This window comes from Pollicipes pollicipes, unplaced genomic scaffold (assembly GCF_011947565.3).
Source record: "Pollicipes pollicipes isolate AB1234 unplaced genomic scaffold, Ppol_2.1 Scaffold_4740;HRSCAF=5597_pilon_pilon_pilon, whole genome shotgun sequence".
NCBI lineage: Eukaryota > Metazoa > Arthropoda > Thecostraca > Pollicipedomorpha > Pollicipedidae > Pollicipes > Pollicipes pollicipes.
Window position 1 is genome coordinate 37,062,437 of NW_023596545.1, and position 71,125 is coordinate 37,133,561.

General features: G+C 53.1%; 4 protein-coding genes across 4 annotated transcripts; 1 reads left to right on the forward strand and 3 right to left on the reverse strand.

The window, feature by feature from the left end:
- Positions 1-15,484: 15,484 nt before the first annotated feature.
- LOC119099273 (splicing factor U2AF 50 kDa subunit) lies at positions 15,485-18,907 on the reverse strand. Its single transcript, XM_037222398.1, has 2 exons — positions 18,855-18,907; positions 15,485-17,431 (listed from the first exon to the last, which is right to left on the reverse strand). The coding sequence occupies exon 2, from the start codon at positions 17,281-17,283 to the stop codon at positions 15,967-15,969; it is 1,317 nt and encodes a 438-aa protein (XP_037078293.1). The 5' UTR covers positions 17,284-17,431; positions 18,855-18,907; the 3' UTR covers positions 15,485-15,966.
- Positions 18,908-30,533: 11,626 nt separating this feature from the next.
- LOC119098483 (tubulin alpha-1 chain) lies at positions 30,534-33,791 on the reverse strand. The gene is made up of 2 exons (XM_037221408.1): positions 33,637-33,791; positions 30,534-32,031 (listed from the first exon to the last, which is right to left on the reverse strand). The coding sequence occupies exons 1-2, from the start codon at positions 33,637-33,639 to the stop codon at positions 30,685-30,687; spliced, it is 1,350 nt and encodes a 449-aa protein (XP_037077303.1). The 5' UTR covers positions 33,640-33,791; the 3' UTR covers positions 30,534-30,684.
- Positions 33,792-36,758: 2,967 nt separating this feature from the next.
- On the reverse strand, positions 36,759-39,015 carry LOC119098309 (histone-lysine N-methyltransferase 2B). Its single transcript, XM_037221231.1, has 3 exons — positions 38,305-39,015; positions 37,724-37,843; positions 36,759-36,800 (listed from the first exon to the last, which is right to left on the reverse strand). Exons 1-3 carry the CDS (start codon positions 38,962-38,964, stop codon positions 36,759-36,761), a joined length of 822 nt encoding a protein of 273 aa, XP_037077126.1. The 5' UTR covers positions 38,965-39,015.
- A 17,840-nt stretch (positions 39,016-56,855) lies between these two features.
- Positions 56,856-58,964, forward strand: LOC119098310 (uncharacterized). Its single transcript, XM_037221232.1, has 2 exons — positions 56,856-57,833; positions 58,945-58,964. The coding sequence occupies exons 1-2, from the start codon at positions 57,014-57,016 to the stop codon at positions 58,962-58,964; spliced, it is 840 nt and encodes a 279-aa protein (XP_037077127.1). The 5' UTR covers positions 56,856-57,013.
- The last annotated feature ends 12,161 nt before the right edge of the window (positions 58,965-71,125 follow it).

Sequence of the window (71,125 nt, forward strand, 5' to 3'; positions counted from 1 at the left end):
AACGAGCAGAACTTGTTATAAGGCATGGCCGCTTAAAAGCATCTAGATATATCGCTATCCGGCCGTCTTATCCGTTCTGACCATTGATATTATCCGGTTTATCCGGTATCCAGCTGAATAGGGAAGTCCACACCCAGTAGATCTCTACACACGAAAGCTCTGTTGGCGATCTGACGTGACTGCGTTTTCATCGATAATTTGTCAGATATAGTCCAAACCTTTCAAGTGAACGACTTTTTAGGATCAGAGCCCACACTAGACAGTGCTTGTTGCGTGAGCCCTAACCTCGCGATTCAATCGTTACACTCCAGGCCAGCAGCAGGATTTTGCGGCAAGGTTTACAGCGCCGCAGAGCTCGGCACAATCCGTCTTGCCCTATGACGTCAGCTGACCTTTAGCGCATGGCATAGCACCTGTCCGCATCCCGCAATGTCTCACAGACCCAGAGTAACCAGATTACAGCCCAGTCACGTGATGAGGTGGGTTGAATCTCGTGCACCAGTGGTAAACAGGTTTTACAGATTGCCAGCTTTTGTTTTGTTACGACCTGCACAAGGATTTCGGTGTGGACAGCGTGCCGCTGCCCTGCCTCGCTCTGATCGCCCGTTTTGGTGCTGTTACTGCTGCCGCCCCGTTCTCTCAGCCTATGCACCCTATGTAGCCAACGCATTACAAACTCTGGTCTCACCCACCCGCTCACCAGATGGCGATGGATTATATATGTATGGAAATGTGTTATCATTTACCGTTATCGAGAGACCCAAAGCGTCTGTCACTGCCATATAAGCTCTCATGGTCGTTACCATGAGTGAAAGAATCCTCTTTGGCTAAAAAGCCATGTTTAAAATCCCGCGACGTAACACACGGATTACAAATGAAGCTCAAACACGTCAAAGAAGGTCAGACTAGCTGCCGAATTTTAAATTCAGCAATTCATTTAGCAGCCCCATACATGAAAGACAATAGCAAAATGGCATACTCAAATAATGCCAAAAACAAATCATGAACAAAATCTCTCTTCGGAGCAATGGTCACATAGTTATGCCTTCGGATATTTTCGAGAGGTCACGTTACAGATTGATATTTGGCGGCACACAATTTGTAGAAATATGATCCGAATCGATGAAAATTACATTTTGCTGAGATGATCACGATATCAGGAAACTTTTGGCAGCCTCAAATTGTTTAAACGTTTTGCGCTACAACCTTGCGAACTTTTCGTACGTGGCCTGTCTTGTCATGTGACGCACCCAACTCTGTGTTTTTAATCAAACCTTATCAAGTTTGGTACTTCAGATATTTATATAACAATAAAAAGATGATTTCTTCCCATGAATGCCCCTTTGAGCTTAGTTTTGTAAAAAAAAAAACAACATATAGGTGGTACTGGGACCGGTACCTCCGTAGATCTCCGGACTGGTCGGAGATATTATTGACTATCGCTCATTATTGACTATCGAGAACCCATCCTGGTGTGTACATAGCTTATTGTGACCTGAAGCGGGGCACATCCAGGCTCGTAGAGGACCCATTATTGAATGTAGCTTCAAGCATTCTGGTCTGTAGAGGTCTCATTCTGACCTGCAGAGGGCCCATCATTGACTGTGACTGACCAATTTTTGCCTGTGAAGGACCCATTTTGGCCCATGGAGGGCCCAGTTTGGCCCTTAGAGGGTGCATTCTGACCTTCAGTGAGCCCATTCTAACCCGTACATGGCTATTATTGACTGTCCATGGTCTAGTTTGTCATGCAGAGGGCCATTATGACTTGCAGAGGGCCTAAAATTGACTGCAGAGGTGCAGAGTTATTACAGAGGTGTTACATGTACCGAAGTGCTTTAATATGTTTGATGAATATGTCCTATTGATCAGCGCAAAAAAGTACCCCACTCCTATCACCTTACATCCCAAATCCCGCATTTCACATTTGTCGTACAACCCACTGAGTTGTTGTTGAATTGATGTGCCCCCCCCCCCCCCCCCCGTTGGGTACAATGGCCCCTCTGATTTAATTTTCCCCGCTCCTACGTGAAATTCTAGCTACATCTGTCTCTACTTCTGTTGACCTGAAAAACCGGGTCGCGCTGGAGCGCGCAAAATATACTCCAGAATTTGGAACCTTTGTCACATGGTCACTGCTGTATCTTTGATATTGCAAAGCATAGTCAGCATGGCCTACGTACTGCTAAACCGGCTTATACCAGAGCTTCGGACAGCAGAACCTCTGCTTTGATAAAAAATAAACGTTAGGCACGGCCGTGCGACTTATAAAAGAATCATTCTTTATGTCGATACGGTGTCGGCTCAAGGGAGCCGAAAGCGTCCTGTGGACAAACAGGCTCTGTTTGCTGAGGACGTGTTCCAGTAACTGCCGGACAAATTCCTCGGCTGCACATCATTCATGTTTATGCCTAAACATCATGTGAAGTTTCCTAAATCTCAAAGTTATTAAACAGGCTCATCTAGGTAATTTCAGGCCAGTGACAAGCTTACGTTTAAGAAGTCGACAGAAGATGTCTGTTGCGGTCCCCGTTATCAAAACGTTATCAAAATCAGTGTGTTATCCTGTTCAAATCCCTGTTATCAAAAGTTCTTAACGAACGTCAGAAACTACCAAACATAAGCACGCTTTTCTTTAAAATAGGCTAGCGTTGACCTAAGTCTGACACTCATGCCTGGTCCTAGGTCAATACAATGTTTTGTTATCCCAAATTCAATTGTTACTTTGCCTTAAAGCTATCTCAGAGGCGCATGGCTTCGCCTGACACTCTGAAGTCGCATCAGATTGGAAGATTCCCTAGAAATTGACTTTTCTGACCGCCACATCTTGACTTTGACCTGCCATAGGTCAGCGACCTCCCAAGGTACATTTATACTTTTACCGAAGGATCCGCTGTTCAATTGCCTACGTACAGGCAAACTTTGGCGCGGTTACGCCACGCCGTTTGAAATTTATTGCGTCAAAACGTTCGAGGGCGAAATTGATTCACCACCCGTGTGCGTGCTTTAAAGGAACGCCCACCCGGGCTAGTTTTGGAAGCTGTTTTCAAGGTAGAAGAGAAAAAAAGCCTCAAAGGTTTGCAGTCATTTTAAACATTGAAGCATCAGACATGGTACCTAAACCGTTACAGCCTCTAGTGAACTCTTGTTTGCGAACAAGTTTCTAGAAAGACGCTGGTTGCGTGGAAATGACCGAGGGCACTTCGGACACCATTGCCGGTTTAGCATTATTGAAATGCATTTGGCGCGAAAGTCGCGACATAGAGACCTCAAAATCTGAGAACATTAGTCGCATAGAGCCCGACGTTCCCTGTGAGCTTAGACTCTCTAGTTCTCCTAGTTTTTAACACCTCACTTGCGTCCAACTGACTCTACCTACCCCCATCCGATCGCGTCGCATTCAACCGGTCCCCGGGAGCGCGTTGACATGTGAACAGCGCTAGCGTCATCTACGTAACAAGCTTTGATACTACTAGCGTCATCTATATCGATGACATGATAACCGAACAATATGACGCAATTAGAAGTAGTCATTGGGCACCAAAAGTAACCCTGCCGTGCAGAAGGACACGCGCCTCCCCTATACTGGGAGCGTTTAAGCCATCCTAACCATCGCAATGTGCTCAAAAGATGCATCCAAAAAGAACCCTCGGGGCTATTGATCACGTTACGTTACGCATGGAGGGAGGATGCGTTTCGGTCGTGCGTGAACGAAGGGTAAGAAGGGGGAGGGGAAGGGAAGGATTTTGGGTAGCTTAACGTTGCGCTCGTGTGTGGTCCAAAATTATGTTACAATTTTTAAAAAGTCAGCTCACTTACAGCCGAATACGGTTGGCTTCGCTCCCATGACAAGGAATATGGCCGTTTTTGTTTCGCATGAAGCGTTTTGCAATCCCTCTTTCTCAATAAAGGGTCGAACAGATGCTACTTATATAGGACGCTACGCTTAACACAGCTTATTTAGGAGAGGAAAGGAGACTCTCAGCGTTAATAGTGCGCAGTTACAGGGAGGACTGAAAATGGCCAAAAGTGAGCAACGTAGTTTACGAACGGCGTTATTCATGCAGGTGGCTGAACCCTCATGCATCCATAACCTCGTAACGCTCTGCCGGTACAAGGTGTTAGATGGGGGAGGGGAGGGGATTATCGTAACACCTAATCACCGCAGTCACATTTCATGAAGTGAAATTAACCCCGCACAACACGGCGTGTGTCGCTCGTGTGATTGCCGTGAATGAGCTGGGCTCAAATTCTAGTGAATAGCAAATCGAACAGCACTAAATTGAATGTTTGTAACGTTAAATTAAAACACAGATTTTCTGAATGATAAAATTTAAGTTACTATGAAACACAACTATTGCGATTCATGCCGTAAATGCCGAGATCTTCGTTATTTACAAGCCGTGGCCGTAAAAAGAGCGTCACGCAGCCAGCAGGTGGCGTTAGACACCAGCATGCGTCACATTCGTCAACGTTTTCAGATTACAAACAAATATTCAAAAACAAACGTTGGAAAAAGTGCGGTGTGGGCGTTTGGGGCAGGTCGTCTCCGTGTCCGCTGGCCAGTGGTAGTTTATCTCCGGAGTTCGTGGAAGGGTGACAGTTCTGACTCGCACTTAGAACTGTTCGGAGGCTTTGGGTGCAGGGTCAGTCCAAGAACGTTAGTACCGGAGGTAATCACGGTTTAAAATTAAACGCAGTCATCAGTCAGGGATATCTTAATATTTTCTGATACGGCTCATTTTGTGATACTCCTCTAACGCATGACAAAAATTGCCAAGTAAAAGCATTCAATGGTGAAACTTTCTGAAAGCTGTTTGGATGCGGTTGACCTTTTGAAGATAGCCATTTTCATGCCACATCACACACAATGCTCATTTTCTTAGCTAGAGATGACAATAGATAGGTTTCTCTTCTGCCAGGGGATGGGGTAGGGCTGATTCATCCCCATCACATGTGTACCATCAGTGTTTTGACATTAAAAGTACCCTAAAACCCCAGTGACCATGGGACTGGGATGCAGCAGCATGTCTCATCAATAGTTATACCTGTGTCAACCTATAAGGCTTGCCCATGACACAAGAGGTTGTTGGTGTTAGTGATGGTGGCATGTAAATTGCTCTATTGGTCTCATGTGATGAAACTTAAGTGTTTTATGTGGCTTTAATTGCATACATTGCACATGAAAAGTTATGTAACAGTACCTAGTAGCATTGAACATTGATAACAGGTGTCTGTGTATCAAAGCCATTGTGATCTCACACAGCCATCAGGGCTAGCCTCTTGCTTTTACTTTTTTAATGTGCAGCTTTGCATGCTCATGGTTGAATGGTTGAGATAGCAGCTAGGTATGATTTCTTAACCTGGTAGGAATGTGATGAAAAATATGATAAAAACATTGACAGAGTGGTATACAGTGTCACTAGCAACAATTTTATATGAATTTTAATAACCACATAAATTTTTGGTAGAATGATATTCAAGAACAGCCTAATCTGGCCAATGGCAAGGGTGGCAGCTAGCTGTACTAAATTTAATGAACTCAACCCAACCTAAAATAGGGAGCTAGCATGTATTGTATTGCTTTTTATTGAGTGTTTCACTATACTTCTACATAATAATGATCTTTTAGTATTGATATGAGTTTTTTTAGTTCTGTTGATGAAAACAGTCCTGATTTCATGTATAACTCCTATGAGCTTCCTTGATGCAGGGAAAACCTACAGCATTTCAGCATTCAACCACTCCTATGGTGGGAATGTCAATACTGTGTCAAGCTGTGACACTTCCAACTTGGGGTTCACTGCCAGTGACCTCTCCCCTTGCTCAAAATAAGCCAATCAGGATCAAACTGGTTGGCAGTTGACCCAGCATCCAACCACCTCTGGCTTGATGGGCCAGTCAGGTCAGATCTCTGGGTTTGGGGTCAAAAGGCATCAGATTGGGTTGTCAGTGAGCCAGGATTCTGGTAGCACCAATTTATATCTGCATCCTGCACACCATACTGTTTAAAGTGTGTAAATCTGATAGCTCTTAGCCCACTCTTTTATCATCATATCAGAGGATTCAGCATTGGTTTAAATGCATGGTGTGCTAAAATTGCCATGTTTAAACTGTGTATCAGGGAAACCAGAGGTACAGGGCTTGTGTTCTGCAGTGCCTGCTTTTCTTGCCAGGGTGGGAGGCAGGTGATGCCACATGACCTGAAAAAATAACATCACACATCAGGGGTGTGTGATAACCTGCCCAAGTTATCAACTGCAATGAAACATGTTGAAGGTTCAGAGATAGGGTAATTGGGATTACTCTTTAAATGTTAAAAGGGAATGCAGTTTTACATTACTGCAGTTTTATATTACAGAATTTTACATAACAGTAAAACTAAAAAGAAGGCATGCAGGAGAAAGGTATTTTGTGGCCATGTTGGCAGTCATTTGGAACACGCAGAAAAAAAAAACAGAACAGAAGAAGCCTACTTGGCAATCATCAATATTTATACTGTTACCACTGGCTTCAGATTGCAGGAAACACTAGCATTGAAGGTGTTGTGTGCAGGTCACTGCTAATGCAGAATTACATGAGCTTGGTACCATCCATTACCCCTGCAACAGGACATCACTTCTGAAAATGTGATGTTGCCTGTGCTGATGATTGGTCTTAGATGCATTTGATTACATCCAGCTGTAGTAATCAATATCATTTGCACATAATGCTAACATTTCTCTGTCAGATAGGATGTAGACTGAACTGTGTGTGTTGAATAGGCTAATTAATGACATTTTTATCAATTGCAGCTTTTATGATACAGGACAAGTATCCAGTGTCTTTAAAGCACACAATTATACCATGCGTAGCTGTTTATTTTTTATGTTATTTAAGTATTTTGTGTTCATTATACCAAAAAAATTGGGATGCCCACCTCAAACTGTAAGGGAACCATGGATATTGTATACTGCTTAAAAGCCATCCCCAGGTACTTCCCTGCACAGAGAGGTGACATAATTGATGCTGTAAGCACAGTCTCCCATGGCACATCATTAGGGGGGTCTTAACATTATTAAAAGGAGTGCTCCACATTGGAAGACATTAAGGCAAGCAGCAGATGTGGTGGAAAACCTCACCCTTAACTGCTGGTATGCTGCTAAGTGTAAAAGACTATTTAAAATGGCATGGGTTGACTAGTAAATGTGTTCGTCAATATGTCGTCTGACTACGCCATGTGTCATGATTACATCATGATTACGTCTCGCACAGTGTGATAAGCGGGAACCGCTGTATGATTCACTCTTTTCCGGACGCCAGTCCGCCCCGATGTCTGCCTGTTCTGATTTCTTAAGTGAGACGAATAGCGTGATGCATTGATGGCAAGCATTCTGGTGTGTTGACCAGCAGTCGTTGTAAAGCTAAGCAGGAAAATGATGCGGCATGGTGGGAAGCTGGTCAACATAATTTTTTTGGGGGGTGAATTTGTATAGTACGATGGATAATGCGGTACTTATAGCTGCTTGGATTCGGACAGTCTTATGGTTATGCGTAGCGACGCGGACTTCGAAGATTGTAAGCCATCGACGTCATTTATGGCGTCATACCTCTAGATTCCCTGCGTTAAGGTGCTCGCAGCGAACGGGACGTTATGATCAATGGAATCGCTTTTTTGTCATTAAGATCCTACGTGATGTCACGTAGAATCTTTGCTGGACGCGCGGGATCTGTCGTGACTTGAGCGGAGCGAGATCAAAATAAGAGCTGCATTTATGAACAGGTTATTTTGCGTGCAATTAAGGTATTTAATTTGCGTTCCAGGACTGACAGCTGACTTCGTCCGTCCTGATAATTGATTGGGCACATGAAGAAAACGTGTGTTCTACGCTACAAATAGTATTATAATTTGCGGTTTCCGTTGTGAGGGCACGCAAAGTACGTGCGAGTATAGATGCTAGTTTGTCATATGCGTAGTTATCACGTAACCAAGTACACCTATTATTGTCTTCGTAGCAAGAAAATGAATACAGAACACATCGCGCTGCGCATACTTCCGGCAAAGGTTCTACTTGACGTCACTTAAAATTGAATAGTCTTGATGCGTTGCGAATGCACCCCTGGTATATCTGACAGAATGTAGCCATGCAAGTTGAGTGGAGTTCATCATTTTGTGTTTCAGTTGAGCTGTGCATTTGCATGCCTTGGTATGACTTATCCTCTTCAGACTGCATATCCAGCATTCTTGAAAATATAACACATTAAGTGTTCAGGCTTCTACTTACGACAGCAACTTCACTTAATGCGTAACAGTGACGTAGAAACCACGTAAAAGTCTGTGCCTATCACTATGGAAACCCCGATTTGCTCAGCATTTGTTGAGAATAAACCAACCTGCAACCAAGCTGGCGACAAAATAGACCTTATGATCTAATCGATTTTGTAGTACGTCCTATGTGATCCTGAGACAGCCTGTTTTGGCTTTACTGCATTGTTCTTATTTGTCCGTTTCAGGGCATTTAACCCTTGAGGGTGTAGCGCATGAAGTGAATTCCCACCCAGCCGCCAGCGCGGCATGAAAACCGTGTCCTTGCGCATCGCAGGGAACGAATGCCCAAACCTCCAGATATCTGTACTGGAGTGACTGCTGCCAGTATACTTGTAACCACACGGGAAGAGAGATGGCCACATTAATGGCATTGTACTGCTGTTGTTGTTTTTAATCCGACACCTGGTCAAAATGATTTGCGTATTGCAGACATCGGTCGGGTACACGAATCAAGGAAATGTTTCACATTGGAAGATACTGAGGGAAGCATGCCCTGTGGTGAAATAAACTCACCTGTGACCACTAGCGTGCTTTTAAATGCGAAAGACTGCTGAAGACAACAGAATTTGACCGTTTAGTAAACGTGCCCCTCAATACGTGGTTTTAACGTCATGGAAAGTTTTTATGCCGTCATAGTCGCTGCCAGACTGGCCGAGTAGAGTTCCTGCTGTAGCGGGCGGACTGAACCACTCGTGATACTTCACCTCGCCGAAGCTGGCTTGTTAGCTGGTGCGTGTTTGCTGAACCCGAATGCCGCATGTGCGTGTGTTTTAGCCTTTGTCCGTGGTGTTCCTGTGTGTTTGTCCGCCCCTAGTTTGGTATGCCTTACTTGCTTTCAAGTGCTCGATTACGGCGCTATCATTTTATTTATTCAATTCCCAGCCTTTTTCCCTGGTGATTAGCACACCGCCCCAATTTCCGTCCTATGTGCATAAAACGTGATTTGTGTTCGAAGCTCACATTCAACACATTTAATGGTCGTGGGTGACATTCTGTCCGTTGATACCACGAATCTTGCTGACGTACGCCAGATGCTGACGTACGCCAGACACAAACAATTCAATGCTCACACTTCTCCCTGATCATCAGCGCTACGTATTGAGGTGGCGGTATTCGCATGACGTTTCTCTGACTCGCAAAAATATGATATGCTTCTTTCTATGTCTGAATGGTCTCCAGATAGACTGTGCCAAATAGTCTGTGCAAGTTCGCGCGCGCGTCATGCTAAAAAAACAAAACAAAAAAAAACAAGACGGTTTGAAGGCTTAAAACGGCATGGCTGAGAGTTGCATCAAATGATTTACAAACTGTTTGTTTCAGTTCAGAACCTCAGATGTGGAACACCCCTGAAACAAAAGAAGCGAGCCTGTCCAATGTCACGGAGCATGACGCGTTCAGAGAGGGTGTACATTTGTGTCAAGGAATTGCCAATGGGCCATCCCTTTTAGAAGCCGCGCATCTGCCATATTGTACTCTGCGGCCATGCGTGATCCAGGCGCCATTGCAACGTTTGCGCTGCTAATCGCCAGCAGTTCGGGAAAACTTGATGCGCTTGTGGATATGTGACGCATAAGCGTATATTTTTTCCCCTGCTGAGGGCCGATTTGTCGTTCCAGCGCCACGCAAGAAATCGCAGTCGTGTGACCAGGCGAATTTTTGACGCGTAAACAAATGGTTCAAGTCTCTGTACGTATTTTCGCACAATGTAACAGTGTTGGGACAATGTTCGCTATTACTTTTCATCAACATAGTTCAGGAACGTTCTTAAATGCCTTTGCTCCACGCGTCAAATGCAAATATCTTATAATCAAATATCGTGGACATGTTGTGCGGGGTCCATCTCTTCGCCGATGCTGGCACTTTGTGAACCAGACAATAAAGCGTGCAGCTTAGTCCCGTCTGAGGAAGGTCTGGTAGCGCGCTGGCCCTGGAGAGAGCAGATATGAGCGTTGTGGTGGGATACCTGCAAATGAAAGGAGTCAGCAGCAGCATACATTTCTGAAATCGTCAGGGGCCGTGAAGCATTCGTATGCAAATTTTTGCCAGTGGCCTTGCAGAACTCAACAAGAAAAATATGCTTTCATCCTCCTCGTGACATTTTTAGGCCTGGTGCCTAATCATGTTCTGGTGGAAATTAAAAAATGATGTGTGACGTCGTCCCGTGGATCTTTGTGACTAGGACATTGGTAAAAATAATAATTTCACGACTACGTGCATTTGTGCAGCACCAGCTGGATTGAGGAATCATAACTTCATTTCTCGGAATTCATATGGATGTCGAATAAGTATGAAGTTTTTTTGTAAAGATCCACGACATCATGTCTTTATATTCTGTTCATCGATCTTTCATGTTTGACCGTCAATGAAGTTGTCAAAGCCGGCATTGGAGCGCAAAAGTAAGTCAATTGCAAAGCCTTTAAAAAGGCAGCGTGTTTTGTGAAGTTACGAACTTCAGCAAGAGCAAAGTTATCTATCGTGCGTTTCAACGCCAAGCGTTGTGTAAAATTAGCAACGCATCGCACCAAGAATGTTTCTGCTCTATATGCCATCACGTAGAATTTTGTGCCGGACGTGTTCGCGGCGCTACACGTTTGTGGCATTTTAAAAGGCTTTTTTCGTTTCGTTTGGTGTTTTCGTGGCAATAAATGATTATGCGAAACACAAACATTTTCGTCCGCACGTACCGAGTGTGTGCCTAACAATGGAAACTGCAGATCATGCTCTCACGTACTATACGAAGCACACGGTCTAGGACAGAGTAGAAAATCTCATTTTGGCGAATGCCTTTTGATCGACCGTTAAATGGCGGCTGCGAAGTGGCGACATGCATGTAAGCCGACCTGTCAAAAGTCGGATCAGCTAAACGGCGAACTGCAAAAAGGCGAAAGATAAGAAGCCGATACCGAAGAGTCGGCTCAGTGTCGGTCGAAAGCTCATGGCCCATTTCCCAAGCAGGCACGAGGTCGGGGCCCCTGAAATATTACGAGGCCCCTGTGCCGGCAAGGGGCCGGGAGTCGGCCGGGGGACCTTTGCTGGACGGGGACAGGGGCCGACTTCCAATACCGAGAGGACCTCGTACGTTGTGTGGACATCCTTGAAAATGAAAGGAAATGGGAACTTACCATAAGAGACCACAATAAGATAACGGAAGGGCTCTGGGTCAACCAGGAGCCCCAGTTCCGAATGAGGGCCCCCACCACATTTCAGACGGGCCCGTTAGCCAAACCGGTGTCCGAAAAAATTGAACCCTACGGCGATAGGGATCTGCGTCAAGGGCCCCTGCGTCCATGGAGGGCCTCCCGTGTCAGGGAGGATATCAACGTATGACGTTTCCTTCTAAAGGCCCCCGGATTGACCAAGGAACCCGCCCCCATGTCGCCAGAATGACAGTCAGTAGACAGTCCGCCCTGGGACAGGACCATTGACCACGGACCGCGCTAGAGCTCTTTAGCCCTGACTGGGACCGATAAGGAACCCTGTAGTGCTTTACTCACCGACCCCTTGCCAGGCAAAAACTAAGTGTTAGCTCGTTACATGTGGCATATATTGGTAGACCCTGCCACGCCACCACAGCGCTCCAAATCACGTCTCATGAAGACATCCGTCTCCAAATGGCCCTGACAGTCGGTGAGATGTATAACCTCTATCATTATCACTAGTGTTCAACAAATTGAATAGCAATAAGGTAAAGCATGAAGGGATCGTGCCGTGTTTCGCCTAGGACGTTCATACTTTTGCAGGATTGAATAAGGAAACGTATCCCATCAACAAGTTTTGAGCCCGCTCCCTCGTAATCGTGTCACAGCAACATTAAGAATAGGCTACCCTTTTTACTCTTCCAGCCCCACCACCAGATGAAGCGTATGCCAGGGTTTCCTTCCAAATGCACGGATTGATGTTTAAGTGCACTCAAAGGTCCTTCTGTCATGAAACTTCATTTTCTTCCGCCCGCTGACCGCCGCCTGGTAATAGGTGCGAGGCCGACGCCGTGAGGCATACGAAGACTGCAACGCCGGGCGTCGAGGATTTGTTTGCAAGACTTGAGCACGCTCATGTTCCCCACTATGCAGCATGCTTTTTCACTTAACGGTTTTGAGAGAAGGTTGAGCATTTCCAGACAAACATGGATCGACCATGTCAATGCAAATGTTGGACCCCATTTTGATTAGCGGAGTCTCCGTGGAACCCGTACACATTCTAGTAAAACCTTTTTAGAGCTATTACTTCCAGTGCTGTTGAGGCCATTGAGCCATTGTAAAATGAATGGCGTTGAGGTTTATACCTTGGTGACATTGAACTCCCACTTCTGTCAGTTTATTAACTTCAGAGCGCAAACGCAACTGCATGGTCCGGTAGCATTCAGCGTAAGCTCCAGTTAATGACGGAAAAAACAACAACAAAAACGAAGAGGCCATAACTTACAAAATCAAGTTGGCCACGTCCAATTTATCTGGGGGGAAGGCTTTCACTATCAGGGATCCCTCTATCAACTCTTGACCCCCCCCCCCCCTTCCCCTCTTACCAACACTGCTTGCGTTCCTGTCCGCAATCACACCGAACAAGCCTTCCCAAACTTCCCTCAACGCTGGGGGCCCAAACCCCTCTCCAAATGAGGTGGGACTTCGTCCCCGCGAACGGCGTTTTTTTTTTTTGCTTGAATCGTGACGGCACATGTGGTCTTAAGATCTTCTTAAAATGTCGTTATCGCCGCGGGTGGCTTGGAAAGTGCCTAATTCAAGGGCAAAATGCCCATACGCCGCCAGCTTATCAGTTAGTTTTCGTTCTTCGAGCATGGAGTGCCCGTCCTCTGTCCATTACTGAGACATGTGCCAGATGTGATAAAATAAGCGCACTTGTAACTAACGGTATAGTTTTAGTACGACAGACCGCTCTAGACAACAAACTTTACTATTTACAAATACGCTCGTCAATACGTCATCGTTTCACTGCGTCATGGAATATTCAGGTGACTTTTAAAGCCACTGACGGACGAGTCGTACCAGATTTGCGACTGTTGCGGACCGGCCCACTTCAAGTGCCGCTAGAGCACGCTAGTGTTTCAGCTCGCCGAGCGATGGCTCGTTTGCTGGGGCGTGTTTGCAAAGCCCAAATTTCGTATGTGCGCTAGTTCTGGCCCTTTCTCGCGGTCTCTTTACATACTAGTCTGTGACTCCATATCCTTTACTTATATTCACACTCAGTCACGGCGCTATTCTGAAGTCGTTCGATTCGTTATTCGCTACAATTCTCATTTTCGCCATAATTAGTACCACGGTCCTGGAAATACCATGACATGATAAAACAGAAGCGTTAGCCTTTTTCCTTGGAGAAAAGCCAGGAGAATGGAGATATAGTTCGGCTCATATTTCAGCAACAGGCCCTTATCGAAATAGTGCCAGAAAACGTCTGTTGTTTCGACAAGGCATGCTACCGAAACATCAATTTAACTATATCTCTGTTCTCCTTACTTTTATCTGGGGAATAAGGTTAATACTGCAGTCTAATCTATGTGAATAATGTTCCTCGCCAATGCACTGAACAACTCACGCAGCATGACGCGTGATTGCTGGCGACTGGTCCGGATCGCTACCCAGGTGCATGTGGTCCTGCCCAACCGTTATCCATGCTCCCTCACCCCACAGCACTGAAATGGTCATTACTGACCGAAGGGACCCTTATGGAAGGAATGAAACCAATCGTGTTCGACCCTTACCCCTACGCACTGACCTGGTTGTAGGCTTATTGATGTCCACGGATGTTACAGATGATGATGACGCCCGCCAGACACGAATACCTCGATGACATTTTTCTTGGCCTGGAGCACTATATGGCCATTGAGATGGCGGTAACCGCGGAACGTGTCGAGGACCTTATGCATGCGCGGATGGTCTCTGAATAGGCTGTGCGGAATCGTTTGCACGAGTTAGCGTTCGCCAAGTTCACAAACAAAAGAATCTGAAGTCAGAAACACTCGCTTTAAGACGCCGTACCACGGTTATATAAAATATCAAACCAAGGCGGTAGCGGAAGGTTGCCCCACGTTTCAACGTCGTTTGTTTTCTTGTAGCGCTTTCACCCGCCCACGGTTACACGCTTCTCTATGGATCAATCGTAATTATCCGTGCCATGCTCTCGCCCAGCGCATCCACACGCCTGTTTTATATTTGATCCTTGTTTGTGTCATTTTTGCGCACCTTTTGTGCTTTTTCATACTGCACCTGTATGACCCGAGGCCGTGATAGCCACTGTTGTGAGCGACTTCCAATGTACTGATACTGACGCTGCAGTTCAACTGCGACGTCACTGGGTACCCCCACATATTTTCTCGAAGTATGTCCCCATCACAGCAAGTGCTGACACGCTGTAGAGATGAGTTCACGCATGTGTGTTTGAAGCGCTCGCTGCACTTACGACAATATGCCATGTGATGGTCATAGCCTACAATCAACCAAAATGCTGCCTGCGGACAGGCCGGATGCTTGGGTTCGTTTGACGGCTATGCAGCAGTCTCTTCTCACGCGCTATCACTCTCCACACTCGGCTATAAATAATTTCAAACGGTAGCGTAGCTTCATCAATTCGGTTCGCTTATCATGACGCGACTGGTGGCCATCAGATTGTCGAGACATGTGCACCTATCACAGCATGTGTCTACTACCAGCGGCTTTCCCGCAACATTAGAGATTGCGAGTCCACGTTTTGATCGTACGTACCAATAAAAACAGCAAAAAATACAACGTAAGCGATCACTTCGGCGCTTCCAGATATTTGCAGTCGCGCTGAACGGGCAACGCGAGGGTTTATGAAATCCATATGCCGGCTGGAATCTGTGCGCGTACATATTTCAGCAATTCCTGGGCCTGTCCACCGCCGACTACGCACCCTCCGCGGCTAATCCTCGTACGATTGACTGACGGTTCAAGATTTGACTCATAACTCATGATTCAATGACAGCCCGAGGCTTCAAAACCAATCCTTCTTCAGGCATCTGTTTTATCAGTTTCAGTCCACCCGAAGTCAGCTCACAACAGATCGGTGTTTAACCAGTGCCGGAGTGCCAGAACAACGTTCGGACGGTGATGTACATTACAAACCTGTGTGGGCCGAAGACGTGGAGACAATCTGAAAACGAGTGGTGCATAGTAAAAACGTAGCACGCCTTTACACCTGAAAACGTCTTCCGATGATATATTTATTCGCTACGTCTCGCCGTATGAAGAGGGATGCATGGTTACGTGCGGGGCAAGACGAAAGACGCGGCTGACGCCGCGCATCAGGGCAGACAATGAACATGACAGATGCAGCCGCGCCTGATCCTTTCCAACATCATTATGAACTGCATCGCGTTAATGCTTTTGCATCTGAAAGCATGCGCAGCTGCGAGCTGACAGCAACAGCTAAGACGGCCACGCGTACGAGACGGCTACGCATCTCACGATGAGATAGCTACGGGCCTCGCTCTCGACCCAAACACCGCCGTACGCCGAGCGGCTGGGGTCGGCGGCGCGTCCTGGCGCAGCCGACGCGGGGTGCGCGCGGTCGGTAAGTGCACGCGGGACAGCCACACTGGGAGATTATTTCCGCGGCGACGCCTGGACGAGCGACAGGCTTCACGAGGCGACACCCCCGCCGGCCGGCAGCGGGGCGCGTCAGGCCACTCAGAAGTCACGCCGGTGGTAGCGGTCCGGGTCGACGTACGACGTGACGACGACGCGGCTGGCGAACTTCCGGCCCGTCAAGTGCTGCTGCGCCTTCTGACAGTCCATCACTGAGTTAAACTCGACGAACACCTTGCCGAGGCCGGGCACCTCGACACCGTCGATGGGCCGCGGGATCTCGATGCTCTTGACGACGCCGTACTTGTTGCACTCCATCTTGATGTCCTCGACGATGTCCTCGTACTCCTCGTCGTCGCGGAGCTCGTCGGGCGTGACCATGTTGAGCAGGCAGAGCACCTCAGTGGCGGGCCCGGCGCCGCTCGTCAGCTGCAGGCCCGGCACCTGAATCTGCACCGGCGCCATCATGCCCGAGTTCTTGGAGCCGACGTTGGCGCGCTGCACGATCAGCTTCTTGTCACCCAGCTGCATACCGTTCAGACCCTGGATCGCCTGCTCTGTCAACGACGTGTCCACGTACTCGCAGAAGGCGAAGCCCTTGCTGAGGCCGGTGGCCGAGTCCTTGACGAGGTTGAAGGCGCGCAGCTGGCCGAACGACATGAGCAGCTCCTTCACCTGGTCTTCGGTCAGGTAGCTGGGCAGGCCGCCGACGAAGATCTTGTTGGGCGAGTCGGGCACGACGGTCGAGACGACGCCGACGACGCCGGGCACGGAGGAGGCCGGCCCGTCGGTGATGCCCGGCATCGGCTGGTAGTCGTGCGGCCGCCGGATCTTCAGACTCTGGCCCTTCAGGTTAATGCCGTCAAACGCTACCGCCTGCGTGCACTCGTCGATGGAGCGGAACTCGAGGAAGGCAAAGTTTTTGTCTAGGTTGATCTGGCATGCAAGCACGGGGTTGCCGGCCGCCTGGGCGAGCCCGCTGAGGTGCATCTGCTGGTTGAAGAACTCCATCATCTCCTCCTCGGTGACACCGAAGGGGATGTTGCCGACGTAGAGGCGACGCGCCTGACGCGTGATGGCCGAACCCACTACGGGCGTACCGCCTGCCAACGACTCTGGCACGGGGTTGGTCGGGATCTGGCCGGCCGCCTGCATCGCCTTGTACTGCAGCGGCGTAATGTGTTCGAAGCCCGGTGGCGGGATGTCCCAGTACTTGCTTGGCTTCTTTCGCGTCAGCTTCGTCACCCCGCCGCGGTCTCCGCGATCGCGAGAGCGTGAACGGTCGCGCTTCCTGTCGCGCGAGCGCGAGCGGTGCCGCCGGTCCTTGTCCCGCGAGCGGCTACGCTTGCGCCGGTCCCGGTCGCGGTCCCGATCCCGGTCGCGGTCGCGGTCTCTGTCTCGGTCGCGGTCCTCGCCCATGGCTGGCTGCTCACACTGACCTGTCACCTAAGTGGGAACTGCTGCGTCGCCGGCGCTGAAACGCCTGTGGACGTGGCGGACCGCGCCACCCTGTCGCTGCTGCTAATGCCTGTGGATCCGTGCGCCTCCGACACAGCTGCTGCTACACCTAGAGGAGAAACCCAGACAACCTTTCCAAACACTGTTGAAACATGTCAGAGCATGTTGTCTGACATGTCAGGGAGCCAACCTTAGGCCCATCCATGGCACACAATGCCATATGTTGACAAGTACTGCAGCTAATTTGGTTAAGTCAAAAGGGATTGTATTTGCTCATACCTAAATCAGATGGTTTATTTTGATATGGTGAACTAACAGTAAGCTCAAGACAGAAACTTACAAAGCAATAAACTTTCAGAAAAGAATCTGATGACACCTTCCAATAAACTTAATAGAACCACTCGGAACATGATATTCACAACAAAGCAGGGAAAATGGAAACTTATGCTGGCTATCAAAAGGGAATACCACAATATAAATTTGGTAGCAGTGATGCTACTACACTTTGCAATCATCACAAAAATGTACATATTATAAAAATATATTTGTTTGAAAACACCATACCACACTCACTCACAATGATCACAAATACATCTGCTCCTGTCAATGTCAATCCAGCATTACAGAAGCCATATTTTATCACACATTAATCCAGGCACAGGAGGTAAGGATGCTGGAGACTGCAATAGGCTGTGGAAGGTCAGTTGCAACTCCACCTGAAAAGATTAAAGATGCCAAATATAAATGACAAGACCAAAATCCAAGAAGCCAGTGGGAAGAATAAATTTGAGCCCTTCTCACTGTTACAAGACACAAAACAGACAATGTGTGGCATTACCACACTGAAAACAATGGAAAATATGTGATTTTTGTGAAAGTGGCACATGATCATAGGCTTTCTCCAATCATTTTCAACCAACTATGGACCCCCACAACCTTCATGTACTTCTGTAGGCTGAGGGTTAAAAATGAAACCACTTGTACATGCATACAAAATGCCACAGAATGTTTTGTAATGTACCACCTTACTTGAATCTGATTGATAGCAATTTGAGACAATTATCAAGAGCAGTGAAACCAAATCCTCCTTGGCAGGTCGCATATAAATATTCCCAGTGCAGCAAAAGTGAGGAGTGTTTCAACTTATAACTCAGCAAAGAGGCATCAATGTTTCAAGTCTTACTAAGCATTTACATTTTGCATGGAGAAACTAAGAAAGATCAACACACCATCATCTTTAAAGACTTGGGTATTAACGACTTTTACATGCATCACTACAAGCATAGTCACGACGACATTAATGACAACGTTAGGCAGCACACGCCTATACTAGATACATCCCCTAACACACGTTTTCATAAAGCTTGAAGCAGACAGGAATAAATGAGGCAAATCCCGGCGCATCTTTTCACGACGTCCGGTCCTCTAAGCAGCCTCTTACCAGGATATCAAGTTAAAGGACGGCACTTATAGCCGAAATTCAAACCAAAAATGTTACCGCTCAACATCACTCCATAACACACAGAACTTACCCAACCCACCCACAACACGCACCGGCGGCAACACACGCCAAGCGCGCCAAACGTGGAGCAAGTTCCCAAGAATGATTGATTTGTTATGCGGCTTAATTCCCTAAAGTACTGCTGTCTGCTATATTTACCGGGGGCATATTGTCTGCGTATTGCCATATTTTGTGACGCTTTGGTACACAGCGTGACTCACATCTAGATATTCCGTGACCTTCTTTAATGATTAATTTTGCGCGATGGCCCTACAGGTCAGGTGACCCTGACTGCTCATTAACATGGAGTCGGAAAATTCTGCTTTCTGGGACGTTGCATAGTGCTTTGTTCACAGAAGACACGATGATTCTAAGCCGGGTTCATTGTAAAAATGTCCAGCATGTCCATACCATGAAAGGTCACTACACATCAATTTATTTGATATACGCTGCCTGAAATGGTCGTCGGTGTACCAAAAGCGACCTGCGTGCCTTGAGACTGTCCTTGTATACTGATTTCATACCACAGCATCAATGGCGTGGCCAAAGTGTGGGGCTTTTAGGACCGTGCCCACCCTCGCCCTCCTCGCTCATTATGTCCGCGAAGTTAGCGATTTAGTCAGCGATTTATTCAGCGACGAGTTCCAATTGCTCTGGACATGATCTGAAGGACAATTGTGGCATGAGAGCACCAAAAATACCCATATTTTGCAACATCATGTGACCTTCAAGGTCAAGAGCTGAATCAAAGGGCGGGAAACTTGATATATTACTGGCTGATTTGAAAACTCAAAATATTCAAAATCTCAAGAGCTGGCGTCCTGCCATCTCAAGGTCGTCCTTCAAGGTCAAACGACGTGGGCTAAAAGGACGGGGAACTCGATATCACCCAAAAATTACCGGCCGATATTCACTTTGCAAATGTCAGAATATTCACCACAAAAAAATAGCATCCGTCAAAACGTTCTCAACTCTCAAGGTCACTCTTTAAGATTAAACACGACTTAAAGGACGGAGAACTCGATATCACTAAAAAAATACCGACTGATTTTCAACTTACAAACATCAGACTACTCATCACAGAAATCACCAGCGTCCGTCAGAAATTCCTGAACTTCCAATGTCACCCTTCAAAGTCAATATTCTAATATTCCTGCAAGGTTTTTGAGATGAATGTTCTGATGATTTTATTTTACTCTATTTTATTCTTATTTGTGTGAATATTCTGATGCCTACGAGTTTAAATCAGCCGGTAATTTTTGTGGTGGTATAGAGTTCCCCGTCCTTTGCGCCCGCGTTTGACCTTAAACAATGGCCTTGAAAAATGACATTGAGAGGTCAGGACCTTTTCACGGACGCCAGCTTTTTGTGGTGACTATTCTGACAGCGGCAGGTTTCAAATCGGCCGGTAATTTTTGGGTGATATGGAGTTCCACGTAATTTTAGTCTCCGTTTGACCTTGAAAAATGACCTTGAGGGGTCAGAACGTTTTCACGGACTCTTGTTCTATCTGTGGTGAATATTCTGGCATTTGCAAGTTGAATATCGGCCGGTAATTTTTGGTGATATGAAGTTCTCCGTCCTTTGACTCCGCTTTTGACCTTGAAGAGTGACCTTGAATGGTCAGGCTATTTTCATTGACGCTAGATCTTCTTGTGAATGTTTTGACAGTTGAAGTTTAAAATGGGCCGGTAATTTTGGTTGATATGGAGTTCCCCACCTTTGAGTCCGCGTTTGGCTTTGAAGGATGACCTTGAGCGGTCAGCTCTTTTTGAGGGACGTTAGGATTTTCTTGAGTGAATGCTCTGATGCTTGTAAGCTGAAAATCGGGCGGTAACTTTAAAGTGATATGGATTTCCCCGTCCTTTGAGTCCGCGTTTGACCTTGAAGGATAGCCTTGAGAGGTCAGGATCTTTTGACGGAGGCTAGTTTTTTATGTGGTGAATACTCTTATGTTTGTAAGTTGAAAATCGGGCGGCAATTTTTGGGTGATGTTGAGTTCCCCATCCTTTGAGTCCGTGTTTGACCTTGACGGGTAACCCCAACCAGCATGCCCAGTTGGGACTCATGTGGGTCCCAGTTGGACGGTCATATGGGGCCCACCTGGGCTGTCCACTTCGTTCCCATGTGGGCATATCATGGGCAAGCACCTGGGTCCCATTGCGTGGCCCTTGTTGGGCCCATGTGAGGCCTAACTGGGGCACACATGGGGCCCAACCAACGTTTACAACCGGGGCCCATATGGGTCCAAGACGGGCAACCGAATAGGGCCCACCTGGACTTGCTACCTCAGGTTCATCCCTACCTCAGACCGGGGGCTGCCATGATTTGCGAGTCCCATCCCCACTGAGATTACTTGCGCACAGAGAACGGATCAAGAAACCGTCTAAATGCGTTTAGGTATGATGCCAGCGTATCGACGAGCTTTTGATGCTGGTTTGCCACGGTGCCTTACACAACTGTTTCAGCTGCGCACCGAACACATTCCCCCTGTTGCCACTAGTCTGTTTACTAAATTACGTCCGTTTGGCTCAGCATGACGAGGCCCACGCTAGTGTCTATGATATTTTAATACAAAATTGTGTTCGTAGTCATAAAGCTCCACGACCACTTGGATACGTCACTGTATTTGATATAAAGAGCCCATCATGCCCTAATTTAACCCCTCATAGCTGTACCACTTCGTCGTTGACTCAGGCAGCAAAATCTCCGTTAATATGTTCATTCCAGAAAAAACCGCTGCTCAGTTATCCCTGCACTCAGCACAACCAGAAACCAAACACCACACGTTTCCCCGTAGAGCCCATGTTGTCGTCATTGTATCGCCCCACGCACCTATTCAGAAAAGTCGTTGGTCACTGAAGACGAGTACAGGCACGAACGACCTATGCCACCAAAGATTTCTGAGGAAAAAGACAATTCGGTTGTTCGAGACAGAAAACAATCATTTCCGGGCGGGGCCCCAGGAGCCACGTAGTATGACGCCGTGGGTTGTGCGAGCTGTTACGCCAAGCCTGACAGACGAGGTGCGGGTGCGCCCCGCCAAACTCTCCAAGCCAGACGGTAGTGCGTCAAGTATGCGGCCATAGGGCGGCGGTTACACTCATACCAGCATGCTGTTTACCCAAATACAGCGAAAACCGTGTGATATGTGCACGATGATAGTTGTCTGTAGCCTGTATGTCAGTTTTACTGTTCATCATATCGCTGATTGGCAGGGTTATCGATGTTATCCACCGCTGCTTCATACTTCCTCGTGAATTTGCTTTTTCGGGAAAGAGATTGTGCGAAATTGGATGACGTTATAAGGTAAGTTTCGTCCGACCAGCTTGGGACTGCTGGTTTTAGTTATCACCAATTTTGAAACATTGTTGACATCTATCCACTGGTACTTTCAGGTTCGCTCTATGTTATCTCGAAACGGCAAAACAGAAGGGCCGTAAAGACCCCCACCAATCGCACAACCCAGGACCAGAAAAATTTAACATATCTTGGCTAGATGATGTCTGAGTAAAGTTGATACAAAGGCTTGACCGGTTCAGCAAAACTATCTCCACATTTAGGGGGTAGTGACAAAGAACTGTCGAAAGTGATAGTTTAAAAACGGCTTCAACAGCATCGTTTTAGGCAAGAGCGTGGAAAGCACGCGGTGCATAAGGGGTGCCGTAACAGGACGGTGGTCGAAATGCTTGTTCAAATCAATGCTGCATGACGCTTCCAAGTACTTAGGCAGAAACAGGCCTCAAAACTAGCTCATAACATTATACATTTGCTTATAGACTTGCAAAGTTATGTCCACCATAATGTACATGTTGTTACATCGAATTCGGAGGAACGACACCACAGATGGAGGCAACCTACCAAAACGGTAGCATCTCCACTGCAAACATTGCTAAGCTACTTTTCAAGCAATACGCACGAGACTGAACGTTTTCCATGATCTAATCGCGTATTGCTATCTCTTCTGGATCTGTTGCGTTGCGTTGTCGTCTGTGGGCTCGTCCTCCGCGTCGGGGGTGCATCTAAGCGAAAACACAATGGGGACATCGGAATATAACGTTCTTGCTAAATCCGCCAGCTACACCCCAAGCTGCCAAAGGCCACCGCCTATATTCACTCAACTTGAAGACTGTGCTCCACCAAGCACGTGTGTGTGCAGCAAGGGTGGTTCAATGCTACAATGGCGCGTTACGCGCCGATGGCGCGGGGAGGCTTCGCGCGTGTGAGCTTTATGGACGCTTGTTATTTGACTATGGAGGTAGCGTGGTTTGGCGAAGCGGCCTAATGACGTGTGCTAAGCCAATACAAAGCAGCAACATGCAAATTGTTGCACCTTCTCGTAAAACCTGGCAACGTGAAAAATATCGGTACTTACGAAAAAACAGTGGATTTTTTTAAAGATAATTCAAAACAAACCTAGAGTTCCTGCTCCAATAGAATTAAGATGGATGATGGGTGGCCTCCGAATTCATAGGATTTGGAAAAAATAATAGTTCTTCCTCTGTGGAAAATTTAATTATGCGCCTGTCTAAAGCTGCAATAGTTTTAATGTCGACGAAGAAAAGAAGTTAATCTTGGATGTATTTAGCATATGCCCGCCCGCCAGGAACGGCAAAACTGACTTTGAATTGGGGGCAGGATTTGCCAAGGGCCTCCTGGACAAAATGGGGTGTCTTCAGATAGCACCTTTTGGGCAGTGCTACAGGCAAGGGAAGGGCCACCGAGGGCATGTACCATCTTATCAAATTGCTACCTGTGTTATTTATAACTAATGCGCACCATGAAGAGTTTCTTATCATCCAGCAAGGGGTCTCACTTTCGTAAAACAAGGCCTCCCGCTCCCGACAAAACCTTTTCATACATGGAGAGGTCTCCTTATGCAGAACAGAACGTTTGCGATTCACGAAGGGGCGTCCAAATCTAGCCAAGTGGACTCGTTACTCCAAAGCAGGGCACCCTGATCCCGGACTGCGACCATCTGGTACATGCAATGGGCCTCTTGAATATACCGTCCCTCCTGACTCAGAACAGGAGCCTGCCTTCTGGGGCTCTCTATGTACAAAATGTATTCTGGGCCTGATTGATTAGTCTCTGTCTTAAGTACGGGGCCTCCTTGATCTGATTTTTGTTACCTTTAGGTAGCTAGTTTTAAGTACAGGGTCTTTAGTTTTAGGTACATGGGTCTCCTAAGTTATGATTAAAGGGGAAAAGCATGCTCTTGATGTCATTGCCTGCAGGAAGAGAGCAGCCACCCCTGTCCTCCTCCCCCCCCCGCGCTGCGTCGCACGTGACACCTGCAATCCGCAGTTTCTATTTTCCACAATGACGGCCGCAGAAAGTCATGAAGCGCACACGATGATTGCGTATGCCACATAAGTAAGTAGTGCATGCTATAAATTTAACTAGCTTGTTCTACGGCGGTGTAACAGGCAACGTAGACCATAAAATGCCGATTTACCGTAATATTTCTAGCCTGATGGACCAAGCACGGCAGTGTATGAATAACTACGCCAACTTGACTGAAGATCGTTATATGCCGGGGACCGTACACGCATTGCGTATGCCGCTACGAATTTTTCGAATGCGTACTTGACGCATGCAAATAATTGTTTGCGAGCCTTTTCTCACACTCGTGCCACGTGAACTTTGTGCCTTTTATACACGTATGCGCACGTCATTTTAGTATGCAACCTTGTGCGATAAAACCTGCAGGCGTGCTAAAACTTCTAGAGGCGTCTTGCATCACTGCACTATCTATAGAACTCGAAACCACGCTGCCGCAAGTTGGCTTTCCATAGATCGGCTTTAAGATACGCAAGCGCCACCTATTAGACCCCGGAACAGACGACAGCGTCGCCCGACGTGCATATGACAGATACCGGCAAAAAGCCATCCGGAAAAGATCTGAACATGATTGTTCATACATGAACGTGCGAAATGCGATTGAAGGCATCTTATTTGCATTTATAGCATGCATCTGGCCTAATCTCTATTAATCATATATGTCGGTTCATACAGTCACCTTCAATCCAATCGCATTGACTCTTATCACTTCGTCCGCCGGTCCTTAAAAGCTCTGAACGCGGGGTCTAACACCTCGTCCTAGCCGCCACCGTCACAAGGTGTCCATGTCGTCCCAGAGGGCATAAGCCCCCGAAATATACCGCTAAAATTACGCCAAAACAGTGTATTTCAGGGAGACGGACTGGCCTAAAATGCACTTTTTTTTGCACATGGCGATTTTGACGCGTAGACAGCATTCTGCAAGCGATGCTGGGGAACAGCACCCACTGTAGCCAAATTGGGGGAAGGGTATGTGTTCTCAACCCCCAGCCCTTAGTGTTAGAGCATGAGGGTATGTGAGACTTAAGAATGGCGCAGGCAGCTGAGATTTCGTTGACAAAGAGGCGCATAGCTCACCCCCAGTGCTTTAAATTTATGTTGCGGCGCGTACAGATTCATGTTTAATGCTCCCAATTTTACGTGCTTGTCTGAATTTGTCATCACGTTTAGCTTACATGCATGGTAATGCACACACAAAATTCATAAAGGGGAAAGGGCGTGCTCAGTGTCGCTCACTCCACACAGCTTTCCACTGGGCCCTAGCCCGTCTAGAGATCGTGTCGACGCGAGCCCAGCTTGCCTGCGCGCAGCCCATGCGGAAGAGACCTAATCGAGCTGTCCCTCATATTTGTACATGACATGGTAAAACCTAAACAGGAAGCATACAGCACAGCAATTAGTGCACATAACCGAGATGGCCCCATGTGGGCAGCCGCCTGTGTCCCAGGTGGGATCCAGACACCAGCCCACTAGCATCCCCTGTTGGTATGTGCCCAGCTTGCCCACACACATCCCATATGAAACCCAACCGGTGATGTTTTCTCTTATTATGCATTCATTTGTACACAATATGGAAAAATCTAACGTAGGAGCACAAAATACCAGGCCTAGCACATCGATGCCAAAGGTGGTAGGCATGTGGACAGCCCACCTGGGTCCCAGATGGCGCCCAAAGACTGGCCCACATGTAGTCCATGTTGACATGGGCCCCGAGCTTGCCCATGTTCAGCCGATACAAACCCCAGTACACGCAGCTGCCCGATGTTGTACAATAATGATACACAATGCATTATAACCTCAAGACAGGAAAACAAGTACGGCTGCCATCATTGTGTATGTGACAGTTTTGTTGTGTGTGTGGCATATGGGTAGCCCATCTGGGCCCCAGACTAAGCCTAGATACCAGCCCACCTCTGGCCCATGTTGACACAAGCCCAGCCTGCCCACGTATGGCCCATATGGATCCCATCAAAGCAAGCATTTCCACGTTGTGAACTATTTCTACTAATGTGGTTAATTCTGATGGGACAGTACATAACGCAGACATCTCAAGTGCATCTGAAAATATGGTATGATGTGGGCGCTCCATATGAGACCCAAATGGAGCCCAGATAATGGCCCACCTGTAGCCCACGTCCACATTAACCTAGATGCCCGACATTTACCGCATGTGGGCCTCGTTTGGGAACGCTGGCTGGGAACCTTGAGATGTCAGGATTTTCTGATGGACGCTAGTTCTTTCTGTGACGAATATTCTGACACTTGCGAGTTGAAAATCAGTCGGTAGTTTTTTGGTGATATGGAGTTCCCCGTCCTTTGAGTCCGCGTTTGGCCTCGAATGATGACCTTGAGAGTTCAATACTTTTTGACGGGCGCTAGTTTTTCTGTGGAAAATATTCTGAAGTCTGTAAGTTGAAAATCGGGCGGTCAATTTTGGGTGATATCGAGTTCCCCGTCCCTTGAGTCCGCGTTTGACGGAAGTGAGCAGCCCTGCAGGCACTTGGCGCGCCCACCGGGGATAGTGCTGGACACCCTGGTACGGAGCATCCGTCCATGCCAGTGCACGCCTTGTCGCGTTTAATGTCACGCTCGCGTTCGCGCGTGCTCAGTTATCCAGCCGACCCGTCATTGGACCCTTGTTTATCGGAGCAATCCGCCTTATCCACATATCAGTGTTCCGAGACCGACCATCGACCATCGCAGACCCTGGCCGCTTGGAGTGACCCTGGTGCCGCCTGAGTGCACCGGGCGCGTCGGCTCCGTGCCCCCTGATCTCGAATCGCTGCCGCGGCACGCCCCCCGGTCGGGTGGGCCGCCCCCCGTGCGCGGCGCCGGGCGACACCGCTAGGTCGTGACGTCACGCTGGTCAGCTGTTTGCGGGGGCGCCCTGTGGCGGCGAGCGCTGCCGGCCGTGTGGCCAAATACGGGTCGGGGAGCGTGCCTCTTGGGAGGATAGGGCTGGGCTGGAGCGTCGGAGGGACCGCGCGCCGTCTGGGTCGAAAGGGATTGCAGGGAAGGGTTGATGGCGCGCGAGGGAGGGGCTTGGGAGGGGCGCGAGGGAGAAAGAGTCGCTTGGCCGAGAGTCCCACCGTTGATGAAGGGTGGGTTCTGCTGACTCGCGAGTGAGGCGTGGCTGGGGGTGGCCACGTCGAGTCGTGCAGGATTGCGCTGTTGGGTAGGAAGTGTTCTTGATTTATAACCGGATGTGCTGCAATAACCGTCGCAGAGTCTCTGTTGAATCTCGAGATATCTCGAGACAGTGGGACATGCCAAGCCTGAGTTGCTACGGATCTAGTCAGCAGATGTTTCGGCGTTGTCGGATTTGTCGCCCCCAGATGCTTATTTATATCCCTGCATATATGTCTGAAACATGATTTTAACCGTGCTATAATACAAGTGTTTATCGAGATGCCACACGATATCGTGTGTGTATCTAGCATAGGACCTCGTCCAAGCTGCGAACTTGTTAGTTCAAACGTTTATTTAAGCCTGTCTGGGAATGGATCCTTAAGTATCAATCACCACCCCAGCACAGGGGCGCAGCCTGGATTTTTGGATGGGGGGGGGGTCGGACCTCAGTGGAAACTCATCGCAAGAGGACCGAAGAGGATCCCAACTTCGACTCGCTTGGATATATACACTCGGTGGCGATGGATCCCACTGGATTGCTAGTAAGACGACCAAGTGTAGGCTGGCTTCTTGACTGTCAGGTGCTAACATAGCATGACGGCCCCGGGGCGCCCCTCTCCCTTGTCTGCGCCCCTGTCCCGCCATGCCTATCCAGCCGTCTCCATGAGCGCTCGCGCGGCTCGTGGCCGGTGCTCGCTGCCGCCGGCGCCGCTCGCGGCACCGCCCCGTCAGGTCGCAGCTGGTGGCGGCTTCGGCCGCCTGGGCTGACTCAGCGCACCGGCCTGTTTACCGGCCCGGCCGGCTTGGGCCCAGCTGCCGGCGTCTGCCGTTGTTTCGTGCTCGCTCCTCGCTCGCGCTGTCGAGGGGGTGGGGGTGAAGTCACGCGGTGACGTGGCTTGTCCCCCGCACGTCATCTGGGAGAGAGCCACGGATAACACGCTGCTGGCAGCCGGTCGTGATGTTGGAAGTGTCGGGTCCCAAAAGTAACGTGCGGATTCATGTTTGCAGCCTGGTTCCTTTCCATCGCAACCGGCGGGAATGTCACCGAACAACCGTGCGACGGCTGTTCAATTCACGCCGCAGCGCCCAGTGTCGCCGCGCCTCTAGCGTGTTCCAGGCCGGCGGCGTCGCCCAGAGCGCCGCCCGCGCCCGGGCTCGGCCGCCGCCGCCTGGCACGTGGTCGTGGCGCGGCCGTCGGCCCGGCCATCGCGGCCACCGCCGGCCCGGCGGCGCCGCGTCTCGCTTCGGCGGCCCGTGGGAACGCGACGACCGGCCGAGAGCGGCCACGACCGGAAACGACTCACTTCCGGCCGGTAATTGAGCGCCCGGGCTCCGGTGGCCGACCCGGCCGTCTGGATCGGGGCGGCGGGGACGGCGCGCTGGACTGGCTCGGCCTGGCGTGATCCGGCGGGCGTCGATTGGCAATGCGAGCAGTCGAGGCAGACCACTGACGTGCACCGGCTGGGTAAATGTTTTTTTTGTTTGTTTAATTATAAAACGTGTCGATCGCAGTTGCTCTGTGTGTGAGGAAACTGCATGAAATACAGTTATGGCAGGTTGCCTGACGATGTTTTGCAACGGACTGGGGTTTGCTGCGGTGTGTCGTGGTTAACTGTCTGACGAGCTGCCCCCTGGCGAGTTGCATTTTGAGCCGTAGTCTATGGCGCAGAAGTTAACATAATGCTGCTCCCGCGGCGCTGTTGGCGGTGACACAACAAAGCTTGTGCTGTCAGCCGGCCTTGAATGCATGCTGGCTCCCGAAATTGACTGCACAATCTCAACGTATTATTTCTGAGTGTCTGTACTCATTCGCGGTCAAGTACACGGACGGCACTTCACAATCTTTGCAAATCACTCTGCGCTGCACTGGCAGCGTACTTCGTCGTCACTCAAGCTGCGCCTTTTAAGGCCGAATCTAATCACAAATCCATGATTGGGGGGTTGCAGGAGGCCATGTGATAGCCAGGACCTCCTGGGAAGGTCTCGACACGAAACATCGCAAGAGGAGGCGATCTGGCCCGATTGTCACATCTTTGAGGCCAGCTGACCGTTCACAAAACCAACCGACAATTGGTGGCCGTGACCTTTCGAGTTCTGGGTAGGTTCGCATTCAGTTTTATTATATGCACGTCATGGGTGACATTCAGATGCACCCTATGAGCGCGCTTGAAACACCAAGTCGAAACAAGCCACCGAAACACGAAGTGACACGGTTTTCGCAAAAGCGAGTGTATTCTGGAATGGAGTGTGCGTGCATGCAGAGCTTGCTCTTAGAGTCAGCTTCAATAATGTGACTAGACATGACCCCTTCGATGGCCGGGTGCCCTACCGCTGTGTGTGTCAATTCGTCAGTCGCGAAGTTCAGACATCTACCACTTTATCTCTGTGAACGCAAACGGCTGAGTAACGCTTGAGCTGCCGCTAGGAACGCGCAAGCATCCGCTCCATCAACATATCCGACATCAACATGCGCAGGCTTAACAGGTGTGCTTGGTTCGGTTACGTACTGATCGCGTGCGTCCAGTGTAACAGGCCGTACCGTTCAGCGACTGCTGGCGCAAGTCAAATGACGTTGTCAGCGCGGCCCCACCCCGGGTGTGCGCGGGTGGAACCTGAGAGGCGCAGCCGCGGTACGGCACGAGGCGGCTCACCCAAACCAAACATTTCTTGGGCTCCACCGACTTGCCGGCTACACACATTGAAATGTGCTTAGTATGTGGAAGGCACATTGAATCCTAATTGCTTATGTAAACTACTCGTTTCAGCTTCTGGACAGCAATATGCTCGCGCGAGATGGCAGTAATTACCACGGTGCACCAGTACTTTTGTGAGCCATTTCGGCTAGAGCGCTGCAGACCGCCCGTGCATCTCCTCAGTTCATGAGTCGCTGTGCATGGCCAGCAATCAATCAAAGCGACGAAATCGTTCTTGAAACGCGCAGAGCCGCAGACGTCAGGAACAGGCTGAGAGTGCCGTGTACACGGGCAGCGCGAGCGGCCCATCCTCGGGAGTAAGGTGCGGACCGCCACCTCCATGAGCCACCGCCGCCGGGTGCGCCTCGAGAGCGGCCGTGTTTTCGATCGGCCCGTGCGGCCAACCGCGCCGGCGGCCGAGCCCGCGGCTGCAGCGGCCGACGGCCGGCACCGCTGGGAGCGGAGCCGCCGACCGCGCCCGGGCCAACGGCCGCCGCGCCGTGCCGGCCGCATTCCCCGCTCCAGTTAGCGTCCAAAAGGCCCGCTTCAGCTCACAGTGTGTATTTCCAGTCACACGGCGACGCTCGGAATGACGCTGAGATGGTCAGAGACAGGCTGTTCCCCACAGGAGTGCAAACAAGTGACGGGGGTGCGAACGGCGCCAGCCCGGTTAGTCGGCGAACCCGTCCGCGAGACCTAATACTCCTCGTCTCCCTCCTCTCCGTCGGCAGAGTCGATGCCGACCTCCTCGTAGTCCTTCTCCAGCGCGGCCAGATCCTCGCGCGCCTCGGAGAACTCGCCCTCCTCCATGCCCTCGCCGACGTACCAGTGCACGAAGGCGCGCTTGGCGTACATCAGGTCGAACTTGTGGTCGAGGCGCGCCCAAGCCTCGGCGATGGCGGTGGTGTTGGATAGCATGCAGACGGCGCGCTGCACCTTGGCCAGGTCGCCGCCGGGCACCACCGTCGGCGGCTGGTAGTTGATGCCCACCTTGAAGCCGGTCGGGCACCAGTCGACGAACTGGATGCTGCGCTTGGTCTTGATGGTGGCGATAGCGGCGTTGACGTCCTTGGGCACGACGTCGCCGCGGTACAGCATGCAGCAGGCCATGTACTTGCCGTGGCGCGGGTCGCACTTGACCATCTGGTTGGCCGGCTCGAAGCAGGCGTTGGTGATCTCGGCCACCGACAGCTGCTCATGGTGAGCCTTCTCAGCCGAGATGACCGGCGCGTAGGTCACCAGCGGGAAGTGGATACGCGGGTACGGCACCAGGTTGGTCTGGAACTCGGTCAGGTCGACGTTGAGGGCGCCGTCGAAGCGGAGCGAGGCGGTGATGGAGGAGACGATCTGACCGATCATGCGGTTCAGGTTGGCGTACGACGGACGCTCGATGTCCAGGTTGCGGCGGCAGATGTCGTAGATGGCCTCGTTGTCGACCATGAAGGCGCAGTCCGAGTGCTCCAGCGTGGTGTGCGTGGTCAGGATCGAGTTGTAGGGCTCGACCACGGCCGTAGCCACCTGCGGCGCTGGGTAGATGGCAAACTCGAGCTTCGACTTCTTGCCGTAGTCGACGCTGAGCCGCTCCATCAGCAGAGAGGTGAAGCCGGAACCGGTGCCGCCGCCGAACGAGTGGAAGATCAGGAAGCCCTGCAGGCCGGTGCACTGGTCGGCCAGCTTGCGCACGCGATCCAGCACCACGTCCACGATCTCCTTGCCGATGGTGTAGTGACCGCGCGCGTAGTTGTTGGCGGCGTCCTCCTTGCCCGAGATGAGCTGCTCCGGATGGAAGAGCTGGCGGTAGGCGCCGGTGCGGACCTCATCGACTACGCTCGGCTCCAGGTCGACGAATACGGCGCGCGGCACGTGCTTGCCGGCGCCCGTCTCCGAGAAGAAGGTGGAGAAGCTGTCGTCACCGCCGCCCATCGACTTGTCGGTGGGCACCTTGCCGTCCGGCTGGATGCCGTGCTCGAGGCAGTACAGCTCCCAGCAGGCGTTGCCCATCTGCACGCCCGCCTGGCCCACGTGGACGGAGATGCATTCGCGCTGGAACGACAGGGCCGGTGAGATAGGGCACTCGCCTGCGAGTGCGGCCGCCGAGGCGGGGGATGGGCCCGGCACAGGACCGGGCATCGTCTCTCATTGTCCGAAGCGAGCCGGGGTGACGTGGGTGCAAACGGACGATCGCGCTCGTCAGCCTGTGCACGGGGGAGATCGGATCACCCTGGCATAGCAACACATCCGGGCATGTGTGCGCTTTAAAGATGGCGTGCACGGCCGGAGCCTCCCTTTGCACGAGGCCTTGGGTGGGTTGCGATGACTCAGACACCAACACGTTTTCCCTGATCAACAATCCGGGTATGATGTTTAGCGCCGACTGAGGAGGAAAACCTCTCGTTTAAGTATGGCACCGAGGGCAAAATTCCTATAACCGAGTACAGAAATCGATCCTGAGAATTATGTCACTTAGGTTCTCGCGCATTCGAAGTGGCACACCAAACGTTAGCTTAACAAATCTGTCAACGTACAGCAAACGTTCATGACTTCGGCGGCCGCTGACCACGACGCCTTGAGCGGCCGGCCGGCGGCCCAGCTGCGGCCGAAGGTCGTCGCCCGCGCGGCCGCAGCTGTGATTCACCCGCCCCGAACCCCGACTAGCTCGGGATGATTCATGTCCGCTGCGGGCGCGGCGTGACCGTCTTGCCCCACTGGTCGTGCCGCCCGCCGAGCACGGGCGAGTCCAGGACGGCCGCGGGTAGGCATTAGTCCGGCAACGTCGCAGCAAGTGCGGAGTGTTAAGTGGCAGAATGGCTGTTCGGACCCCCTATTCCTGAGCGTGAGGCGGTTGGGCCCTACGCATGGCATGTGCATTACCGGCTCTAAAGGGCTAATTGCTGTCATGCACTCCGTATATAATGCTTAAGGACCAATGGCTGTCAGGCACTCAGTGTGCAATGCTAAAGGACCAATTACTGTCAGGTACCCAGTGTGTAATGCATCATATTACCCAACATTAATGTTTTGTCCAATCTAGCATCAAATCCGTCCGCCAGGGCCAACGTTCGGTCAGATATCGACCGAGGCCTGTGGCGGGCGGGCAGCGGGCCTGTCCGGCGGCCAAATGACAGAGCCGACCGGAAACAATTAATCGTGCTGGTTCAGGGCCCATGTCTCGAGTTAATTGTCCCTTGGGAGCTGAAGGAAGCCTGGTGTATTTCCGCATATGAACTTGAATGCCAGGGACGCTTAATGGATGTGGTATGGCGGCTGTTGACTACCAGTGCGCGTCTCACCAACGGCAGTTGGTGAGGTGCGTTTTTGGCTGATGGGAATATCACCTATGGGTTGAATGTACGCCTTCACAGGTGGAAAGTAGAACGTACAGAGCGCGCGTATCGATTTCGTCCGCTTGGTAACGGGGACGAGCAACCCCCCCCCCCCCCCCCGGCTTCTCAACCCAGAGGAATCGCTTATAAATGCGGCAATCTGATCTGGGCCACACGATCGGGAAACGCTTTCAACTGGGCCGCGATCCACACATCAGTTCCGAACACACGAGCACACGCCGATCCATCCGAACTGGATCGAACGTCCCGCCGCCACGTCAAAGACAAGAACAGGTCTGACACGAGATCGGGAGCGGTCACTCACCATGTTGAAGAGATGGTTTGGTGTCGGCTCTGAGCGAGACAAAAGACCAAAGGCAGTGTAACGAAGCCTTACGGACGTTTGCCTGCGATGCCCGGGAGACGGAGGTTTGAAGCGGTGGCCGCCGTCCGGCCGTTCTTTATACGCCCGGCCGGCGACGTCAGCGGAACGTTCTGATTGGCTGAGACACGGAAGGGCGGTGGCCGCCTCGTGGCGCCGTCGCGCAGAGGCGCACCGAGGTTCCTGCTGATGGGGGGGCGGCTATCACGAGTGGGGGGTGTGCCGTGAGCGTCAATATTTCCAAACTACAAACATCACCAATTTTCGGGGCATTTCTGCGTCTTGCTCGTGTCAGCACTCAGCGAATGTTGCTTTCTTTCCCTAGCACCTGAATCTGGGAGGTGTGGAGAACATCCAAATTAGTGGTGGGTCATACGGCGCCCCTACCTACATATGCAAAGCAGAAGCTCCCAGCTATACCCATCATTTGCTGCCTGCCGCAGATGGGGTGTGCCTGCCCCCTGCCCTCGTGTCTGCGCCTCTGTCGGGGTCTGGGTCTGTCTGACCTCTTCGCAGTCACGGTCCATACATGGACTCACGACGGTCGGCCGCGTCGCCGTCCCGTCTTCAAGGATAGCAGTATATCCAGTCGCTTGTGTTGTTCGACCATGCTGAAGGAAGCTAAGTTATGGCAATGAACAAGTTATTTATGGGCATTGCGCAACCGTCCATAACACTCTCATTATTGCCACGCTAGCAGGGAACCACGGACGCCCCATGCTAATTCATATCGTTCAATTACCATAATCGCGCAAAGGATCAGCGGAAACCTGACAGAACGTCACTACAACGCGCCAATGTTTCAGCCTCGTTCATTAAGCACGTGTGTACAATTGACCTGGGTGTTGCCTGCCGTCGCTGATAGCCTGGTTACGCTAGGGATTGGAACTCCGTACAGTTCACACCAGCTCCACTCCCTAGGGCGAGACGGGGGGAGCTTTCGCTTCCCCCCCCCCCCCCCTCTCGTGCCGCCGGCGCCGGGCGACCGGCCACCGGCCGGCGGAGTCGCGGAGGGGACGACACTCGGTCCGACGCCTCACGTGCGTGAGTCAAAGACCACGCCCCTGAGTCAGCGCCGACGCCCGCTCGACGGCCTGCTCTCCGCCCTCCCGCGTACAGCCGTCTTTGTGACGGAAATAGAGCATCGGGCGCCGCTCCACCCCCCGTCGAGACGGCGTCTCGCGGCGGGACGGGTTGACGGTGCGCGGGTGGGGTGGGATGTGGGGGGGGGGGGGGGCAGCTGTGTGAGCAACGGGGACGACCGCCACCTGGTGTTTAGATAGGATTCGGCGCTGACAAGGCGTCACCGCGGCTATTTTGCATGGGAATGACTGACGCGTGGAATTCTCTCACGATTGGTATCGCTCCAGCGCTCCCGTCCGGTGTGCCATACACATAGCATGCAGCGAAGGCTCGACGCAGTCTCACCATTCGGCTCACGCGGTTCTCCCTCGCACGGGCGGCCCTCTCTCACGGGCGTCTCTCGCGAGACACGGGCGTGCCTCTCGCGAGACACGGGCGCCTCTCGCGAGACACGGGCGCCTCTCGCAAGACACGGGCGCCTCTCGCGAGACACGGGCGCCTCTCGCGAGACACGGGCGTGCCTCTCGCGAGACACGGGCGTGCCTCTCGCGAGACACGGGCGTGCCTCTCGCGAGACACGGGCGTCTCTCGCGAGACACGGGCGTGCCTCTCGCGAGACACGGCAGCCACTCACCCGGTGACTCGGCAGCGCCGTCACGAACCGCCGCATGATCCCCGGCGGTTAGCAAGCCCCGTCCAGTTCCGTGAATTCCGATAATGCCAATCTGTTCAGTCGGTGCCTCATCTGCGGCGTTACTGGGTCGTCGCCAGGTCGCGGGGTGCCTCTCGTTCTCGCCTTATCACGCCAGCGCCGCTGGGGCGGCACGTACGACACTGACCCCCCGCATGCGGCGGCTCGCCGTCCCTGACCTGACGGCACCGACAGATGGGCGACGGGGACTGTCAACGCCGAGAGTTGGTGGTGCGCGCCAACACAGCACTTCGCGCGAGCGTACTGTGGCGCCAACCGCCTGTCAAACGCGGCACTGTTCTCCCGGCATGTTGCAAGGCACTGCTCGCTCAAAACTGCTTAATAGATTAGACTCCTTCAACACTGCAGCCGGCAGCGCACTTCCCTTGCTGTCCATTACATGCTTTGATTGGTTGCTTTATGCCATGATGACTGTTTGAAGGCCGCAACCGCGTCACAAGCCCTTCATCGTGCAATGGTCGACACGCCACCACCAGCGGGAGCGAACTGGACTGCTCTTGTGAGCCGTAACACTAAGCAAGAAAGCTTGACGCTTGTACGAATCCGGATAGCATGTGTCCGTCGGCCAGCGTGCCCGGGGCTCGCTACCGTGTCAGCGCGGCAACTTCGAAATCGAACGTCGCCTCGCCTTTCATGTACATCTCTTACGCGTGTTTACATGCCGCGTGTCCACACCTATCCGTAAAAATTCCAGCACGCTGCCCGCGCGGCCAGCAGCTCTCTCGGCGCGGCCAAGACCGCGGGCGCGATCACACCCCCAGCGGGCGTCCATCCACCGCACCGCCTCGAGACAGCGACGCAAACTCCCCTTGTATTCGCAGCGGTATCACACGAACAGTCCGTTCAGCACCCAGCCCCGCGGCGGAGCCACACGCTCAGCTTCGCCGCCTACAAGCTCGCGCGGAGACGGAAGCGACCCGGCACCACACTCACTCCCGCACTCCCTCGCCCCCCTCGCCCTCCCTCCCGGTTCTCCTCCCGGCCACTCGCCTTGCCAGGCGGCGCCTGGCCCCACCCTCCCCCTCCCACCCACCCACCCCGATCTCCACGCACCCGCGGACAGGGTCTACCGCAAGCGCAGTGGAAAAACACGAGATTCTGACGTCACATCGGCGTGGGGCGCGGATGACCGCTATCGCCGCTAAGGCTCTGCGGTTGGCAGCATGCGAAGGCACCAGACGACGGTCGGATGTCGGGCCGGCCAGCGCGGCCGCCCCGTGCACCACGCCGCGGGGGCGGCGCCAGCGGCGCCAGCGGCGCCAGTGGCCGGTCAGCCGGCGCAGTCGTCGGCGTGGCTGTCCCACGCCTCCACCTGGCGACGCGAGGGTGAAGCGTTACGGCGGCGCGCCACAGGGTGGCAAATCGTGGCCCTAGACGGGTGTTTGATATGCTTGTTCGACTAACAGTGGCATACGCTTGAGGCGGGTCGTAATGTTATAGTGAAAAAGAAACGCCATAAAGACGACTTGACACTTGAAGCTAACGATTGTTTTTCGGCGTCCTATCCACAGAGCAGCTTAAAGGTGCGTTTAAAATGCAGTATTTCACACCGACATTGAACACCACATACTTGCCTGGCAATCCCAGGACGCCTCCCTCTTTGCTAGACTCCCACCCAGCAGTCGCGGGAGCCCTCCCCTCCCCGTCTCTGAGAGGGCAGACATGTGTCCTCCCCCTCCGCCTCTCACCTGGCAGTCGCGGGAGCCCTCCCTTCCCCGCCTCCTACAGGTCAGTCGCGGGAGTCCTTCCCTCGCCCGCCCCTCACCTGGCAGTCGCGGGAGCCCTTCTCTCCCCGCCTCTTAGAGGACAGTCACGAGAGCCCTCCCTCGCCCGCCCCTCACCTGGCAGTCGCGGGAGCCCTTCTCTCCCCGCCTCTTAGAGGACAGTCACGAGAGCCCTCCCTCGCCCGCCCCTCACCTGGCAGTCGCAGGAGCCCTCCTCTCCCCGCCTCTTAGAGGACAGTCACGAGAGCCCTCCCTCGCCCGCCCCTCACCTGGCCGTCGCGGGAGCCCTCCTCTCCCCGCCTCTTAGAGGACAGTCACGAGAGCCCTCCCTCGCCCGCCCCTCACCTGGCAGTCGCGGGAGCCCTCCTCTCCCCGCCTCTTAGAGGACAGTCATGAGAGCCCTCCCTCGCCCGCCCCTCACCTGGCAGTCGCGGGAGCAGTACCACTGTTGGCCGCAGCCGGCGCACACGAACTGCGCCGGCCGCCGGCCGCAGCCCTGGCACAGCGGCACGTCCGACGGCGGTGGCGGCGGCGGCGGGGGAGGCGGCAGCCCCCGGGCGGTGCTGCTGGCGGGCGGCGCGCCGGGCCGACCGAGCGGACCGTTCACGGACGGACGCACCGTCATGTGGGGCTGCCAGAAGACGGCGGTCGTCAGCGACCCGGCACCGGCGACGGCCGGGCCCCTAGCGCAGCTCGAGTAGCGCACGTGCAGCCCGGCCGGGGCACGTGGATGACGGGCGCTTCCAGGGACGTCACGTGACGCCCAAGCCCGGGCCAAACGAGAGCAGCTTTCGAAAACGGGCTAAGGCGGCACGCCCCGTGAGCATGTCATCATCGCGAGCATTACGATTCGTCCCATATGACCCGCGTGAATGTCACGCAATCATATCTGTTCGGAGATGGGTTCATCAACTCCAGCCTGCCACTTTCGATGAAGCAACCGTAAAAGGCAGAAACCACGCGCTAGGGAGAACCTCTACCATACACCACATACAACGTCCAGCGCAGCTTTCCGACACCACCCCAGCATCGACTCTGCCCAAGCCGTTTCCCTACTTTGGCGATGTCATTCCGACACCGGCCACTCGCTACCTTGAGCATCTCGTTGAGCAGGCCGGGCTCCATCTGCCGCTTCTTCTCCATCAGCAGCTTGGCCAGGCTGCTCGAGTGCGCCGGCACCGCGTCACCGCCCAGCTCGCCGGGCGCCGTCATCTGCTGCTTGAGCTGGGTCACCTGGGCCAGGATCTCGCAGTACTGCTGGCCGTGCGGCCCGAGGCCGCCGGTCGGCCGGAGCGGCTCCGACGGCGGCCCGCGCACCCGCACGCTGAACGGTGCCACGGCCACGGGCCGCGGCGCCGGCCCGGCTGACATCGAGGCGGCGCGCTGTCGTTGCTGCAGCTGCTGCAGCTGGTGCTGCTGCTGCTGCTTCAGCGCCCACATGGCCGACACGGAGGTGGGCGTCGAGCAGACGGGCGCCGCCTCCTCGGGGCGCGGTGGAGGTGGAGGTGGCGGCGGTAGCGGCAACGGCGGCGGAGGAGGAGGCGGGGCGGGCGAAGCCGGCGGCGGCGCGGCCACCGCCTCACCGGTCGGCTGCTGCAGCAGCACCTCTCGCTTGCGCCGCAGCCGCTGGAACGTCTCCTCCTTGGCCTTGCGCAGGCGGAGCAGGTTGTCCCACTCGCGCTCCTTCTGGCGCGCCAGCAGGTCGATGGCCTTGACCTCGCGCTTCAGCTTGTGCAGTGACGACTCAATCATCTCGACGGTGCGGTGGCCGACGGCGTCAGGCCGCTCAAGCGAGGCGCGGCGCACCTGGCGGCCCGGCTCAGCCGGCTCGGCTCCACGTTTACGGGAGGGCGCCGGGCTGCCCGGCCGCGCTGCCGCCTCGCCGCCGGCCGCCGGCTCGGCAGGCGCCGCGGCCGGGCCCGGAGACGCCGCCGGCGGCCGCTGGCCGGGCGCGCGCCCCGACGGGCTGGACACAACGCTCGGTCGGCCGGGAGGCGCCGGCGGTGCGCCGACGGCGGAGAGTGCCGACGCCGTGGTCGCGGGGCTGGCAACGGTGGCCGGCCGGCTTGCGACGACGGTCGGCGGAGCCGACGCAGCGGACGCCGGCGGCGGGGTCGGCGCGGGGCCGCCCGCCGTCGCCGCCGCCGGGCTGGCCACAGCCGCCGGCCGGCCCACAGCCGCGCCGGGCTCGCCGGATGACGCCGCTGACTCGGCGGCAATCGTCGCAGACGGCTGATCGGAGGCGGCGTCGGACTCGGCTGACGCCGGTGCCGGCTGCGCCGCCTGCTGGACGGTCGGCTCCGGCGCCGGGGGCGGCGGCCGGCCGTCCGCCGCGGGCGTCGCGGTCGTCACTGGCAGCGCATGGGACGGCCGGTTAGTGCGGGAGCCGGGCACGTCGCCACCGCCCCCGTCACCCGGGACACCAATCAATGCTGTCCAAGCCAACAGCGTCTACACGCCGCTTACCGGTAGCCAGGCGGCGCGGCTGCTCAACATCGCTAAGCAACCGGGCGATAAAGCTCTACCAGGTACACAAACCGGCGTTACCATGGCATCCATCCACACAAGCGATGCAGGGTCGTTGCGTAAACCGAGGCCCTGCGCGTACACACAGGCGCGCAGAGGTGGATAAAGAATGTTCGCTACCTATAGCGGTTACGAAGCCATAAACGTAAGGGGTGCTTAGTTACCGCACAGGTTTACATATATATATATATATATATATATATATATATATATATATATATATATATATATATATACGTATTTCCGCTCAATGAGTAACAAATCAGAGGAGTGGAACTTCCTGACGCGCGCACTGACGTTAATAATTGTCTAAGAATCTCAGCAGATACCTTACCAAAACAAAGCGCCAAAGCTACTGCAGCCTTAAACAAACGGACGGGTTCTCATACCAATCATTTAAAGAACACCGCATCGATCTGGCATTAAAAGGTTTATGATCTGCAGGTGTACACACACATAGGGCCGTGGGTCGGCCCCTGTATGTTGGCTGGTAGCGGGTCGATCCTGAGATGGGTGTGGCGATGTTTGACATCAGGTCCTGCATACGTGTCGGCTTCGCGAGGTCCTGGCAGGTTCGAGCTTCGATGCCGCAATTCCGCGATAGCTAGATAGACCGGCGCTGTAACTGCCGCAACAGCCAAGGAAAATGGTATCCTCCACTGGTCTACATGGTGGTTACAGCACCAAACTATCAATCGCGAGATTGTGGGTGCGAGGCCCCAAGACTCCAGGAACTTTCAAGGCTGGCATACGTCGCCGTGCGCCGAAAATCTTGCGCCCCTTCTCAGACCCAACCAGCACAGCACATTCCAACAGTGGGAGGAATGATCGGCAAAGGTTTGTGAAGGCAATAACATCGCATAATTCGTATCATTATTGCACGTATATGAAAAGATCGTTTCAGGACTTCGTAAAACTAAGCCATCTAGCACTTTCTATTTAATTTCACAGCATTTCTACCACAACCGTGCTTTTGCAACTGGCACGGCTGGCATGACAGGATGCCTGCTAGCGCTCTATTTCATGAGAACGGCGGCAATGGAAAAGAAACAACGAAAATTAGCAGTTTATGTCGTCACAACTCACGACAATAAAGACGACTCATGCCGACGGCCGTGGTACGCGCCTCGCAAAGCGCCCGCGTGAATCCCATCTCTGTGTTAAGTCACTAGGTACAGATGCGAGGTTACATCGCTGGGTTACCTTGCCATTTCGAGCTCCTTAGTGACGTTATTTACGGTCCGCTCAATCACTCTGTCAAGCCCAATACGATCAGCAAGCCGCAATCATCCATCACCGGTATGATCCGTTGTTCCCGCAACCCTGCATGCGGCGCCAGATATTCGCCTTCTTAGCGGGAGACGGGAGGCTTAGGGGAAAAATAAAAGAGCTTTCCGACCTCAGGAAGGACTCTCACATATACGGGCTTGTCAATGCCACTCGGCTGATGACTGACCTTGAGACGGCAAAATGGCCGGGGGACCGGTGTCATGATGTCACTTGGCACAATATCTCTCCGTTGTATTTCACGTAAGCAAGAAAGACCTTGGGCTTCTGATTTTCGGGGGTTCAGTGCTGAGTAATTTCTTTGCTGACAGAAATCGACCTTCAGCATACTCGTCGGTGCTTGTTAAACGACGTTATCAAGCAAGCATTGGTCATACTGCCAAAACTCGGCGCAGGAAGCCACGCTCCCAGCAGTGCGGCCGAGAATAAGGCACGAGCGGCCTCCGTTGAAATGGAATTTACGATTCGTGAGCTGGGGGCTACGTCGGTCATGGTCCTGATTTAGTTGTTTATTGGTATCTGTAGGGATTAGAAATAATGTAATTTGGAAAGGTGAAAGTCACCCCCCCCCCCCCCTAGGTTACACTACAAAGGACGTCATCTATCAGTACCGGTGAAGTCCCGCTTCAACTATTTTATGTCCGCCATTTCACGCGTGATTGTTCCCCAGTGCTGTTCTCCATGATTTTGCCAGAGCAAAAATTAATACAAAACTTTTTGCACTCAGGCTCAGGAAATAGGATTCTTGACATTCCTACTAAATCATTATTCAGACTCCTTGCCGTCGTGGCCTAAAATCTGGCCACCTCAGTTAAATCACACACAAACCTGACACATTTTCTGTCCCAAAACCACCAACACAGGTGGAATCACCACCCAACGGTGAACACCGACACTCGCCAGGACAAAGTTGCCACGCGCCGGACCACTTAGCATGTGTTGCAGTGCGCTTCACCTAACTGCTGCCAGGCGACGGTCGAGGCTAACAGGAAGCGTTTGGCCATCGTCATGGGCGCATATTCAGCATTGATTCGGTGAGCGCCGCCGCCACACACAGCCCTGCGACAGCGAGCCCTCAACACCGATAACCAGTCGCCCGGCGGACAACAGCTGCCACTGCTGTGCAAACTGAAAGCATCCACGGGCACGCGGCCTGCCCCCGGTTCACCGAAGCACGCACGACTGCTATGGGTGCGCGAGGCGCGTGCGTGCGCGTGCGGACGAGGGGCAGGGAGGCTCCCACACCACGCGGATACGCTACCTTTCTGCTCCTGGCTGTCCTGGCCATCGAACCGGTGCGCGTGCGCATCCTCCGAGCTGCTCTCCACCTTGTCATTCTCGTTCTCGTCGACGCCCACGCCCTCCGAGTGGCCGTTCTGTTTGGCTTCCACAGCCACAGCGGCGTCGTTTACGCCGGCCGTCATAACGCAACTGAAATGGTGCGCGAAGAACGTGTCACAACAGGGGCAGGAAGCGGAAGCGGCAGCCGGCGCCGACGCTTCCTGCACTTCCGGAGTCGACGGTCGCGATTGCTTCGCGACGGGGCGCCCGGACGCAGCCCAAAGTGTCGGAGAGCGAGGCCCGTGCCGTACTCTATCAGCGACGCTCGCCACTCACCGACTCGCTGACGTTGACAATCAGCAGCGCGGGTTGGCCTAGCCAGCCGTGAGCACGTCGAAACGGCCGGGAAACGGAGCCGACAGCGCACGGCGATGGTCGACAAACAGTGCCGCCCGGCCAATCGATGGTGTCTGCAGCGGAAGCACCGCAGGTGCACAGGCGCAACTTCGCAAACACCTGACGGCATCTGATTCAGCGGGTCACAAACGGCCTTCCGCAGCGATTTCGCGCCACTTGGATTACACGTAAAGTTTAAGGGGGATCATAATTTGACTGCTGTTCTCAATCTTTTCACACACAGGTCTCACAGCTCCAGCGCGGGCGTTGGCCGTCGAATTCATGGTGCGTTCTCTCATTGGCAAATAGTTAGAGTTCGTCTTATCAATGGCAGACACGAATTCATAAAAGGGAGGAGTTATATGTAGCAATCTCTCTCATGTCGGACTGAACAGAGAGCGGTTGCTTTCACGTGATATTAACCGGCGTCATGATTACGAGGCCAAATGTGAAAGCGCACATTCACCAGCATATGATCAAGACGGGGAGACAGCAGTCATGAGCTCCACACCACATCACAACAGACCACTAACATAACTTTATACTCCATTACCGCTCGTATCCTGAGGGCTGCCTTCCTTACCCACACGTGGCTCTTCCACTAAACCGTCTGAATGGTCTGCTATACTGTCTGAATAGTCTACTATACCGTCTGAATGGATAGCGCCAGGCCTCTGTGTAGCTTTTTTAGAGGCAGGTTATGCGTAACTTTTTGTCGTCCTCTTTCAGCCTGCGTGACACAGCCTGATGCCTGCGAACCCCCGTCACAGAGTTATGTCACGCTCTCGTGGGTATGCTAAGCACCGCGTAATAAACTTGGCAACATAACGCCGACGGGCTGCACTCAGCACGTGTCTTATGTAAACATTAGCACTTTGGTGACGGTATTTTATCTTTCTGGGCATGGTGACCTGCTGATGTTTCAGAATCAAATTAAGTCAATAACTTCGATTGACCTAAATACCTGCTTATCTCTGTTCTGAAAAATCACCATTCACAACTATTTGGACGCGTACCAATGTATCATAGGCACATGAAAGTCGGCGGCGGTCCCATTGCTTTACTTGGCAACTAACGAAATCGTCCCCATCCTGTCCCAATGCTAAGGACTGCCTTTTAAAACTTTAAACTGCCTTTTCGCTCGTTCGTTGACGGCAGTATTTCGTATTTTTGTGTTACTTCCTGATCTTGCAGATGAAAAAGTGAGTTTTTCTGACTCATGCAAAGCAATCTATTCGTATATCTCGGTACCAATGATCCGAGACTTGTACGCAAAGACCTGAAGTCGCCCACTCACAAAAGGTCCACGTCTGAAACACACCGCACCGAATCGTAACACTGAGCGGCATTAATTCAAACGTTTTGGAAGCACTTCAAATCAAAGCATTTCACTGAACTGTATTTCAAAAGGCATATATCTTTCAAATGATTGGACATAAGCATTGGATTTATCTCTGCCAAGGCACACAGACAAAAACAGTGGCTTTACATCTCAGTCAACCCCAACGTCGAGCGAAGCCTTCAAGCCGGCCATGCAGTTTTCAAATTGAAACCAACCTCAGATGCTAGAACCTACAGGACCTGAAATGTGCTGGCCAGTTTTGAGGTTTTTATGCATTTGATATGATCTACAACAGTGGTGAAGCTTCCTATTCAGCTGGGGAGACTCCAGCCTTGCCCTGACATTGAGAAGGTGCAACAACTATGCCCCCATTCGTCATGATGTCCCGTACATGACGAAAACGACAAAACAGCGATGTTGTGGAAATAATGATTACAGCCATTATGATTTGAATTCCACTGATCCGACCTGTATATGCTACGCTAACAGCTGGCCAGAAGGCAAGGTAATCCTTAGTGCCAATGTGGTCAGTGGAATTCCTAAGGCAGTGCTGGTTTATATCTGGTTCACTTTGCAAAAGCATTGTTCCATGCTGTTCCTCCATATGGGATCCAGCAGACCAGTATTATCTTGCTTTATAACAGGGACCATGATATCTGCCATGAGGTCATCCTAGCATTGAGAGATAAGGTCCTGAAGTGTCACAGGTCCCTGTTTTCTTGAAAGTCATGCTAGATCCAAGTGGAAAGCAGCACTCAAAGCTTGCCTACAATTGCATGACATCAGTGTCAGTGACCATCAGTGCGAGATACCTTTGATGACTGAGATCAGGACAAATGAACCTCCCAACAGGTGTCTGAGTCCACCTCACCCAGCTAGACCTACCCTGCACAGCATCATAACTTACTACCATGTCATATTTCACCATTTACAGACAAAGTGGGTGAACACAGAGGGTGAGTCCATGCTAATGGAAATGACACTTCTCTAGAAAGTATAGATACACAGCACAACCCACCTATAAAAAAGATGCATTTCTGCTGATCCAGGCTGTCCCTTCTCATTCCTTCCTTTTTCATTGGTTAAGGGTTTATTACACAATAGGGCTAATAGAATCAAACTCCTGCCAAGCACAAGTCTTCTTGATCTGACACCTTCTCCCCCACTCTGTACTTACTGACTTGCTAAGGGTATATTACAAAATGGGGTTAACACAGAATCAACCCCCCACCAACCATGCATGAGTATGGATGTGGCGAGGTTTCAATGTACTGCATCCATCCAAAATTACATCTTTTTTCAGTAAGCAGCAGCATCTCCTGATTCAAATGGCACATTTTCCTCACCAACTATTTGTTTTACAATTTAATTTGTCATAGTTATAGCTTGACATGGCTGCTAAACAGTGACTGATAATGGTGCTAGCAATGGCTGAAGAAAGCATCTTGGCAGTATATTTGATTTTTTTTCAAGCTATACTCCTGAAAAAGTATGCAATGGTCATTATTTTTAACTTTTTTTTTGGTTGAAAAGATGCTTTCTAAAAATAAGGCTTTCTGATTGTTTTCAGACTGTTTTGTGTATAACTATATTGTTGTTTGATATAATGCACCTTGCTAATGTATCTTATATTTATATTAGGTATCCATTGCATTGATTTATAATTTCATAAGCACCTTTATCTTACCAAAGATGCCAATCCCACACAACTTTTCACAGCAATAGCCAGCATTCACCTTTTTGATAGCATTAGTGTGCTTCTAGGCATGCTGCTGCTAGGTAATGGTAGTGTGTGACATTGGTTCAGCCCAGGCTGCAAAGTTATTGTCACTTAAGTATATCTTGCAATGCACCATGTAAATATATGCAGCTTGATGTGATACAATGCTATGTAATCAAGTTGAGTAAAATATCATGTTATACCCATATTGCCATAACATAAAAGATCTGAAGATATCAAGTTTCATCTACACGAATCTGACATCTGCTGTGCCGGGCACCTATACTCGATCACCATGCTGAACCTTGTGCTTGCATGCCCCATACTTTAGTCAGGCCAAATAACATTTAAATTTCACATTATTTTTGTCATGGCAACATCTTTTTCATCACTTTTGATTTGCATGATCTTTGCAATATCCCCACCCCCTGGCAAATTGACTCACTGTGGGCTAAATCAGTACTGAATGTGTGCAATACTTAAACCACTGAGATTTATGACATAAATGCTCCGCACATGCCACAGCAAATTCCCTGCTACACCAGGCATGCTCAGCGTAACACGAACATGATGTAGTATGGTACTTATGTAATGCTCATTCATCATTACTTTTCTGCATGTTAGGATAAACACCACAGCATGGTGAGCACATCAGTATTATCATCATGACTTGCCTCCTTCAATGTTGCATATTGTGGCTGCTGTGCACAAATCCCAATCACAGCCCACTTGAGACTAAGTTTCCAGTGTTTTGATGGCTTGAGGGCTCAAGACTTCAACCTTTCAAAGGCCAGAACTGCAGGTTTGCCCCACAAAGCCTTTCAAAGGCTAGAATTGCAGAGTTTTGCCACACAAAGCTAGCTCGTGCCAAAATAAACAGGCCAAATGCATCAGGACAACATGGAACTAACCTTCAAATCTTTAACACCGTAATCATTCCACTGAGACTTCCCAGAAATCCGGTATTCAGTTCAGCTCCAAGTTAGGTACGCAAGTTTTGTGAACCTGACAGGTAGCACAACACACGGGCAGAACAATCACAAACACCCCACCAGTAATTCAACAGCGTTCGAACTAGCGTACTTAGATCTACGACGGTAACCGGGTCAGCAGCCTCGGAATCCCCAGTTTCGCGCATTTCACAACCTAATCCTGCAATCCGCGAATTGTGAACGTGCAAAGCGGGCCGCAATCGCCGCAAGTAGGCAATTGTTACGACGCACTCAACTAGATGTTAAAGTGCTGTATGTATTTCGAGATGTCCGTGCCGGATACCCGTCAAGAAAGTCTGCAGTTAGCTAGTTCGGGGCGCGTTTAACCAAGGACAAGTAGAAGAAAATGTTCCTTTACGATAGTTGTCTGCTGGGGCGATTGTTCTCAGATCGCTTGTGCACATTTCCGTGGCGCTCCTGAGCTTCTAGTCCGGCAAATTTTCTAACGCTTTTGTGGCCTTCGCCTTAGCTGGCTATCACGTGACGTTTCTCTATGAAGATAGAAATGGGGTGTTATGAATGTTCTGCCAAAATCTACATCAGTATTCTCATACTCAACCACACAGCGACCCAGCTAATCAGGGTGCTACTTCATGACAACATTCGTTCCATCTTGAGGAAGGCTAGGTGTATTTACCCAATATCAAAGACGTTGCCAATGTGGGCAGCTGTCCTCGGGCAAGACCCCGAGTTTATGCCTGGCGATGGACCTGGCGTTGTCATAATTTGTCCCGTAATCCACGCAGGGGTGGCAGATTCGGCCCAAGGGGAAGGCAGTAGTGAAATACTTTTTCCCAACTTCAGCTTCAACTTCATCAGCCCATTCAACTCAACTTCATTAGCCCATGTTCAGGCCTGATTGAAAAATATGAGTTCAAAGCCAATGGGGTTAATGGGGTAATGTAACGCCGAGCCGTTAAAGTGTCTTCATCTTCCACGCGGGAACCCGAGCAGATGTGTGCGAAAAATTCACCCACTCCCTGAGAACAACGTTGGCTGCATGCCTGATGGAGCCAAATGCCCCTTTGCCAAATGCATTTAACCGAAGGTGGTATGCTAATGTTTTTTTTTTGCCGCGGTGTCAACCAGTCGAAATGCTCAATGTCGAAGAACAATTTACCCTCAAGCCTTTTACTGACGCATCAAACTGAAAACGGCTATTAATTCTATATGCATGTTAATCGAGTGCCTATTTGCCGAAGCGCTCCTACGGCGAGTTTTACTTGCCGAAGTGTTGTTGAGCCGAATACCAATTAGTCAAAATGTCTGGCCAAATGATAGGTACCGGAATGTGCTTTGGTTGAATGCCGTTTTTCGAACAGCTCTATGGTCGAATGCTGATTAGCCAAATATTCTTCAGTCAACTGTTCGTGTGTTGAAATGCTGTTAATGGCTCATAGGCAAAGGCCCCTTGACCCTCTCCCTCTCGGCGACGTTCTTAACCCTTACTTCAGAGCATTCTTTTCCTAGTCTGTAACAAAAATTTTGCACATCTTCGCGAGCGTTTAGATCAGAAACTAGAGGTTGTTAGATCTGAAGAGGGATAGGGCTGTGAACCGCACTGAATGATCTTCAGAGTGGCTGTTTCAGTTCAAACCCTATACAAACGTGGAACACTCCCCTTCAGTTAGGTCTATCCTCCTTTCACAGCAAGGATCACGCAAACTATGATAAAACGGAACACGTCATTGAATAGCTCGTAAAATCCTCTTTCGGATAAGATTTAGTGAGCATCGACAGATGTGACCCGTAATGTGTCGTGTCAGATCAAGGGCGTGAAGGTTATTGCTTCACTGGGTCATTCAGCTTTATCAAGAAGCAAACCGAATTATTCCACGTCCCTAACAACATTGTTTACGACCCACCAACAATGTTATCAATGTGTCAAGTAATTCATGGACCACCTCTTACGGTCTGCGAGCGCTATCACTTCAGATAATTATCAACGTCCAACATGATTCTAAAACTCAACGGCATGAATTCGGCCCATAGACCATTCGACCAATTTGCGTCCGTCTGCTTGCAGGTCGCCAAATTCACATTTCGAGCACAAAATTCGGGGATAATCATTCGGTGATCTGTCATTTGTCAAACTGCCGTTCGTCCTATTTACGTTTCGGCAAAAATGTATTTGGATCACTGAGCATTCAGCAAATTTCAATCCGCCCATTTGTCGTTTGGGTTATTGACATTCGGCTATTTAACATTTCAGGCAATTAATTTTTGGCTAATTCGCATTATTTTCAATGCTATTCTGACCCACTCACATTTCAACGTTTTTTAACGATCAGGTCGTCAATATGCCTTTTCAGTTCTTTGCCTTTTAACATGGCAGTGAAAGATATGACATCAAAAAACATTCTAGTTTTCACATTCCGCGAAATAGCATTCTGTTAAACACCACTCTGCAATTTGTCCTGGAGCCCCCACGTAGGTGGCTTGGCTTTACAGTTCCTTGTTCCACGATATATATATATATATATATATATATATATATATATATATGTATACCAATACCTTGTTATTAGGTCGCGCCTTAGAATTGGACGATAATAAGGCCACAGCGGCCGCCGGCGCTTTTTAGAAAGGCTTATGACATGCGGTGCGTTCGCTTAAAAACACACAGCAAAGCCAACTTTACGAATAAAATGGAACAAGATTCTGCTGTAACTGTACGCTTGACTCATTTAATAACCGATACAACAGCTTACCTGTCCTCTCTTACCATTTCCTATGTCATAATGGCTAGATCTAGGCATAATATATATGTATAGAAAGAGAGAGCGAGAGAGAGAGAGAGAGAGAGAGAGAGAGAGAGAGAGAGAGAGAGGAGAGAGAGAGAGAGAGAGAGAGAGAGAGAGAGAGAGAGAGAGAGAGAGAGAGAGAGAAAGAGAGAGAGAGAGAGAGAGAGAGAGAGAGAGGGAGAGAGAGAGAGAGAGAGAGAGAGAGAGAGAGAGAGAGAGAGAGAGAGAGAGAGAGAGGGAAATACATTATATATATATATATATATATATATATATATATATATATATTGAAATGTATTGAAAAATACGACCCCACGATACTTAACTCAGATGTTCTACATTAGCACACATGACCGGTGATCCCGGACAAATTGTATCTTCTAAAGCCTCGAAGCGGATGGCAGAATAGATCACATCAATTCCGCATTATGATTGTTGCATAATTCCGCAGCTCAGGTATTGGTCCAACGACTCCAGAGAAAATGGCAAATCAGGTCAGGTATCTTTTGCCGAAGGTAGAAAAAACTGCACGCCGGGGAAAATTCCCAATTTTTCTCTTAGAGTCTCCCATAGGAGTCTCCCATAGACATAATACCGTACGGCGCGGGAAATCTCGATCTCTTGAAACTTCTATTTTTATCCTTCAGCTACAGATACGTAGACCACTATACTACTTCGACTAGCTTATGCATGTAAGATGCGGCGCGTGGCGCATCGGTCCGCCGCGGGTCACCTGTTTTCATTATTTCTTTTCAATGCGCGAGTGCGTTCTGCTTGTTGCCATGCTTTGCCCCGGCCGCTCACTCTGAGCAGGCGCGCCAGAACAACGAACAACGGGCGGCCCTTTAAAGACATCGACCCCGTCGGATGGAGGAAGTCATCCACGGACATTCATTCATTCGATTCTGGTCTGGCAGGCTTCGATGGCGGGGTGTTCGGCGCCTAGGCCTCTGCAGCGTGTCAGCCCGGAGGAGGGATCGCCAACCATTCGACGATTCACTGAGATCGCAAGCTTTTTTCTTTTTGTTTAGCCTTGCATTGCATGCTTTGAAATTTAGAGCAAAGAACGTTCCGCTGGTTTTTAAACGTACGACGCGTACGACACTCACGCGCACATGATTTTCGATCCGTTATATACTGTGAGTTCCTCATGAGTTCCTACAACTCCTGGCGGATAGCGACAGAGGAAGATCTGTGCGGTATGGGGAAGGGTTCCTTGCGGGTAGCGATGGAGGAAGTCCGTCGTGGCACGTAGGCAGTTGTCATGGCCGTGGGTTGAAAGGTCTCGCCTCCTACAAAAGTTAGGGAGCTGGCTATTGGTCGATCTCTCTGCGATTCACAGAAGGGGTGGGACGCCTTTTACACATCGCTGGCTGATAGTGATAGAAGCAGTAGCGCGTATAAGGGTACCGTTGGTGGATTCGCGACTCACAGAACGTGAGACCCGCTTCTCAACTGCCTTCCCATGATATGCGGCCTTCAGCTGCCCAGCTGCCTTTGCAGAAGGTGGAGGTCGAGACATTGTTGGACTGTCTTTGACAGCAGTGCTACATTCCACGAAGTATGCGCAATTTGCGTTGATTTATTCTTCCTTCGCTGGGTTATCTTGCGGTCATAGAAGGGCGTTCGCCATAATGATCATGAGTAACTGATCCTTGACATTCAAGCGCCTCGAGAAAATAATGTTCGCACATTCCGATGGGTAATTCTGGGGGATACTCGTTTTAAGGGGAGTATCCCTTTTGGGGCATACTTCAAAAAAATATGTCCTCGTGAAACCTCAGGACCAGTTACGTCTAATGAAAGCACTGGGTAGTGTCACTGCAGTACTGTTAAGCCATAAAAAGGATATCAATTTTAATTGTTTTGTAGTACAGATTTCGCTGTCAACGCTTTGCAACACCACTACACTTCTTCCCTGCATTTGCATCGAGTCGTCATGACAACCATTGTGGCACCTCTATTGGTGCGAATAAAAGAGCGTTTGTGTAAACGTTTTAAAAACGTTTATCTTGAACAGGCTCTTGCCGCCCGCTGGGCGGCAAGAGCCTGTTACCGATAAGCGCATTGGTTGAAGTTTGAACCAGTCGTCACTACGGGGTATCACCCACGATGGAGTCAAATGAGATTTCTCCCGCGGGGTCAGGTACTTCAGGTCGAAGTTCCGAGCTATGCAGAAGGATATTGGTGAAGCTTGTATTCTTAGTGAAATCGTAGGCGTCTGATATAACAATAAGTGAAAACACAAAAAGGTGTCATGTTTCCTTTAAGCCGACGAATTTTCCGGCAAGCCGACGAGGCACTCGTTCATAGTTCAGCAATGGTTGAGAATGGAGGCCGCGCTTAGACCAGGCGATTGTCATATACTGGAGACAAATTACGAGGTTTTCATGGCACATGGCTGTAATGTCCAGCCCGTAACTAATGGGGTCCGATCGTTGCACACAGCTTCAGACTGTGTGTAGTGACTACGCTTCAGGCCTCCTTCATATATGACTGAGGTACAAGCACGCATGAGACGATGCGAATGTGTGAATGTTTGTTGCGAAATCCCAGACAGGTGCGTTTGCTGCCCAACATGTCATGACGAAAGCATCCTTTTCGTAAAACCTGGTATATCGTCGGTCAGCCAATGCTTTCTCCGCTATTTGGAGTATTTACCAACTGGTCCGTTTACGGCAGGGAATAGCCTGAATAACAATTATCTGCGAATCAATACAATGGGCAAAGGGGCCGACGGACACCAATAGCTGTGACATATATAATTACTCCGAACAAGGAAGATTACTGTTGATGGATGTATAATTTCCCAATGGCGTTTTTTTACAAGACTGGTAATTGCTGCGTACAATAAACGTCTTCAGAACAAAAGGAAGGCAAAGAAGCCAGATGCCATCAACAATGGCAGGCGCAAGGTGTGAGCACACAACTTCAAAAACCATGCTGGACATTGGTCTAAATTATGAGGTCAATCACGGCGCCTTTTGCTTTAATGCCAGTTGGATTTTGGGGATCTCGTGATCGCCGTTCGCGTCGGCGAGAAATCGGCTGGATGTTCATGATTTAATTGCGGTGATATGAGGAGCCTTTGCTCCTACTTATGCACGACAAGGGCAACAAAAGGGCACGTAACATGAGAAAATTACAAGAAACATAGAAGTGGCCAGTATGGGTGATGCCACCAAAAACCAAAGGAGCAAGCCGTACAAATGAAGAAACTCCGCTTGATAAAAACAGTGATATCGATATTTAACATTGGCCTGCACTGAGAGTGATGTTATATAAAAACTCAAGATCACAGGATGACAGGACTAGCCGCGGATCAGGATTAGCAGAATAAGCGACAAGTGTGTTCAGCGTGACTTGATACTAACTGCTTCAAACACCAAATCGATTTTCGCAGCGCCGATTTTACCATATCAGTTATGTTAGCGAAGTGTACTGACATGTTAAACCACTTTTAACTAATCCTTAACTAATCCGCACATCAGTTCCATCAGAGTTTTAAGATCCAAGAAGTTAGGTAACCGACCCAGAAATGAGGTCAAGTTAGGTAACTTAATGTAGCGCTTCGTTTAATGACCCTGCCCGAGCCCGTAAAAGTGACACATTTCTAGACATCCTACGAATGGTGAGCCAAATGGTGTCGCAGGCTTCAAGGAATGAAGCCAAACAAGCTATTTTCCCCATAAATAAGAAGATGACCTGATGGTTGACATGAAGCCACCAGTGGATGATCCGATGCATTATATCCTGTTGACCTCGACACGAAACCAGGCGACCTGGGCAATCCTGACCTCTTTGAGTTTTGTTTAAGTCGCTCAAAGTGCAGAACATACCAAATCACGTCTATAGACGTAGGACTATCGTGAGGCACTGATAGCTCTGACCTCTGGAGGTCGCCCGGCGCCGACAGCTCTGACCTCTGATGGTCATCCGGCACCGACAGCTCTGACCTCTGGTGGTCACCCGGCATCGTAGCTCTGACCTCTGGGGGTCACCCGACACCGATAACCCTCGCCTGTGGGGACCGCCCGGCACCGACAGCTCTGATCTATGGTGGTCGCCGAACACCGAACGATATGCGACACTGTCAGACAATGTCCGGTCACCAACAATAAGGGACATCAGATGGCATCTAGATATGTTTTAGTTGATTCCGTGTCTCATGACTCACTCATTCCGTGATTCATGAAAGTACGACCCTCTTCACTTAATCTACATGATAAACGAAAAGCTTCCCAATGCCGAGAAGCGGCTTAACACTGGCCGAACGGGCTCAGATCTCACTGACCGGTGACCCAAGAATCTTCCGTCACCTGTTCGTTGATGGAGGAGAGAACGGGCGACTGTGTTGACAACAGAGTCGGGTCCGTACGTTTTCGGGGGCGTTTTCAAGGATTATGCTAAATCTCGGCAGCCCAAGCAGGTAAGTGGTCGCGTCACGCACCACCCATCTATGGATGAGATCTTGACTAACTTTGAGCTTCCCAAGACACGGCAGTTTTACAGAAGACGTGAATAGTTTATGTTGCTGGTAAACGACGGAGGTTTTGAAAAAGGTTATTGTTTTAGCTAGATATTGTTCCAAAAATGTTTTTTTTGCAGATATGTAGTGTGTAGGGTTTAATGTATTAGTTTAGGCCGCAGTGCGCTGAATTTCAGGCCGGTTGCGAAAAATGTGATATTGACGGCTCGTCGGTTTATTTGTACCGGCTCACACGTGGGTCGGACATTGCCTAGGTCACATAATAATTGGTAAAATGTACGCTCACCTACGTCTTACTGCTCGTTCTATGTTTCCATCAGCTCTGGTTACCAAGATCTGACATAACCCTTATCCCTTTCCCCGAAAACAGGTGGATCCATGGCTTGAGCATGGTTCAGTGGGCACACATCGCACCACATAAATCTACTCCAATTGTCCATTTTCTCTTCCGTCAGAATCAAATCCATGTTGAGGATCATTTGGTGCAGTGCAAAGACCTGCCTCCCCTTTTTTACACCTAAACCCGTCTAGTTTCGGAGCTACGAGCCCACGAGCGTGTGGAGACTTCCGAGGAAAGCATGTACAAGGTCACCTTGATATTAATGACGCTACAAAAACGTCCTTAAAATCCTACCGCTTCATAAACCATGCGGCGACGAAGACCAAGAAAAGTGTAATGATCGAGCCGTTCATATCTGGTGCTCGTGAGCACGATTTCCAGATATAACAGCCGTCCGTATCGATGAGCATGTTTACTCAACAGGGAAACTGCGTTGCTTGGATTAGTCTTTTTAATTTAAAAGCATACCAATAGCTATGAGTGAGCTTGTTTCATCGTATCCAGTGCATTGATCCAATATCTTTAAATGCGAAACATTCCCTTTAATCAGACGCGGACGTGAAGTACCCACGATCTGTTGCATTCCCGCAGATATACGTCGCCTGTTCATACAGGTTGCATTTAGGTTCCCCGCGAATACCACACTTTTGAAGGAGACAAGATTTAAGAAGTTGCGCGATATGTGATGAAGAATTTCATGGCGCTGTGACCAGAGGCCGCGAAGATATAAACCCGTCAAAAGCGTGACTGACCGGGCCGCGCCGAGGCGGGTGCGGCCGATGGAGTGCTGACATTCTCGCATAGTTGACAATAAGATTCGCTCGGTCCGCTGTCTCGCTCGGAACAGCCTCCCATCGTGTTAAGCAGACGTGGTCTTCCCTATGGGGTAGACCGGATCTGCTTGTTTAGTGTCATCGTATAGATATAAATATGTGGGCGTGACAGGGACTGTGTGCTGAAAGCTTTTAGGTAGTAGAGGCTTAGGAATAATAAAGTAATAAATGAAATAATAATATAATAATGTATACATACATACATAATATAAATAATAAAGTAATAAATGAAAGGAATAGTGGCTGTGTGATGAGAACCGGTGGCTGCGCGATGATAACCGGTGGCTGCGCGTGAGGACCGGTGGCTGCGCGTGAGGACCGGTGGCTGCACGTGAGGACCGGCAGCTGTCATGGACGTGTAGACGGGATAGCGCCTGAGTGGTGGACATCGCCCAAGTCGTCTGAGTTGGACGGTGGTCGCGTGACATGCTTCTTGCGATAAGGCTCCATCACTCTGCATGGTGCGGGTCACAACCCAGGTTTTGTGTACCTGAGTGCATGCACTTTCCAAAACATTTTGGCTAGACATTCTCGCTCTGCGAAGACTCTTCATTGACTGATGGATTGTTAACCTGAAGTTTAACTCCGTGGAACACGACAGTTCAGCCAGCTTCTTTTACTTGTGCCTCTTTAATTCTTTCCAAGGATGTGTTCCGCACCAGTATGGTGCGGAACACATCCTTAAAAAAGATACAAAAGTCGACTTGGAGTCTTCAAGGGGTTTGAATAATGCACTGTGGCCATCAGGTGCGGCATTGCTGAAGCTCTCTGTTTTCCCGGCACCATGTTTTCGTGAGCGAGCGTGTGCGCTCGTACTCGTTTCCTGAGTGAGCATGCTCCGTGGCCTATACGCGTGCACCCCCTTTACGAGGCGGCTGAAATAGAGCGATGGTTGGCTGTGAAGCCCAGCTCGCTGACCAGACTGGTTTATATCGGACTATGGGGCGTCTCCAGTCCATACCGCCAGGCGTCGACGGGCTGCGAGACATGACCACTCCTTCAACGCCGCACCTCATCTGCCCACGTCTGGAGAAAGGCGTGATGGGGTGTCGTCTTCGCCTGCGATCCGCGGTTAGGCCGGGTGGTCAGGCCACCTCGGATTAATGCCGGGTCAGGGTCGAGTCACGTCAGGACGGAGTCAGCAGGGAAATGTGACGTCGCACTGCCACGGCACGGGCGGAGAGAATGGGCATTGTGGCCACAAGAACCCACGCATCCGGCGCTGGTGCGGTGAATGCCGTGCCAACCAATGTATTCCCAGTGAGCCTGTGCCATTCTCGGTGCAAAGCCAAACACCGAACGCCGCCGCCCTCTGCCAGTCGGTCAACACTAAACATCCTGATGCGGCTGTCTGGCGACACACCGGCGACGTGACGGCGAGCCTGTGCCGATCGGTCACCCTGGCCCGCTCGTTTCTCCCACGGGGCAGATGTTATCCGAGACGTCCACGACTCCCCATCCTCGAGATCTGTTGCGGACCAGCCCGGCTCCAGCGTACAGCTGTCCTGCGCATTCTTCGCGACGCCAGCAGAAACACACTGTCAGCGGGGCGGTGATTCGCCGGACTCTGTCTGCCGTCACTTGATTGGCTGACGTGCCGGCAGGCGGGCTTGGCCGGGCGCTGGCGCGCATGCGCTGGATATCCGCGCGTCGGCCGGGCGCGCCTGACGCAGTGGTGAGTTGCGGTCCGAGAGGGGTCCTGTTGCGGACGCCGCGCGCAAGTGCGCCATTCAGTGGGCTGTCCGTTAGAGCGCGACGCGAGGTGGCAGTGAGACACCCCTCGGGCGGGGTGCAGCACCAGCGGCGACCCGACCCCGGCGACCGGGCGTGGCCGCCGCTCAACCGCCGACGATGATGGCACAGCAGCGGCGCCGGGCCTCGCCGGAGGAGGCGACGCCCATCTGCCGGTGCCGCGTGCTGTACCTGGGCTCGGCCGTGCCGCACGCCTCCAAGGACGGCCTCCAGGGCATCCAGGGTCCCCTCGGTCAGCTGTATCCCAGCGAGGGCTTGGCCGGCGCCAAGGGCATCGACTCATGGCTCAGCGTCTGGAGCAACGGCCTCCTGCTGGAGAATGTTGACGAGCAGCAGAAGAAGGTGACCCGGTTCTTCCCGATCGAAGCACTGCACTACTGCGCGGCGGTGCGGCACGTTCTGGTGCCGGCCGGCGGCGGACAGCGGCAGCGCGTGGCTCGGTTCCTGCCGCTGGATGCGCCGTTCGCACGCAGCCCCAACATCGCGCATCCGCCCCTCTTCGCTGCCATCCTCCGCCGCACCACCGGCCTCAAGGTGCTCGAGTGCCACGTGTTCATGTGCCGCCGCGAGGCGCCGGCCAACGCGCTGGTGCGCTGCTGCTTCCACGTGTACGCGGACGCAGTGCAGGTGCGCCAGCTGGACGGAGGACTGTATGGCGCCATTTACGGACCGACGCCGACCGACGGCCCGGCGCCGCAGCGCGAGTGGTCCGAGGAGGAGGCGCGTCTCGACCTGGAGGAGCGCGCCGACGACGCGACCGACGAGCGGCCCGACTCGCACCAGGCGCTTGTCATCGACGTCGGCGACGGCGGCGGCATGCCCAACGGTCTGCCCAACGGCCTGCCCAACCACAAGGTGTGGAGCGGCGAGAGGCCGGAGCCAGCCGCCGAGCCCGACCCGCCGGGCTCGCTGTACGGCACGGCGCGCTCACGGTCGTCGCGGCCGCGACAGCGCGTGATGCCGGCCGCGCCGCCCCCGCCGGCTGAGCCGGAGCGCCGGCGCCGGCGGCGCGACGCCGAGGGGCACGAGTCGGGCCGCAGCGCCAGCCTGTCAGGCAGCCCGAGCGGTGCGTGGCGCGAGCGTGCCCTGCTCGCTGACTGGCCAGCCGGTGAGGTGACGGCGTCGCGCACGACCAGCCGAGCCGAGGGCCGCGCCAGCCGCTCGCCGGCCGGCCGCGCGCCGCCCGGCCGCCGGCCGCGCCAGCTGGCGCAGCCGCTGCCCCCGCCGCCGCTGCAGCGGCTGCCGCTGCCGCCGCTGCCGCCCGGCTACGGGCCCGGATCAATGAGCCTGCCGCGCGTGAGCCGCGCGGGGCCGCGGCCGGGCGACGAGCGCGCCTTCAGCCCGCCTTACGCGGGCTACGCCGAGCCGCCGGTGCCGTCGGTGCCGCAGTACGCCACGCTGGACCGACACCGCGGCGCGCGGCGCTCGCCTCGCTCCGGCGAGCCCAGCCCACCGGACGCCGGCCCGCACGGACGCCGGCGCCACCTCAACGAGCGCGCGTTCGGCTTCTCCATACAGCAGGAGCAGCGCTCGCGCTCACACGGCTCGCTGCTGACGCCCGAGGGCAGCGACAGCCGGCCGGGCTCGCGGGAGGCGGCGCGCAAGAGCCGGGAGGTCGAGCAGCTCATGTCTGACCTGGACCTGGGGCGCGGAGAGGCCGAGCGGCGCGGCCCCCGCATGCAGCACGCCTCGCTGAGGCGGTCGTGAGCGCGAGGGAGCGGGACAAGGGTGTGTGGAGTGGTTCGCGCAGTTTGGGGGGACCGAGAGCTCTCAGCCTGAGGCTGGAACCTTGCAAACGCCAAGGCGTCGGCAGCTGATCGCTCGTCGCCTTGCACGTGTCTGTGCTGACGCATCGAAGTCGGAGACGTGCGTGTGTTATCTCGCCAGTGAATCTTGACGCCCCCGCCCGGCCCGGCGCTGGGCGGAGGCGCCCGGCGACCGCCAGGCGCGGCTTTGTCGTCGGGCAGCGGGGCAGTGACTCAGCCTGACAGACGGGCCGTGCGCGACTGACCAGCTCTGTGAGCCCGCAGTCCCGATGGGAGGACGATAGTGGAGTCGTCTGACCCCTCCGCGGCTCGTGTTCGTGTCGTGCCACTGCTGCAGTCTCCCTCGGCGGTGCTATGCGTCTTGCTGCCGTTGCAGTCCCCGCGGAGAAGTATGTCGTGTGCTTCAGGACAGCGCTGTTGAATGGCGTGTGTTTGAGGTATGGGGAAAGCTCGACCTTGATATCAGAATATACTGCAGAATGAAGCGCTGTCAATGTTCTAACTCGATGACCTTAACAGGAGGCATTCCTATGCTATCCTTTTTCAACTGAATGAAAACACTGACGCAATTTCTCTTCCTCGGTAGGCTTACAAAAGCTAACCAGCATTGAGTTTTTCACCTTTTGCGTCGCATGGGCTTCGTCTGCTAGGATCATGCTGCATTACAACTTCTATTCATAAGTTGCGAGGACGGCTTGGAACAGTTCTGGTCCAGCCGCGCGTCGGGACGTGCTGTAATCACAGCTCTGACACCGGTCCTGGCCCTACCCGATTTCCAGAGCCGGTCACTTATTCACGACGTTCGCCATCTCCCGGCCGTTTGCGCTGGCAGGAATGTGTGTGTAATGTATTCCGTTCGCGCGGAGGCGTGGGCCACGGCCGCACAAAAACCGGTCCGCGCGGGCGCTCGCTCCAGGGACGGCGGACCCCGGGGTGCAGAGGCGGCGGATCAAGGAGCGCGAGGGCGGCGGCTCGTCCCTTCCCTTCCCGTCTCCCAGCCCCGTCTTCCGCAGCTTTTGCAGGTTTTTCGTGTGCCACGGGGCGTTTCTTGAAAAGAGGTGATGTGCTTCATCGTCTGCCGTTTTTGCGCCTGCCGCCGCCCTTGTTGGTTTTTCCTGACGACGGGCGATAGGGGCTCACAGGGGGTCGCCGGGCACCCGGGATTCCAGCCGCTTCGTGTTGCCTCTATTGTATTTTCAGTAACGGCTACCTTTCGTGTTTACCGGCTGCAGACGAAAGTGAAAGGCCAGTGAGGTCAAGTGGACTGAGGCTTGGGAATGAATACGTAAGATGGTTTGGTCCCTTTAAGCAACGCTGCTTGCGTAATAGCGCTAGACTGGACTCACCTGCCACTCCATTGCTAAGATGCTTGGTGTGGGTTTAAAGGTACGATGCGGCATTTCGCTGACTTTCCCTCTTGTAGGGAGAATGCATCATCCTGTAGCGACACTGGAAATATTCTATGTACAGTTTGCATGCGGACGTTGTGCTAAGCAGGCGGGCACTCAGACGTCCGAGGCATTTATTCATAAAGTTATTCCAAATGGTTTGCGTGGGTGTCTTTATGTTCAGAGTATCTGCTAAGAATAACTTGTTGCGCACACCCTGAACACACCACCCAGGTTGTGCTATTCAGTTCAAAGGATAATTTTGCCTCTGCCCTTTCGCCAGAGAGGACTGCAGAAGCGTTACGTGCCGCGCGATACTGTGGTACGACCGCTCTGAACCTGGGTCGACCCTCGTTGGACAGATGCCAGCACACCTTTCCGTGTTAGTTGGTCCAAGCAATGCACCCGCTCTGGGATTCGTACCCGGTGCCGCCGAATTCCGGGTCCAGTATCTTTCCCCAGCCCGCAGAGGCAGCCAGCCTAACGTCTGGAGTGGGTTTGCAAACACGATGCGGCCCTCCACGGTCAAGGTCTTCCTTGGGTGAGGAAGTGTGGCCCCCTGTAGCCTGAAGCCGGCACTGTGGCGATACTTAATTTCCGATGCATCATCCTGTCAATTTTGTCAATTCGTAATGGCGTCAAAGACCGTGGAGACTGAATTGAGTTTCACAGTCAATAATATGCATCGTCATAAGGTCATGCACTATCATTTCAAACCATTGCGAAAAGTAGAGGTGGTGACACCGGCCCCCTCCTGCTCATGTTCTTCTGTTTTCTTTGATACCGCATTGTGAGTGAGCCTGCCAACATTTTTCCGACGCACTCTCGGAGTATCGTGCGGCTTTGACTGCACGCTAGCAAGCCTTGCAGAGCGGTGCATTACCTACACATGAAATATCCGCGCGCAAATCGCCTGGGTGCTCTAAGCGCAAACACGCTCCACTGAAACGCGCTACCGCTCTCGCCGCCTCGGTCCTCTGCCCTCTCCGCCCCTCTCCCTTCGGTGCACGCCCCACTCCCGTCCTCCTTCGGACTACCTTTCCCCCATTTCCCACGCCCACGCCCGCGGCGGCCGCCGTCGAAGGCCTGCCGGTTCCGCTCGGCAGGACGCCAGAGAGGCGAGCCGAGCCGACGGGCGCCGGCGAAGCGAGGCGAGCCGGTGAATGTCGCTCAGGCCACTGGGAAGCGCTCCGGGAGACCTTCGGCCGCGCAGGCCGGCCGCCCGCTGCAGATAGCAGGACCTGTTGGCCTTGTTGTGCTGCTGAACTCTGACACGCTGCCGATCGGTCCACAATGGAGCGAGAGGCGGTGACCGGAGATATTTAAAGCTATTGTGCAGAGTTGTAACATGGATCCTTCATTTCTGCAGCCGTGAAATCCGTATTTATCGACTGAGATCAGTTTAATCGGAAGATGGTCAAGGTAGAAGAAATGCCAATTTAATCGAGAACCTGCATCAAAGGATCGGTCTCTAAATCTCTGTACTCATTTCAAACAGTGGACCCCCCCCCCCTCCCCAAACGCCTTTGTTGAACTCATATAACAAGACATTATTTCCAGTTTCCATCGCCTAAGTACGCCCAAACTAACGATATAAGCATGTCCATCCGTCTTTCTGATCCGCGACGAGTCATTCCTATCATCCAGGTGGCAGCAACTGCAGGGAGAACAGCGGCCCACAGCTCCACTGAAACGTGTCCCACATCCCCGGCATCCTCCCACGGAAACCACACGAAATGAAATGTCGAGATAAGAAACAAGTTCTGACAACGTGTGCAACCGCCACCACTACCAGTGCCTAAAAACAATGACCGGCTGTCTTTCCCAGGCTGTGAAAGCCCCGGTTCACGCCTCTCCAACTCTCACACGGAACACACTGCGCTTACGCCCCCCCCCCCCCCCCCCCAACACACCAGTTCGGTCGTAAAACGCCTGCGTACGGCGTGAGCCAGGGGTCTCTCAGCAAAGCAGCGTAACTGCTTCGTCCGCGGCGGCCTGCGACCCCGGCTCAGGACAGCCGCGGTGCGCCATCAAAGGCGCTCCCACGCGCACCGAGTGATGGAGGGCACGTCGGCGAGCCGGCGACGGGCAGGTGCTGTCCATCCGCCATTTACCCACCGTGACCCACTGACCTGGCGCTGCAGTTTACTCCCGGGGTCCGGCCGTGGTGGCCGGCATGCAGGGGCGTTGCCAGGAACGCGCGACGGGAAGCAGGTGGCAGAGGCGGTTTCAAGGACGGAGACAAGAGGCCAGGTGGCAGAGGCGGATGCAGCCTTGCAGTGGGGGAGGGGGGGGGGGGGGCGAGGGATCCGAGACAGCGTATCCCTGCTGCTGTTCCCCATCGGTGGGTGACGTCTGCCGCTTATTGCGCGCTTGTGGAACGTAGGCGTAACAAATAACGTCAGCGGTCGCGTGGGGTGCTGGGCGGACAGGCGTCTCCCGAGGAAGACGGTCACTAACGACACCCCGGGTGTGTGCGGTGCCGCTGCACTGCGTGAGACGAACCCTTCACCATCCGCCGAACCACCGCGCCGACTGCAGCCGACCGTTACACCAAGGTCACCGCGGACCGCGCCTGGACCTCGTGCATGGCGCCTGTGTGCAGTCAGTCACGGGACCGCCAGTCGCGGGACCGGCTGGCTCGTGACTGCACACACACGGCATGCATTGTGCATGCGCCGGCTGGCGTCAAAAAGAAACTCGGCTGCTGGGCCACGTCATTAGCGCTCGCGCGGACGGGGAGAAAACTGTGGCGGATGTGATCCGCCGCGAACCTGTCTAATTAATCTGAGCCTGTTGCCTCCAGCGACCCGTGAGATGGAAACGCTCAACAAGTCATGCCTGTTCTGGCGCCGCTTTCTCTGTCTCGGAGTACGGAAAACGTGCGAAGACCCTGCATGGAAAACTACTTAAGAGGATTTTGCGATTCCAGGTACGATTTCAATGCACAGCCGTGGGCTTGCACTCCCAGCTAACTCTTGACTTGCCGATACCGAGGCACTTGCCGTCGCACCGCTTACTGACCACAGACTCCTGAGCACAGACTTCTGAGCACGGGCTCCCGACCACAGACTCCTGAGCACAGACTCCTAACCGCACACCCCAGAATTCAAACCCCCCAACTCAGGCTTCTGACCACAGACATCTGAGCACAGACTCCTGAGCACAGACTCCTGAGCACAGACTCCTGACCACAGACCCCTGAGTACAGACTCTTGACCGCACACTCCAGAACTCAAACCCCCAACTCAGGCTTCTGACCACAGACATCTGAGCACAGACTCCTGAGCACAGACTCCTGAGCACAGACTCCTGACCACAGACTCCTGAGCACAGACTTCTGAGCGCAGATTCCTGACCACAAACTCCTGAGCACAGACCCCTGACCGCACACTCCAGAACTCAAACCCCCAACTCAGGCTCCTGACCACAGACTCCTGCCCAGCGTCCTCCAACTGGCCCCAAAACCGGACTCGCCTCTCATTTCCATCTCGGCTCACGTGCCGCTCAAAACCCACGGCGGCGGCCGGCGGCCGATCGGCGGCCAGAGATTACCAAACCTGTCGGGAGCCGGAGTTGGTGTTTTGCGCCGCCGCGGAGAGCGCCCAGCGTCCGAAAGTGGCTGCGAATCCCGGCTCAGGAGGAGCCGCCGCCGCGACGCACGCTCCGGCGTCTGCGGCGGGGCTCGCGGCGGCCGTGTCTCACGTGACCCGCCCGGTCGTCCCGGATGCGCGCAACCTCGGGAGAAAGCAGCAGTGTCGTCCGCTGGATCAAGCGACGTGGCGGAGTGATTGAGGCATGAGGTCATCACTGGCGCTGCCCACATCATGACAGCCGCGCGCTCGGAGAGAGGGGGAGTTTCGGAGAAGCGTACACAGGGACCGCGGACGCATGTGGAGAGGGAGGAGGGGGCTGGAAGCAGCGGGAACGCCCACCCCTATCTATGGAACCGATTGAACATCAACTACGCGGCGTTGCATGTGAAGGAGCGGGGTAAAGTCGCGATTTCCCCTTCCTTGCATTCGGAAAATCCATTGTTAGTGGCCATAGAATAAACGCAGCCATATGTTTCGTGCAGTCCTGCACGGTAAAGATCATCAAACAGTAGATGGCAGCGTGGTAACATGCAGATTCTCCGTGTTCAACGTCTTTTCCCCTACTAAGCGCCACGACCGTTATTATCTCAGATGCTTAGCGCGTTAGCCAGAATGCACGCAGTTTACTTATCTTCCACAGTGGTTGAGGTTCTGCTGAGCCGATCCGCGGTGCTGGCACGGACAGTACGGGTCGCATCCTTCTGGTTCCTAACGGGGCGGGTCGCGTCTTCTGACTCATATTGGGGCGGATCACACCCTCCTGATTTATGATGGGGCGGATCGCATCCTCCTGATTCCTAACGGGGCGGATCGCGTCCTCCTGCTTCCTAACGGTTCGGTCACCGCCGAAACTATCACGGCTCTGAGACGTCTGGATCCATCCCCCCTTACAAACCAGCCCGTCTAGCGCGAATATCCGCCCTCCGCCGCGGCCGTCTTCCCCGATGGGGCGGGAGGGGGGGGGGGCATCTCACCAGCCCCGTATCGGCCCGGCCAACCGGGAATGGAAAGACGATGCACTCAAGCCGACAAAGGCAGCTAAGCCAAGAGGCGGCCGCAGCGGAAACACCGGTGCGGGATGTGGCGCGGCATTCCGCGCCTTCGCCGGATAATCCATGGAAAGTCGCGAGATTTGTACCGGTCGCGTTCAAAACACGTCTTCCCACCAGCTGGCGAGGCGTTGACCCGAATGCTTGCCGCGTCACACGGCAGACGGTGCGCCTGTGAACTGTGATCGGTGCACACCGGACGCAGCTCGTGATCCGCGATCCACGTGGGCCGCAATCGTGTTATCGGGGATGAGGGCGAACCATTGCAGCCTCGACAGTCGGCCCTCCTCACCATCTCCGCTCAGTGTGTCCAGGGGTTCGTGATGGCAGACATGTGACTGGAAGCCAAGAGTGGATCCAGGATCCCATAGGATTCCATGTTGACGAAATACTGGTATCTTCTTGGCACATGCCAGGCACGTATCGGTAGCTCCACCCATGCTGTGTGCGGGGTCCCCGCTGATCATGACGATGATGCGTTTTATACGGAGATGGAGAAAGAGTGAGCTAGTAGGAAAGCAAAAGGACAGGGACGCACTGCAGCAGAGCCCGGTTCCTCGGAACATCTGTCTGCAACTGCAGGATCCTTCGGTCACTATCACACAGTCGGTCTGCTGGCCATGGTCCGCGGTGTTTGTCGCTGTGGTCTGTGGGCTTCTGCGGAAGAGAGCTGGAACGGTGAAGCCTCCCCCAAGTTACAATTACTCCATCCTAGCGGAATTTAATGTCACGCCTGTGGCGTTCTGTGGAAGAAAACACCTCACAACATCGACGCGTCCCGCTCAATATCCATGACGAAGACCCTGGCTACGTCACGGGCACGCTGACCCCCGTCCGGGTTCTGCTGCGGATCCCTCCCGCAGCCTCATCAGCCTGTCAGATCCTAGCCCAGCCTTAATGCCATGCTAGCCTTTGATGACGACCGCCGGGCCGGGAGGGCGGTGCTGGGGTCCGGCAAAAACATCCGAGCCCCGTCCGTCACACCGCGCCGCCCGCTCAGGCCCGGGGCTCCTGAGCCTCCGTTCTGCTCTCGGGGCGCCGCCATGTTTTCAAACCCTGGAGAGTCGCGTGTTTTCAGAGTCTGCTGCGACAGCAGGCGGTCACCACATTTCTCTTCCTCGGTCCCGAGTCAAGGATGGGTGACCGTGTAGATGTGCGCAGCTGAGAGTCACTAAGAACGGGGCAGATGCTCTGCATCGGAGGTATGTCGTCATTGGAGGTTAATGCGGCGCTCAGCAGCTAGTGCTACATGGCGCCACCTGACTTTTACCCAGGCAGAAAGTTTGGGTGTCACGTGGGATAGAACACCTTACCTCCGGCTTCCCAGACGTGCAGTCAAACAGGGGCGCTACCGGAACCCTTGCACCAGAGGCAATAAAAACAAAACATAAAAAGATACAAATGAATAACAAACACATGTCAGGCAATGAAGCGGGAACGGTTGCAGGTGCACGAAGATACAAGTGGCAACGGTTTGCGCTATTCACCCACCAGCCGCCCTGCCGCCGGTGGTGAGATTTAATCGAGGGACCAGGGCCATGGTGTGAGCGGATGCCGAGTTCGGCCGCGCACCGCGCTCGCTTCCGTGACTAGATGAAGCCTTGTTTGTGTGTTGTTCCAGCCGCCCGTTAGTGGTGATTTACGGCCGGCGAGCTAATTAATGCTCCTATCACTCTGACGGTGGCGGTGATGGATGAAGCTGAGTGCCTCCGTTTTTGTGCAGGGAGGCCGAGTCGGACGGAGCTTGAGGTGGCCTGACAGCGCGATCACAGCTGATGCACTCCGCTAGACGCCTGGGACACGACTTCAAGGCAACATAGCTGGACGGTGACGTACGGGCGACGGGTAGAATCTGGCAACGCCGACGACTCCATTGCCGCTGTCACGCAAGACAGCGCCTGGTTCGTGCACCGGTGCAGAACTGGAACATCAGGAAAACTGCCATAGTCAGTGACATGAAAAAGTACAGAGCAAATAGGGTGGATAATGGGGCATCTGCATCGAATGAGAGAAGGTTATGTTAACGTCACAAAGATGTGTGTCGTAGCACGCACTTCAGCTGCTTTGTTAACGATACGTCTGTTACTGACCAGTCGTTGTAATTATAATGCACGAGTGCCAAAACAAGGCAAGTCTTGGGAATACCTGCACTCCGTTTCAATGCTGTCTCACCAAATGATGTACGATGAGTAAGAGTGTCGCTCCAAAGGCACGTGTCATTTTCGAACCCATGTTTGAACTGACGTTAGCATGGAGGCACAGGCTGGCCTGTGCACAAAGACCGAACGAGGTACGTGGTAGGCGGTCTTGAAGGAGCATTCCGGTCTGTCCACGTGACAGCCAGCGAAAGCGTCTGCTGCAGCATCTGCAACGTTGATTTCAACAAGCTGCATTGAAACACCGCCTCCAGCTTTCTCGTGTATTACGTCAAATTCGTCCGATGCTGACACCAACTGATTTATTCAGCTAACGCACGGATCAGATCCCAGTCTTGATGCCACGGAGGCGCAGCCTGCTCTGCCAGCACGCTACTCCCGCAAGACATCAAAATGTCCACCCTTGATCGCCTTTGCCGAACATACCTCAATTCCTACTACCAGTATAGGTCACGGACGGTGCTCTGTCGCCGTTAGGCTCTACTGACCGCGACAAAAGCCGGGTGCTGTGGTATGCTAGCAACAGCCTCCAGCTACCACAAGCTGAAACTGGGCCCCACTCTCAGGTGCCACTGATTGCCAGTTGGCACGTTCCCTGTCCCCAGCTGCCACAGATACCCACCAGCTTCCACGGCACCTGTCACCAGCTGCGACAACCGACACCAGTTGCCATGACGCCTGTCGCCTGCCGCCATCAACCCTCCTCAGGTTGCCACGGTACCTGTCACCAGCTGTTGCCGACTTTGCGAGCTTCCACAGACCCTGCCGCCGGCTGCTACATACCCCGCCAGCTGCTCCGGTACTTATCACCAGCTTCCCCACCCCCCTCCGCCGCTGGTTGCCACGGCGCCGGGCAGGAGTCCGCCCTCCCGTCCGCCGGCCAGCGCCGTGTCTCGCGGTCCGGATAGCCGGAATACCAACGGTCAGCGGGGCCGGCTCACCGGCGGACGGTCCCCTCGACGGCTCGCTCTCGGAGGGGGGGGGGGGGGGAGCAGTCGCAGGTGGACGGAGCGCGGGCAGACCCCTGTCCGGGGAGGTCCGCTCGCTGGCACAGGCTGGGCGTAGGAACCGTCACAAGCAATGGGAGAGGCAACACCAATATGGTTTGATATAAATTCTTCCCAGGCATCGCCATGCGGTTAATGTTGGTCTTTTAAAAAAGTGTGGCGACTGTCCTCACTCCTGCCTTTCAGCCCACGGAACTTACATACAGAAGCGAGTGTCCACCAAACAGTTCGGTGAGAGGTTAGACGTCTGCCGACATATCACAGGCAGAGTCTGTCTGATAGATGTAGCAGACACGTTCGCCCGACAGAGGCAGCAACTGAGTCGCGTATGCAAAAAAGCGCACATCCAGACAACATGGCGAACGCGACACTGAATACATAACACACACCGGCGGATGGCGGAGGACAAGGCAGCTTCAGGATAGTACGGGGCCGTCTTCACACAGCACCCCGCCTGGAACAGAGCGTGCGCGTGCAGCGCGCGGGGCAGGCGAGGCTCGGCACTCTTGACAGGCTGACACGTGACGTATGCACCCAAGAATGGTCTTTGGGTATACACGCCTGTGCACTGACCGCAGCAGGAGCGGCTCACAAGGAGCGTGCAGAACCGAGGAATGCCGTTGCGAAACTCCGGCATGCGTGGCCGGCATTCACGCGGCGTGTTGAAACGCGCAGGCATTCCACGCGGTCAAGTATCGGCCGTTCAATGGTGGATGTGGTCTCGTTGGCCGTGGGCGTGCGTACACGTTGAGGCAATGGCGGAGAAAGGACACGGCGTGAAGCTTACGTGACCTGGATCTGTCCGTACTGGTCCCACAACGAGCTTGAATGACCAGTAACCACCGACGCACGCGCGCAAGCCGATGCACCTGCTGCCGTCGTGACCATCCCCAATCGTGGGCTCCACCCCTCAGGCCCCAGGCTCTCAGCTGGCGCGTCCACACACGTGCTGAGACGCGACCCGCGGGGGCGCGCCTGAGGCGAGTAGGCGTCGCCGACCGGACCGGCAGGCCGCGCCCCCGCGCCGGCGCCGGGCCGGGGCCGGCGCCAGCCCCCGCCGGGCCGCCCCGGCGCCAGCGCCGGCAGCCGAGACCTTGGGGCGTCGATCGTATCGCACCCATGCATGAGCGTCGCCGGCCGCAGCGCGCCGCCGCACTGCCGGCTGCACGTGCAGCGGCGCTGCTGCACGGAGCGCGCGGGGTGCCGTGCCGCGGCCAGCGCCAGCGTCGTGGACGTGCGCGGCACGTGCTGGAGCGCACCGGCCGCCGGACGCGCCGCGGTGCCGGGGCGGGAGTTTGCCTTTGACTGAGTTGGTCGCTGGTTTTGCCTCACGCTCTGTGGGGACGCGTTGGGACGGCAGAGCACGCTTTGGCACTGAGAGCGGGCGTAAATGCTGGGAAAGTGTGAACTGAACTGGCGATCCCGCGGAGATGGCCAGAACTTAAGCTGGCTAGAAACAAACCGGCATCAGGGCTAGCGCGCGAATCGCATATTTTGGTTCCCAAAATGGCCGTCAACCGTTTATCTGGATGAGATCTTCAGTGATGGCGGGGTAGACATGACCTCTGCCATTTCGCCGGAACGGGCTTTGGCCACGACATTGGCCGTGGGACGCCAACTTTGTGCATGTTCTGTCAACATGCCCATCCTGTATTACATTTCCGTCCCAGACACCGTTTATCCCTCCCCTCACCCCTTCCTGGACGGGAACACACCCACACCGCCCCACCGGATTTAACGCGGGCTCAGCCGGTACCCGCGCAACGGACCCGCGAGATCCGGCTTAGTAGAGACGCCCGCACTGGCACCGCGACGAACGCTGGCTTGGCACTGCACCTGGTGGGGGCCGCTAGCATGAGGAGCGCCCTGGACCAGCACAGCACCATACGCTGTGCCAGTACAGGGCCACGTCCTGGGCCAGTGTAGGACCATGCTCTGGACCAGTGTAGGACCATGCTCTGGACCAGTGTAGGACCGCGCTCTGGACCAGTGTAGGACCACGTCTTGGGCCACTGTAGGATCATGCTCCGGACCATTGTAGGACCATGCTCTGGACCAGTGTAGGACCATGCTCTAGACCAGTGTAGGGCCATGTCCTGGACCACTGCAGCATGATGTCCTGAACCAGTGTACGACCATGTCCTAGACCAGTACAGAGCCTGGGCTGGACCAGTGCAGGACCATGCGCTGGACCAGTGTAGGACTATATCCTGAACCAATGTAGGACCATATCCTGGACCAATACAGAGTTAGGGTCTGGACTGAACCAGTGTAGAACCATGCGCTGGACCGGTGTAGGACCATACACTGTATCAGTGTGGGCCATGTTTTGGACCAGTGTGGGACCTGGGTTGAACCAGTGTAGGACCACGCGCTGGACCATTGCAGGCTCTGTCCTCGAACCATGGCACGCTCGCCGCTCTAGCGCGCGGAGTTCTGCTGGGGGGACGAGTCGCCACCCCCCAGGCGTCAGTTCGACAATAACGGCTAAAGCCAGACCCATGCAACACCCAGACGTTGGCACAGTTACAAACACCACCGTGATCGAGCAGTGACTGAATGGCCCAATCAAGATGTTCTTCACTATCCCACGCCTCTGCGAACATGGGTATCCCACACATATGCTACATGTGTGGGGGCCGTAAGGCACGCTACGCTGGGTTCGCGGAAGAAAGCCGTGGAAGTATGGAACACGGGAATACCAATGAGCTGTCTGTGGATACCGATTCCACTGTAAGCGCAACCACCATGATCGTGAAAGTCTTGTGATCGCATCGAAGGGAAGGAGATAAAAGCAAAACGAAATGCAATGAAAAAGATTATTTGATCCACACCAAAATAAAATACCCATCGACCCATGCAGACGGGCCTTCGACAAGTGACAACACAAACATGAACTTCCTCACAGAAATCCACTGATCTGATTTTGAATGAAGAACACTTGACCTAGGACGAGTTAGAAATGCAAAAGTCACGAGGCTGTTTGTTATGCAGGGGATAGCCTAAAACATGTCGCAACTGACGCAGAAATGAACAGCGATTTCTCAAAAGGCATATGCACGCCACGAAACACGCACGCACAAACACACAAACCCACACTGAGGTAAGAACATGCGACCGCTTGGCTCCACAAACACCGAATTCCCGCCCGGGCAGTGCAGCTCCCCTCTGGCGGCCGAGTCCACAACCACGGGTGCGTGCGCGCGCCGCCAGGTGCTCCACTCGGCGACCAGTCTGCCTCGCACCTCC

Coding starts and splice junctions, on each gene's coding strand:
- LOC119099273 (XM_037222398.1), bottom strand. CDS start 17,283: ATGGGCGAGGACCGCGACCGAGACAGAGACCGCGACCGCGACCGGGAT.
- LOC119098310 (XM_037221232.1), top strand. CDS start 57,014: ATGATGGCACAGCAGCGGCGCCGGGCCTCGCCGGAGGAGGCGACGCCC. Junction 57,834..58,944: donor GCCGGGCTCGCTGTACGGCA/CGGCGCGCTCAC, acceptor GTGAGCCCGCAG/TCCCGATGGGAGGACGATAG.
- LOC119098309 (XM_037221231.1), bottom strand. CDS start 38,964: ATGATTGAGTCGTCACTGCACAAGCTGAAGCGCGAGGTCAAGGCCATC. Junction 37,844..38,304: donor TGCTCAACGAGATGCTCAAG/GTAGCGAGTGGC, acceptor GTCTTCTGGCAG/CCCCACATGACGGTGCGTCC. Junction 36,801..37,723: donor CGCCGCCACCGCCGTCGGAC/GTGCCGCTGTGC, acceptor TCGCGTCGCCAG/GTGGAGGCGTGGGACAGCCA.